A 72,089-nucleotide genomic window follows, 5' to 3' on the forward strand; every position below is an offset into this window, starting at 1 on the left:
ATCAAGACGCTATTGTCATTCAAGCTGGAGTGGCAAACAAACTGATCCACAGAGTGTTTGTGGATACAGGAGCGTCGGTTAGCATTCTTTTTAAAGAATGTTTTGATAAACTGGAAGTGGATCCAGCTCGGCTCAGTCCGGCCCCAATTCCTCTGAAAAGTTTCGCCCAGGAGGACACCCGCCCTGAAGGTATTATCAGCCTTCCGATTACGGTAGGAAGAGCGCCTACTAGCTCCAGTACGGTGATCGAGTTTTTTGTGGTAAAAGCTCGATCCCCGTATAACATTATACTGGGAAGAGACTGGCTCAACACAGTTCGGGCCATTTGCTCTACTTATCACCTCACAATCAAGATCCCCACTAAAGGAGGGATAGCAGTCATCCGAGGTGATCAAAAGAGAGCAAAAGAATGTTTGCAGATTGCGCTTAAAAGTGCCGAACAATCAGATCGGCACCATCAAGCATAGCAATCACAGCAGCCGGAGTCAGAGGCAGGAGAAATGAACGAAGTCACACCGGAGCCGAACTCGATGAAAGTTCAGTTATACGAAGATGATCCATCCAGAACGGTCAAGATCGGTTTCGCGGGAACACCTCTACTCCGGGAAAAGACCATCCAGCTCCTCAAAGAGTACAAAGATGTCTTTGCGTGGTCTCCGTTGGACATGACTGGAGTGTCTTCCGAGGTAATTACACATCGGTTAAATATTGATCCTTCAGTCCGGCCTATAAAACAGAAGCAAAGACTCTTTGCGGCAGAAAGAAATCAAGTCATCCATGACGAAGTCCGCCAATTACTGAAAGCGGATGTATTATTTGAAGTAAAATATCCTTCTTGGGTGGCCAATCCTGTGATGATCAAGAAAAAAGAAGGAGGATGGCGGATGTGCATAGATTTTACAGATCTAAATAAGCACTGTCCTAAAGATTGCTACCCCCTTCCCAACATAGATAAAAAAGTAGAAGCTTTGATAGGCTTCGAAATTTTCTGTTTTCTTGATTTGTATAAAGGATACCACCAAGTTTTAATGGATGAGAATGATGCTTCAAAAACGGCTTTCATTACTGACTTCGGTATTTTTGCTTATAAAAAGATGCCATTTGGTTTAAAGAATGCCGGAGCCACATATCAAAGGATGGTAGATAAGCTATTTCGGCACCTGATCGGAAAAGAGGTTGAAGTATATGTTGACGACATAGTTGTTAAAAGCAGAAGCACTTCGGAGTACGAAAACAATCTCAAATCCACTCTCGACGTGCTCAAAAAAGCCAACCTCAAACTCAATCCCCAAAAATGTACCTTTTTGGTAGATTCGGGAAAATTTCTGGGTTGTTGGGTTTCAAAGGAAGGACTCAAGGCAAATCCCCTAAAGGTTCAAGTTGTTCAGAACATGGTAATGCCGAAGTCAATACATGATGTGCAAAGGCTAACTGGATGTCTAGCCGCACTGAATAGATTCCTTTCCCAAGCAGCCGAGAAGCAAATGCCGTTCTTCAATGTTTTGAAGAAGGCACCAAAGTTTGAGTGGGGAGCCGAACAGAAGAAGGCTTTTGACGAACTCAAAAGTTATTTAACCGAACTTCCTACTCTCTCTGCTCCAACAGATGCCGAAGTGATATTCTTATATTTAGCAGCATCAGATCAAACCATTAGCGCGGTGCTTGTACGAGAAGAAGGCCTAAAACAGCGTCCTATCTACTTTACAAGCCGAGCATTAAGAGGTCCCGAAACAAGGTATCAACCTCTGGAAAAAATTGCTCTGTCATTAGTAAATGCAGCAAGGAGACTGCGGCCATATTTCTATGCTCACAAAGTATGCGTCTTAACCGATCTTCCACTTCGGCAAGTTTTGACTAAGCCAGAAGCATCAGGCAGAATTGCCAAGTGGGCCATAGAGTTGGGAGAACATTCAATAGAATATCTACCTCGGAAAGCCATCAAGGGACAAGCCTTGGCAGATTTTCTTGTAGAGGCAAAGTTCGATCAGGCAATCCCTATTATTGCCGAACAGAAAAATCCTACCAATGATGAACTAACACAGCCCCAGAAACCCGAAGTAGAGCCGCCGGACTGTTGGATTGGATTCGTAGATGGAGCTTCGAATAAGACAGGAAGTGGAGCTGGTATTCTACTTATCGCTCCCGACGGACACGAAGTAACTTATTCACTTCGGTTCTTATTCCCAACCACTAATAACGAAGCCGAATACGAAGCCCTTCTTGCCGGACTTCAGTTAGCGCAACATCTACTTGTCAAATCTCTCAAAATTCATTGTGATTCACAAGTCATAGTGAATCACATGCTGGGTACAAGTGAAGCCCGTGGTGAAAGGATGAAAAAATACTTGGACAAAGCGCAAAGTATTAGCCGAAATTTCTCTTATTTTAAGATAATCCACATTCCCAGAGCGGGAAATAGCCGAGCAGATACTTTAAGTAAGTTGGCCTCATATCCGAGCTCAAAGGTGGAGGAATTACCGCACAGAAGCATTGATGAAGCTGAAGTACACTCAGTAACCAGTTCACCAAACTGGATGACGCCAATATTAAAGTATCTAGATCAAGGACAACTGCCCGAGGATAAGAGAGAAGCAAGGAAAATCACATGCCGAGCACTTCGGTATGAACTTCATGAAGGAGTCCTATATAGAAAGTCCTACCTTCAACCGTTATTGCGATGTGTAGGACCAGAAGAGACGGATTACATCCTTAGAGAAGTTCATGAAGGATCTTGCGGTAGCCACATCGGAGCTAGAGCATTAGGTAAAAAAGTTCTGAGATGGGGATATTATTGGCCAACTTTGGTACAAGAAGCAGTACAGCTAGTTAAGAAATGTACGAAATGCCAAATCCATGTAAATATCCCAAGGACGCCGCAGACTGATCTATGTGCTATGCAAAGCCCTTGGCCTTTTATGCAATGGGGCATAGACATAGTAGGACCACTACCACAAGCTCCCCGGCAAATGAAATTCTTGATCGTTGCCGTGGATTACTTCACAAAGTGGGTGGAGGCTGAACCATTAGCTACGATAACAAGCTCAAAGGCATTAGATTTTGTCTGGAAGAACATAGTTTGCCGATTTGGCATACCCCATATCCTCATTTCGGATAATGGGACTCAGTTTACTGACAAAACATTCAAGAATTGGTGCCAAGAGTTGAATATTCAACAGCGGTTCACTTCGGTCTCTCACCCACAAGCAAACGGACAAACGGAAGTAACAAACCGTACTTTGGTGAAAGGATTAAAAGCTCGGTTAGAACAAGCCAAAGGACAATGGGTAGAAAATCTTCCTCAAGTCCTATGGTCTTACCGAACTACACCAAAAACCTCCAACGGTGAAACTCCGTACAGTCTAGTGTACGGCACTGAAGCCGTAATTCCGGTTGAGATCGGCATACCCAGCCCCCGAACTCTTAATTTCTCAACAGAACTGAATGACGACGGGCTGAGAGCCGAACTAGATCTTGCCGAAGAAAGAAGAGAATTGGCCTTCATAAAAGAAGCCAAGTACAAGGAGCAAGTAACCCGGTATTATAACCAAAGGGTGAAAAAGCTGCAGTTTCAAGTGGGAGATCTCGTATTGAGAAACAATGAAGTAAGCCGAGCAGAAAAGCTGGGCAAACTTGAACCCACATGGGAAGGTCCGTATCGGGTGTCAGAAGTCCTGGGAAAAGGGTCTTATAAATTAACCCACATGTCAGGAGAACAAGTACCCCGAACATGGCACATTTCCAACCTCAAGAAGTTCTATTTGTAAGAGACAAGGTCCGGTCAGTCTCGTGTCTAGTTCGGTCCTAGGGGTATGTGCTTTCATATTTGTATTGTTCTTTATACTTGTCGTTTTTTAAAAGATTAAAATCTTTTTCGTCCTTTTTATTTGTCTCTCTATGTGCGTTTTGTCTCTTATAAATGTTACTGAGGTATATTGTTCTTTAAAGGCTGATCCCCTTTTTAGATCAATTATTAAAGACAATTGTGAGTCCAAGCTTCTAAGGAAGATACAAGATTCCACAATTCAGCTTAAGAAACAAGCAATTCGTCTGAAACGAACTGCAATAAGCCGAAAACCACTCCGGTTAACTAGGGAAAGTCCAATCCAAGCGATAAAACTCGCCAAATCAGGACACTAACTAAGTCCGGTCAAAGAAGAGTTTACTTCATAAGACCGAGGACGAGTACAGGGAAAGTCCAATCCAAGCGATAAAACTCGCCAAATAAGGACACTAACTCAGTCCGGTCAAAGAAGAGTTTACTTCATAAGACCGAGGACGAGTACAATAAATGAAATAAAAAATCGCTGAACTGTAAATACGCAGTGATAGAAGCGAAATGAAAAAATTTCATTTACCAAGTCTTGTTGGGCATACAATTCCGCTGCCCTACGAGAATGCGTTACACCATTACAAAGGACTACTCTACTGTCTACGGTTGCTAAAGTTGAGCCACCTATCCAAAAAGTCCTCATGATGCTGAGTTCGGGCGTTCCGAGCAGTTGAAGAATCAGTAGGTGGACGAGATGCTCTGATCGACCTACCGCCTCTTCTCTGAGTCCGGGAAGTTCTAGCACCTCGGCGGCGAAGAGTCTCTTCACGAAGCATTCGCTGATCTTGCTCACTCATATCCACCACTCCTCTACGAACTTCAGGGCGTTCTTGTCTTGACGTTTCCGGTTGCTCCTGAGTCCGTTGCTGACTTGGAGTAGGTTCTTGTCTTGACGTTTCCGGTTGCTCCTGAGTCCGTTGCTGACTTGGAGTACGTTCTTGTCTTGACGTTTCCGGTTGCTCCTGAGTCCGGTGCTGATTTGGAGTAGAAGTTTGAGTAAGTGGATCCGAGGTTTGAGTTGGAGCGTGAGCGTCTGTTAGCGGGAAACGGCTAAGGAATCTCTCGATCGCGGGACGACGGGAAAGAATGATGTCGTACAGAGAAGCCAAGCGCCGCAATGATTTCACAACTTGTTGGCAAGCCGAGCTCTCCAGCACATTGTTCTTCCGGAGTACATGAAGCTCCTCCCACAGTTCATCAACTTGATTCTGAACTTCAGATATAGTCATTCCCCCGCACCCGCAGATGAAATCTTCATATGCAGTCCTCTCAGCGATGACAGTATTCAGCTCGGCCTCTAGATCTCTCCTTATGGACTCTAAGTCCTTATTGTTGGACTCCAGCTCCACTAAACGAGCCAAGAGTTCATCATACTTCATCTGGTCATCTATAGCTTTTTTCTCAGCTTCATTTAAAGCCGAAGAGTATAGCCGCTTCCAGTGAAGTACCTCCAGCTCCTTAGAGTAAAGAATACGAAGCAGCTATGTCAGTTCGGCATTTCAGTTTACCGAGCAGGCAGTAAACCACAATAGGAGTAAAAGAGATTAAGAAAAGCTATAAAGAAGACACGAGTGTAGAAAGGAGAATTTTTTCATTCAAAGAAAAAATTTACACAAGGAGGGCTTCAAGGCCATTTTACAAATAGAAAGAAACTAAACTAAGAGAAGGGAGACGAAATCATACTCCGCCAGTTTCGTCTCCGGCTTCTCTGTGGGTTTCAGCTTCTTTCTCCTTGTCTACCTCGGTCTCAGCCTCGGCCTCCCTACTCCCTCCCTCCTGCTCGGCGCCCCCATCGCCGGTCTGCTGATCCTCCTGCTCGGTCTCCCGGCCGGCCTCATTTTCCTGCTCACCCTCTTTGAAAATTGAAGCGGGTGAAACAGGCCCCAAGGAGGCAAAGATGGCCTCCATGTTCTCGTCACGGTCAGCACGGCAATTACGGACTCGTTCAGCAGAAAGCAGGACCGATGAAGACGCAAGCTCCTCAAGGAGCGGCAGACTCTGGAGGCGCGCTGCAATCTCTCGGCCATACAGCGGCAAAACGACTTCGGGTTCCTGCTCAGCGTTATCGGTCATCAATTTCAGCAGATCGCCGATAAGGGCCGAAAATTGATTGCTCAAAAAGAGTTTCTCCGTGTAAACACGGAGAGCCTCCCCCTGAGCAACCACGGCAGCAGCCTCCCTCTGTTTCGACTGCTCTCTCTGGATGATGAGCTGGTTTTTGGCACGCTGGGCTTCATCCTGAGCCGAGATCCTAGCGGCCCTTGCCTCCTCAAAGTCTGCCCGAGCCTGTTCGGCCTGGTGACGAGCAGCATTCAAATTCCTCTGCATCTCATCATAATCGCTGGACGCTTTAGAGAGTTCAACTGTGACGAGCTTGCAGAGCATATTGTTCCTCTGAAAATGGAAAAAGGAAAAAGTCAACAGAGGGGCCACAAAAAATATAGGAAAAAAGCAAGGCCAGAAAATCAAGAAGAGAATTCACCTCTACAAAGTCCGTTGGCCATAAAAAGGGCTCAGAGATATGTTCCGAAGTGGCCGCAACCGCTCCGGATCCACAACCCCCCAGGACAATGTCTCTCTGTGGCGCTTTTGGGGGTTTCTGAGTCTTCGCCTTCCCCTTTGCCGAAGTCGATTCCGGCTTTTTTGGATCCGAAGACTGACTCGAAGAGGTCTTCTGCCTCTTCGGATTCTTCTCGGCATCAGACGCCGAGCTGGTGGCTCTCTGTTTCTCCGGCTCCTTGGATTCGGAGGATTTGCGACCTAGCCTGCTTAGCATGTTCACTGCCAAAAAGCGAGAAAACAAAGTTAGTTTTCGCCGCTAAAGCAGTAAAGCATAAAAAAGAAATCCTCACCCTCAGTCTCTTCGTCCGAAGACGAGGAATCGAACACGAAGTCACCCTTGACGAGCTCAGATTCCGAATACTGTTTCCTAATCATGGGAATCTTATTGAGCTCGCCCTCGAGCTCGTCCAACGGTTCTACCCGAGGATGAGGAATTACGGACTTCGGCCCTCTCCAGGAAAAGTCCGGAGCCGCTGTCCTATTGTAAAAAAAGAAACGATTTTGCCACTTCGGCCATTTGGTTTTACAGAATGCTCTGAAGGGCTGTAAAGGGATCAAGTAAAACCAGGATCCCTTTCTCTTAAACTGAAAGAAATTAAGGATTGCCCTCAGAGACAGATCCTTTTCTAGTCTACGCAGCTCGGCAGCAAAGGCCGATAAGTGCCTCCAAGAATTTGGAGTCACCTGACCTAAAGGAAGTTGAAAAAAATCAAGAAGCTCTACAAAGGCAGGGGGAAGAGGGAAACGAAGCCCGCATTCTAAGCAGGCTTCGTAAACGGTGGCATAACCCTCCGGCGGCGAGTTAGCCCTATGAATGTCGTCGGGAATCACCACTAACCCCCCAGGAAGAAAATATTTTCCGTGTAAGGATATCACAGTATCCTTACTCAAAATGCTGTGAAAATATTTTACCGTCTTCTCCCCGGACCTTTTCCGGCCAGAAGACCCCTCACCCCCCTTCCTACCACTACCTGATTCAGAAACAGATTCAGAAGAAGAAGACATGATTCTTACTCTTTGATGGTCGAAAGTCTCTGAAGAAATTCTTGAAGAAGCAGAAGAAAATTTTACGAAAAAGAGAGAGAATACAGAAGAAATAATCGCAAAAGTATTCCAATGATGAAGAGAGGAAATATTTATCAGATTCGCAAAGGCATTTCAAATTCGTCGCACCGTTTCAAATCCCACTTTTTCTGGATTCTCTGGCCGGATTTGCTGTCGCATTTAATGCAGACACGTGCAGAGCACGTCCCCTGACGTCGGCCTCCCCCTTACACTTATCCAAAACGCCGAAGTGATTCACTTCGCTTTTCGGGGGGGGGGGTGGTGATGGGATACGAACTAAACAACTAAACAATAATTGCGAGCCCAATAGCAGTGACGGCCCATCAGCCCAAAACCCAAGAAAGAGTATCAGTTCGGCACAACCAAAGAGTTCGGTCACAGCCTATAGCTCGGTAGTATCAGTTCGGCACAACCAAAGAGTTCGGTCACAGCCTATAGCTCGGTAAAAGCCGACCAATCGAGCTCAACTCTCAGATCGGCAAAAGCTGATCGGCAAAGTTCAGCAGTTCGGTCTCAGTATTCGACCGAACAAGGAGATAGTGGACCCATGCAGGATCTCCACGACCTCCATTACACCCACGATCTATTTAGTGGTATTAAGCAGTTATCAACCCCACTACCAGGGCTGCAAACCACGATCTTAGTTCGAATGTATAAATAGAACTTAGATCAGATAGACAGGGTTAAGCTCTCTAGATCCTGAATCTTATAGCCAATCAGTATTGTAATCTGTAAGCGAGACCAAGCAATACAAATTTGCCCTCTCTTCTTCCCGTGGACGTAGATTTACCTCAGTAAATCGAACCACGTAATTTTCCGTGTTGTGATCGTTTATTACTTGCATTTATTCCCATCAAAAATTCGCCACATCATCAAGATGCATAAGTAATGAATTGCTTACTTGCTTGGTTCGTGCTATTTACCTAAGTGAGAGTTTGCGCTTTATTTCATTCATGTGTGATTTATCATCAATCGCGTCATATGTTTTGTAGAACTTACTCGCAGTCTTTTAAGTCTACATAGTAGTGGCTTTAGAGATATGAAAGGACGTTAGGGCCATCCTTCGTAGCCACATCTTAATCCATACACTAAATGTATTCATAATCCCTTGTTAGCAAACTATGAGCCTAGTAAGCCTTTTGTTTGTCAAGACAATTATATGGATTAGGATTCAAGCTTTACACATGGATATCATTTGAAGAAGGAAGAATAGGAGAATATTATTGAAAAAAAAAAGAAAAGAATATTATAAGCATGAAGAAAGGAAAAAAATGTGCATAAGAAGAAAAAAAGAAGGTAATTGGTGAAGAAGGTGATCAAAGAAAGAAACAAGAAAAAATGTGGGAGAATTTAAGTAGGGTGGAAGATGGGAAGAGTCTAGGCAAAACTTAGAACTGACTATGAATGGTGTTGTAAATGGGCGAAGTAGATGGAAGTGTTATACGGGGTTTATAGTAACTTTAGCAAAAAATTTCTCTATCTAACCAAATAGCCTACATTACAACCTAAAGAAAAAACCTTTCAGATCATAGATCTTTTGCCACACATTAGTGGAGCTATTAGATTTTTGCTTTGGTGAAAGTTGCATTGGGTTGTCTTCAATTGTTTTGTATAAGGTCCATAGGTTCCAAGCATCTATCTAAATTATAACACCTTCATCTTCTTCCTTTTCCACCATTTTTATTGTTTCATTTCTTGTTTGGGTTTGTTGGGTTGTTGAAATATTTACAAAATCAAGTTCGGGGCAAATATATGTGTCTTAAATCCCTAATATTCACATTATGTTAGCTTTTCATTTACACATTTCTTTGATTAACTTAGCTACTCTGAAGTCATGAAGAAGAATACGATGGTAGCAGATTATTTATTTCATAATTTACTTGATAAATATCATAATCCTAATGTTTGAGTTTGAAATGTGACTTTTTTTTCAGTTCCTTGTCTTTGCAATTAGGTCAAATTAGTACATTTGGGATGCTGCCATATTGGTAAACTATTATTAGTACTCCTTTTTATTTCTCTTTTATTTTACTTTATCTCCACTTTAATTATTTATTAGTATTTTTTCAAAATACGTGTGAAAAATTAACGTGTTATTTTAATTGGGACGGAGAGAGTAGTATTATTTTCAATAATTCAATGCACCTTTGTTTTTTAAATAATGCGACAAAATCTTTAGATGTCAATGTGGTATAGAGTTCTATGGCTGTGGAGCGTATTATTTGCTTCCCTATTGCTGGTGGACACTAGTTGTGATGATATAAACATCCCTGGTTCGCCACCTCTTATTAATTTTTATTTTTCGCTAATTTTGTGTTGACAATATGTAAACGATTAGGATAAAGCTAGAACTAGGTACGAAAAAAACACATTAAAAATTCTAACTCTTTAATGAATTTATTCAGTATTGAACCACATCAATATCATTAATTTCCGTAGCTAGGAAAAACAATTGGACAGACATCGCTGATGCACTATTTTTTAGCACTACAATTACTTGCAAGTATACGAGACAGAAATAGTATAGCTAAAGGTCAGTATCGGGATATCGAACACATGGAATATAAATGCAACTGTCTATCACATACTAAGCATCATATACTATCAAAAGAAAAAAGAGTTTTGGGTTTCAAATTAAACAAAAATATATAAAGTAAAAGCATAAAACAAATAAGATAGAATCAGGCAAACAGGGAATTTCAAGGATAATGATTTCACTAACTCTTTAGTTATTCTAATTAGTTCTACGTTCATCCGACTCAAGTTTTACCACGATTTCTCTCTATTATGCATCAATACTCATGTCACAATTATTGTATGAACACATAAGATAAATCAATCAAAGCTATCACAGATAAGAGATTGACAATAATCAAGGTAACGACCAATTAGTCGAACAAAAGCTCAAGAAAAATCAAGTGCAACGAGTTCTAAACATTAAGCTTAAAAAGAACTACATAAATATGAATTACTATCAATCCTCAAAATTCGATTGTTTAGTAATCCATAGACAGATGAACTAAAAACAATAATTAAAGTACGAGACATGAAATAAACAAACAAAACCCAAGGTTGAATCTTGAAGTCTTCATGCTCCTCTTGCCTTGCTTCAATCTCCAATAATGGTGGAAGAATTAGGTTATGGAGTAGAGAGGGAGAAACCTTGGAGGCTCCCCAAAGGGGGGCTATGAATTGTGTGTCAAGAACAGTGGCGGATCTAGGATTTCCGATCTGGGGGTGCGATAAATAGTTATAACGATTTAGAGTTTCAAAATTCGACCGGTGTTTTAATTATTTTATATCATTTTTTGATAATAAATTTCATTATATATAAAAATAAGAGTATTTATAGTTTTATATGAATGATTTATTTGAAGTTTAGCAACAACATATATATTATTTTTATGAAGAAATCAAAATTTCAATTATCTAAGTAAAATTTAGTAATTTTTCAAAATAGAAAAACTAAAAGTTTAAGAACATTAGGAAGAGTAAAATATTTAAAAATGCATTAAAATAAATTATTTTGTTTTGCAGAGGATTTAGAAATAATAAAGATAAATAAATGCTAAGAGAATCAAACAATGTTTATAAGAGAAAATTAAATAAATTAATTAGAAGTTTTTTAATATATAATAACAAAAAAATAAAGAAAATTAAATGCATTCAAAACACTTTAAAACACAAAAGATAGAACATTTAATGCATTAGCAAACATATCATATAATGTTATAACAGAAAGAAAAAAAAACACTAAAAGAGATGGAAAGTGAAAATGTTGTCCAAGGGACTCAAACCTGAGTCTATCACCAGATGGCAAGGTGATATGCCTACCACTGCACCACTACTAGTATTTTGTTTTGAGGGTACACTCGTACCCTTTTGTCCTCACTTAAATTCGTCACTAGTCAAGAATGGTTAATATTATGAATTAGGTTATGGTGTGTACATAGGCGTGAAAAAGATTTAAACTTGGTAAAAGTTTCCTCCAAGTAATAGCAAATATGGAATTTTCGTGGCCCATAGGTTAATGATAAGATTTGGCTTCACAAAGTAATGTCTTCTTTCCTTCCTTGAATTTCCGCCAAAATTCTGCACTTTGATAGCTTTGCGCGAATTTGGTAGAACGACCACAACTTTTTTCACAGAACTCCAATTGAGATGATCAAGGTATCAACGTGAAGCTCGTTCAAAGACGAAGAGAATGGTATGTAGCCCGCCCTTATAGGACTTTCACCATCATCGGGAAAATGGGTTTGAACTAGGACTACTGCACCCGAACAGGCACAGCGGCCGCTGGACAGCTCCCGAGCTCTCTGGACTCGTTTCAGCGCCCGCTGGCATGGGTCCAGCGGGCCGCTGGGTTTCCTCCAGCTCTAGCTTCCAGATTTTGAGGTTTTTATGCACTTTTTCAGCTCTATTTTGCACATTTCTCATAAAACACGTCAAAATACCAAAACGGATAAAATATGCAAATAATGGACATGTAATGCAACTTCGACACTTAAAACAAACCAAATAATGGCTTTAAAACAGTGCAAAATCTGAGTGTATCAATTGCATCCTTTCGCAATTGGTAATTGTGAAAGAGTTTTTCTTCTGCAACGGTCTGGCTGAGTAAGCTACTTTGATGACTTGTTCCAGTTTTCAACCTACAATATAGAAACCTTAGACTCCTTTGTTTTATTTTAGATTTTTCCAAGATATATAGCAATAAAATAACTTCTCTATGATGACATTCGAATTACCGTCGGTAGATGGGGAACCATTATTGATCCTATTTTAAAATTAAAAAACTCATTGCGATGACATTATTTCTTCTTCCCTTTAATGAGAAGTGGATGTAGAATTACCATGATGCAGAAATGTATATAGAATGACTGAACTGGTAAATAAAGAATTCAACGAATTGAGAACTCTAGAGTATGTAAAATTAATATTCAAAGTCTGTCTTTTAAGTTCAACAATGAGGTCTTTATATAGACAAAGGGAAATCCTAAACATATAGAAAATAAACATAAAGGAAAATAACTAAATAGAAGATAAGCAAAAAAAGGAAACCCTAATTTATAGATGGAAAAACAATTAATATTTTTTTCCATCTACTAATTCTACATTTCTACTAACTAGGAAATAAATAAAACCCAAAATATAATTTGCTTAGCCTCCAAATTTTATCTTCTATAACTGCATCATACTACCCTTCTTGAAAAAGACTCGTCTTTGAGTCTACTTTGTCTCCTTTATCACGTTTCACATATGCCAACAATTCTAGTAATTTCACAAAGAGTTCAACTCCATATATAATTGATGGAGATGTATTATCCTAAACTACCTTGTTGTACTGTAGGCGCTCTTTTCTGTACAAAAGAAAAAGACTGTCCTTCTTAGCGGCTAACAGAGCCGTAGCATCAAAATTATTGGGGTCGCTAACTGCTGGAGGCAGGTCCTTATTGGCCGCCCCATCAGAACCTGGGTTCTGTTCCAACGACCAAGACCTTGTTGCTTGGCCTGCTCATCAAGACGCAGCAAGTCTGCTAAGTGTAGACTAGCTTCTCCTTTCTGTTGACCTTGCTCTCTAACATTTGCCCCGCCTCCAGCAACCACAAGCAAAGCCACATTCGTATCCCCAAGGAAAACATAGCCAAAGGATGGTACAGTATAATCTACTCTAAAAGTGACCTCCTTTCCAATACAAAGCTTCCTCAAGAATTCTGTACTCAGCCATGCAAATAGCTCATCGAGCCCACCTCTTCGGGGAGCCAATTCAGGAGCCACTAGAGAAGACACAGTAATTGTCTTTTCCGGGGGAATCTAAGCCTTCGTGTTCCCTATTATCACCAAGTAGTCACTAGATGGAATAGCTTTTACTATTCCCCTCAACCATTCTATGGCTCCACTATTGATGCCTCGTCGTACACCTCATCATCATAGAAGGCAACGCCCTCGTCCTCGACAGCATAGTCAAATTTCACAGAAGGAGGTGGAGAATTGTTCATCAATCCGGGGAGCTTATTGAATACATCCTCGTCGTATACGGGCTTATCATGCACCGACATCGACAAGATATCCTCGTCGTATTCGGCCTTATCATACACCGGTATCGACAATATATCCTCGTCGTATACGGGCTTATCATACATCGGCATCAACAATATATTGTTGTTACTATTCTTTGGTGGTTCGGGGAGCTCATAGAATATATCCTCGTCTTATACAGGTGTATCATACACCGGCATCGAAAATATATTGCTATTACATTCTTCAACGGTCCATCCGCATCAGATGATGTGAAGACATCGCAGATCACCGTTCATGATGTCGCGCTGGAGGTCTTAAACCTTGTCTCAGATCATCGTTCTCGATGTCGCGCGGATCACGCTATCGTGCAGCCTCTTGGTTTGGGAGATCTCCACGTCCCCCACCTCGACCGCCTCCACGAGCATCGCCACGTCTGCCGCCATATCCACGTTTAGCCATTGATAATCATCCTGGATCGTGATACCAAATGATAACCAAACGATGCCTTTATATAGAGAAACGTGTAGAGAATGATTGAACTGGTAATAAAAAACTCAACGAATTGAGAACTCTAGAGTATAACACTCAATGTAAAAATAATATTCAAAGTCTGTCTTTTAAGTTAAATAATGAGGCCTCTATATAGGCAAAGGAAAATCCTAAACTTATGGAAAATAAACTTAAAGGAAAATAAGCAAAAAAAAAAGGAAACCCTAATTTATAGAAGGAAAAATTAATAATATTTTTCTATCTACTATATTTTTCCATCTACTAAATAGGAAATAAATAAAATCTAAAATATAATTTGCTTAGCCTCGAAGTCTTGTCTTCTACAACTACATCATACCATGTACTCATTTGAGACTTACGGTATATGGTATCAATAATGCATCTATGATATGATGTATGCATGTATCATAAAATATACTCTCTCCGTCCACAAAAAATAGTCTCATTTATGGACGGCAAGGGTTTTAATGAGAAATTTAGTAAAGTAAGAGAAAAGGATAAAAAATAGGTAAAGTAAGAGAGATATGAAGAAAAAGTAGGTAAATCATGGGAGAGAGGAGAAAAAGTGAGTAAAAGGTACGAGAGAGTTTCCATTTATAGAAATAGGACTATTTTTGGACATTTCAAAATGGTAAAATGGGACTATTTTTCATGAACGGAGGGAGTAATAATATTATAAATAATTAATTACTCCCTTCGTCCGTGAAAAATGGCTCATTTTGCCATTTCAAGATGTCTGTAATTTAAAGTCGCATTTACTTTTTTCTACAAATAGGTAAGTGTATCCTACTATTCAACTAAATTATGTTAGAGTTTTTTATATTGTAAAACATCTTTCAGAGTGCTATATACGTAAAACTCTTCGTATATATTCAAATCAATGAAAAAGAATATTTTATCACAATGTATTCTATTTGTATATTTATGAAAGGTTAATTACTGCATTTAAAGAGAAATAGTATGTCACAGCCTAGATCGGGTCTTGATACGCTCGGATTCTGCACTGTTTTAAGGCCTTTATTTGGTCTGTTTTTAATGTCTAAATCACATTTCAAGTCCATATTTAGCATATTTTTCTCTATTTTGGTATTTTGACGTGTTTTGTGAGATATGTGCATATTTGAGCCTAAAAGGACAGCAAAAAGTCAAAGTTGGAAATCTAGAGCTTTCGAGACGTCCGGCGGTCGGCTGCAACTCATACAGTGACCGTTGGGACCCAACGACCGTTGTGTTAGTAGCGGTCCGCTCCGGAGAAAGTTGTGCTGAAACGAAGAACACGCCCAGCGACCGCTCGAAGAGTTTCCGAAGCTACGGGATTATTCACAGCGACCGTTGCAACGTAGCGTAGCGACCGCTCTCCAAGAGGCAGAGGCTACGGATCAACATGCAGCGACCGCTGGCCAAGGTGCAACGGCCCGCTGGGAAAACGCGGTGCATAGAATTAACCTACTTTCTTCCCAAGATTTACCAACCACTTTTTGCCTTATTTGCTGGAGCTCGAATTTTCCTCTATATATATCCCCTCAAACCACTTCATTATGATCTTCTTTTTTCCTTATAATTTTAGAGCATAAATTTGAGAGAGTTCTTCATTGTGCAAGAGGTTGAAGAAGGAATCAAGAGAAGATCAAGGCTACAATGATTCAACATTTGGGTTTTATTGCTTTAGTTCTTATGTTCACTTTGTTTTCCCTTCATTCTATGTTTTTAGATTATTCAATTATGTGTAACTAAATTATAGGATTCTAGGGATGTGTTAGTAACGACTTTGGTTATACAATTTCGTTTTCTATTTAATATCCGTTTTATTTTTGCTTCGTTTCTTCCCTAAGTTGTTCCATAATACTTCACGTTTGAGTGACACATCCGGTGATGATTTAATATAACTTGCTATATAATCGTTAGAGGAGGTTGGCGAGTTAGATCCACGTAGTAGACACAACAATTAGCTACCCTTAAAACGACACTGTTAATTGAGAGTGGGGACTTTTCAAGGGCCTTAGGAGCTTTTAGGAGTTACGAATTTAGGATTGACAACCCTAGTGTTAGTAATCTACGCTTGTGCCACATGGACAAAAGCTTATGTTGTTAGTTCTATCGAAGTATAAACTGTGCTAGGGTATTGTAGTTGGAATTTGTATAACCATAACTGTGAACGCAAATCCCTGGAATTATCTTATCTCTCATATTTTACCTCTTCAATTATTTGCAATTAGTTGTTTATTTGCTTTCTAGTTGTTTTTAGTTTTCAAAATCCAAATTTCTCTCGGGTTTCCAAATAGTGAAAGAAGCTTAGTAGGAGGTAGCCAATCTGTGATTGTTTTCCCTGTGTTCGATATCTGGTATTGACCTTTAAATATACTATATATACTTTGTATACTTGCAGGTTTATTTAGTGCTAATAAAAAGTGCATCAAGTCTGAACACTTATTGTGAAAGTTTACAGTGTCGGTCCGCATGTTTCCTTACTTTAGGAAATAAATGACACTATAGCACTCAACAAATGAACAATGAGATAAGTCTTTTCTTGTTATTCACTGAAACATAAGGTTTCAGTGATTATTACTGTAATACCCCGTATCTTTTTTTATAAGAGAAAAAGAAAGATATTATATTTTTTTGGGTATTTTTCAAAAGTATGTTTTTGGAAATTTTTTTAATTGTCAATTGATTATTTGTAAACGTTTTGAACTAATGAGTTTGATTTTTTCCAAATGTTTTACCGGTTGTCCTACTTGACCGAAGATGCGTCCTAGCAAAATATATAAGGTTTAATTGTTCGTATTTGATTTATTGGTTTAAATTAGTAGTTTTAGAAACTTGAAATCAAATTAGAAAACACTAGAGCAATTGTTTGATGCTTTTTTTTATTTTGTGCTTATATGTGTGTTAGCTACTATGTTTAAATAATATGCAAGTGTGTATGTGTGTGTACTGTGTCAATATGATGAAAAAAAAAGAAGTAAATAAATAAAGATATTAACTCCGGATTTTGATCAATACAAAAATCCATCCTAATACCAAACATAGGCTAATTATTGTCCATGAGATTTTCCGTTATTTTATTCTTAGGACAAGATATGAAGGCTGTCATATTTTCATTTCTTTCCCATTTTTAATTAAAAATAATCGAATAAGGCTAGTATGGAACTTATACATTTGTCTTGTTATGGAATTTCCTCTAATCATGCAGTATGATTACTCCATGATCATCTCTTTCTCTCACTTCATATCTGCGTGAAGTTTCAACTACGATTCACGTCCTTCACTTTTATTTCTTCAGCTGATTCCATATTTCTCGAATCAATCTGTCAATTTATTCATCCTCTTCTTCAGCGATTTTTTCACCTTCGTCCATAAAATATGAATATTTTTTAACTCCCGATTTCAGAATGTGTGTTCATCATCTTCAGCGAATGTTTCATAATCGTTTTTAATTTCTCTACCAGATTGCCATTTTACATTTCCTCCTTCGTCACTCTGTTGGTAAGTTTTGTATTCACCTAAAATCTTAATTTTAGGAATTATCATCTAGAGATTGAAATATTCTTATATATCCCGTTTCATAGCTTCTCTCTTTTGTTGATTTTTTTTATCATTTTATATGTGATTGGGAATGCATAACTTGTTTGCATATTTGTTTCTATCGAGCCTCACATTAATGGAAATTGGATCACCCACACTGCCGCACTGTGACAATCATTCTTCATCTGATGAAAGTGTTGATAATACAAATTATGGAGGTTAATTATATTGATTTGTTTTCATTTCACTGTTATTTCTTGATTATGCCATAAGTTTTATATTTTATTTTTATGTTATGACTTTAATATACCGTAGTTATGGTCTTCGTTGTATGCAATCTGTCATCATTGTTTAACTGGCCGCATGTGTTTTTTTGCATACGTTCACTGCATTTTTTCACATAACGGATTTCACATCTCGCTTTCGTTATTATGTTGTGTTCTTATGCTCTATTTTTGTTTATTTCAGATTTACATACCCCTGATTGTCCTATCGAAGTGAAACCCTTTGTTGGTCGTAACTTTCCCACATTGGAGAAGGCAATTCAGTTTTATGAAAATTATGGTCGACGTGTTGGTTTTGATACCATCAAGTGCGGTTCTAAAAAAATTGATCAACTCACCATATGGTTTTATATGGCGTGTAGTAGAGAAGGTGAAAAAAGAGTGCAAGACAAGCAAGCTAAAGGCAGACGTAAATCCAACAAATGCGGCTGTAATGCTAGGGTTGCCTTCAAGTTTGACTCCGATAGAGGCTACGTAATCAATAATTTGAATGAAGAACATAATCATCCTATGGTACTTCCAAACCACCAGAAATTCATGAGGCTCAATCGAGTTCTTGACGATGTCCACCAAAAATTTATTACCGATTGTGTCGGTTTCAATATTGGTCCATCACTAACATTTAAATTGTTGACTGAATTGATGGGTGGATATGAGTCGGTCGGGTGTACTGTATTGGACGTTCGCAATTACACCCAAGGCATTAGAAGATATGCTGAAGGACATGATGCTCAGATGATATTAGATGAGCTAAGGAAGAAGAAGGAAAGTTGTGATGCCTTCACGTACGAATATAAGGTCGATTCTAGTGATAGAATGTCACATTTATTCTGGTGCGATCCGCTATCAAAGAAGAATTTTTGCTATTCGGTGACATTGTTTCATTTGACACTACTTACTCAACCAACATGTACATGTTGTAAGCTTATTTGTTTTCACATTTAGTTCTACATTTCATGGAATGACATTCATTGTTTTCGTACTGACCTATTGTTTGATATTTTATGCTGTCAAACTAACATAACTGTAACACCCGTACCTTAAGTAAGAAATGAATGTTATGTAACGAAATATTTGATAAAATTATTCCGAGATGCTATGCTTCTCGATAAATGTGATATGGAAAAAAATTATGGTTTATGTGTTAAATGTGAAAAGGAACGTGCTTAATTGTTTAATTGTGAACGTTGGGAGACATGTTGAAGGTCTCGTTGAAAGAATGCCGATGAAATTGCTATTCTTAGCAAGACAAATGAATTTATGTGGAAAGGAATATATGTTTTTGGATAACGATGCGCGTAAATCGAGAAATGGTTGAAGGGATATTATATTTGGGATAACACCAAATATAAATTGATGCCGTTAAACGTACTTTAATTTTTGGTTATGAAGAACAAGATAACAAAATAAAATAAGGACCCGTGAATTTTAATTAACGAAGGAAAAATACGAAAAATAAAGTATGAATTTATTTTGGACTTTTTCTAAATAAATTAGAGTCCAATTAATTACAAAATAATTTGGATCCTTATCACTCTTTTAATCCACTAAGTAATAGTATTATTCTAACTTGGGCTTCCAATTTAAATTGAGCCCAAACCAAAATATATTTAATTGAGCCCAACAACATAGGATTTAATTATTTCAAAGCCCAAAAGCTTTTCTTCTTCCTCTTCCTCACAAGGTGACCGACGGTTTCCTCCTTCATGGAGGAGACTCTCCATTCTTCCACCCCTCTATCTTTCCCCATTACTTCCACAACTCAAGAGACAACCATTACATCTTTAAACCATTCCCGAAACACTTCACATTACACAACAAAGAAATCAAAGAGAAGAGAGAAGGAGAAGCGGCGATAGAGAGTGCCGAGAGGGAATGAGGAAGCTTGAACCACCATCTTGTGTATTCTTCCACCATTTTCAACCATTTTGGAGGTATAATCCATTCCTACCAAAGCATGAGTTTATTTTAGCTTTGCATATATGTTTTTATACCTTCTTGTTCCATAACCAAAACAAATAACAAACCACTAAGAATCAACCAAACGATCGCCGTATGTAACCGAAACTATGAAAGAACTTAACTTTTTTAATGAAAATGCGTGTTTCGGGAGGTTTCGGGCGTGTTCGGAGCTGCGGGGTGCCTGTCCAGCGACTGGACCTCTCGGCGATAGCCGGAGGGTGGCTGTCCGGTGGCTAGGTTTGTCTCCGCTCCAGGCGCGATGACCGACGGTGACGGAGCCGCAGCCGGCGACAGCGGCTGTGCTATCCGGCGACGGCAGCGATCGGCGACTCCAGCAGCAGCGGCTCGACTGGAATGGACGACGGCGACCGGCTGAAGGCGTCGACTTCTCGACGACGGTGCAGTGGCGACGACCCCGTCGATGGCGTCGAGCCGGAGAGAGGGCGACGGCGGCGGGGCTTCGTCGAAGGGCAGACGGCAGTGAGGGGAGGAGACGGGGAGAGAGAAAGAAGGGAGGAGAGAGAGAGGGAAGAGAGAGAGGAAGAAGATAGAGAGAGATTTGGGCCATGTACTTTTTTTTTTAGTTGGGCCTTGGTTTAATTTTTTGTGGTTGGGCCCCTTTTAATAATAGATTGGAAGATTAAGTTGAGTTTTGGGCTCTTCTTTTAATTGAGGGGTTTCCTAATTAATTTTTGGAGGAATAAGGTGGGCTAAGCTTAATCTCTTGGGCCGGTAATAGAAATTTAATTGTGGTGAATTATTTAATTAATTCCCGGAAGACTTTTTGAAGAATGAATAATTTACCTAAGTATGAATAATTACGAAAATACGAGGAGCCAACGAAGGAAAGAACGAGCGTAAGCGGCCGACAGGCGTCGCACGCGACGCCTTGGGCGGCCGCCGAATAACCGAAAATGCACGAAAATTGAGAAAGAGAATTAAAATATTTTAATTAGAGTGCATGCATTCTAAATATCGTCGTTACCAAGAATTTATATGAATTTTATGTATTTTCCGAAAAGGTGGTTCGCACGCACGCTAAAAGTCGGAACGAGGATGTTTACGGAAATCCTAAGCTTTTGAGGTGGGCTTTATTCTTTAACGTTTATTTTAAATTGATATGTTATGGTGTAATAAGGATGGTTTCAAAAAGTATGTCATGCCGTGTTTATGTTTTGAAACTGCCTATCTGATTGTCTACTAGAATAAACTCTACTAGACTTTGATGGTTAACGAATTCGGGTCTAACTAGGGTCTACGCCCTACTTAGACTAGTGCACTGATGGGGATCGTGAGCCGTCCCCTAGGTCGGCCGGTCCAGTGATCGAGATTGTGGCCACAGTCTCGTTTCACATGATGGTTCAGATATGGTATATGATGGAGGATGATGTTAGTCCGCGCGGACACTTTTTAAGGAAATGTACTTTAGTGTTTCTCGGCCTTTGAAAGTAAAACCCGGGATTCACTCGATGATGGCTTGACATATCTTAACGATGAATGTTTTCGGGCATGAGTTCACTGGGTGCATCAAGTACTCAGCCCCTGCATATGTTTTCTCTATGTGCAGGTTGAGCGAGGTCGAGAGGCGGAGGATGTTGAGTGATGATTTAAGAACTGGTCCGGTTACTATTATGTCTTCATACATAGTAGTAGCTAAACTCTCAAATTGCTTCCGCTATTCGATGTCTTAAGAAACTCTGTTATTTTCTTTATTGCTAAACTCTGTTGTCTCATTATGCAAACTTCGGTTTGGAAACGTTGGTTAATTTAAATGGAATTTCATCTTTGATTGTTAAGTTGTATTGCCTTGAATTGTATTTTTCCCCCTTCTTCCCTGCTTCTTAATTCCCCCACTAGTCACGATTTCCCGTGCTTCCTATCCTTAGGAAGTGCGGCCGTGACAATAACATGCCTGATTTTAGAAAGAATTTTTTTGTAGGTACTCTATGATATTTGCTCCGTTCACTGGTAAGGACAATCATGGAAGAGTTGTGACATTTGGTGTCGGTCTTCTTTGAAGTGAGAGTGCAGACTCTTTCTCTTGGCTATTCCGGCAGTTTGTGAAGTGCATGGGTGGAGCTCCAAAATTGATCATTACTGACCAAGACCTGGGAATGAAGGTTGCAATCGAGGAGGTCCTTGTGAACACACGTCATAGATGGTGTATGTGGCACATCATGGAAAAAGTTGCTGAGAAGGTCCCAAAATCATTGCTTGGTAATGGAGATTTTAAGGAGTTAAACTCATGTGTCTGGTCCGAGTTAATTGAACCCACCGAGTTTGAAGACACTTGGCATAAGATTATGGAGGAATATGAACTTGAAGATACTGATTGGTTTTCTACAGTGTTTCGATCAAGACAGTATTGGGTTCCAACATACTTTAGTGACTTTCCTGCTAGTTCTTTGATAAAGACAACCTATGTTTCTGAGTCCCAGAATAGTTTTTTTAAGAGGTATAGCAAGTCCAAAGCTAACCTTGTTGTGTTCTTAATGAACTTCAACAATGCTTTGGAGGCTCAAAGACACAAAACGGCAAAGCTTGATTATATAGATGTTAATACCACATCGACATTGAAAACACAGTGGCTTATTGAGAAGTATGCTTCTACAATATTCACTGACAGTGCATTCAAGGAAATTCAAGACCAAATATTGGAGGCATACAATCATTGCAGTATTTTGGCGATATCAAACGAATCCACCCATGACATCTACACGGTATTAGATCATTTCTCAAACACATGGATTGTTACATACTCAAAATTGGATTCTGCCTTTCATTGTGGTTGCAAAATGTTTTTGAGAACTGGTCTTGTATGCTGTCACATCTTCCTTGTGTTGAAACACAAAAACTTTAAGTTGATTCCTGACAATTTGATTGGGTGAAATGTTGTCTTTGTACCAAGCAGTTTCTGCCGACATTGATCAAACCCATGAATTGACTTCTATACTTCGTGATGCAAGGCAGCAAATTTTTTCCGATGGTGTGGTATTGTCAGCTACACAAAAGAAGCAGTGTATTGAGTCTTTTTATGGTGGGGAGAAATCCCTTGCTGTTGAAGTTCATCCTCCTGAAGTTGTGAAGACGAAGGGACATACAAGTAGGCTCCAACCAAGGTTAGAAAAAGCTATGCGGCTAAAGAACAAACCTGTGCGCCAATGCAAGAAATGCCATTAGTGGGGTCACCACAATTCAAGGAATTGCGACAAAATCAAAGAGAAAGAACATCGGAGATCAAGAAGGGAGTCTGAAAATTGATTTTATGCATTTGCATATTTTCATCTTTTTTTTTTCCTTATCAAACTATCTGTTATCACTCTTTATGGAACAATTTGATGTAGGTTTTTAACCGTTCAAACGTTGTTTTGTAATTTGAACCAGACATAAGCTAATATGACTTAATTACGTAATACTTATCATTTTCAGATTGCTCATTTTGTGAGCCATATTTGTTTACCCTGTTATCATTAGATGTTAGTTTTGTTTGGGTAGTTTTTGGATTTTTCCTTCCTCTAATGACTCGTATATGTAATCAGAATGACATGTATTCAGACTTTTTCTCATAATGACTCGTATATGTTATACATGTATTTAGTCTTTTCCTTATAATGACTCGTATATATCATCAAAATGCCCTGAATTCTTATAATGACCCGCGTATGTTTTCAGAATTACATATATTCAGTGTTATTCTTAAATCTTATTATGTCAAAGTGTCAAACATTATGTCCAATATTTACCAATGTGAATAACCCATACTACATTGTAGCAACACATCTACATTGTCAAGACACGACTTAAAAATTCGAAATCAAACCTAGATCTCGTAAATTACATATAACAAGATGTCAAACATAAAATTCAATGACATATCCCAACGCCAAACCAATGTGATACGTGGAAAATTCTAGAATCCGAAATCTCAAAACAAAAAAATGTCGATGTAGCCGTCTATGAATCTAAAATTCTAAGACAAATCCAAAACTGAAGCTTTGTAGTTCGCAATCATCTTCTCAACACCTATCTTCATTGTCTTGCTGTCATTTGCGTAATGTATGGATGTCGTTGTTTTATTAAAAAACGAACTGTGATTATTATCGGCCAACATCAACGCACAACAGTATTTAGCTCTTAAATACTGGATTGCACCCCTATTTCTGTTTGATAGACTACAATTCCAATGGCCTTATCTCTCACCCATATAGACTTCCAGGTGCCTCATCAAATACACACCACGGTCCTCCACATTATCGGTTGTTCTCCAACTCATTTTCATCCTATGTATAGGCACGTTCACAATAGCCTTGCATTGATTGTGGCTTCCAATTTTTGTTAAATATTTACAAAAGAACGCTCTGTGCCAATCACAATTTGAAAATCACGATTCAAACAATTAAACAGCAAATCGTACGCAACTAAGTGTTTGTGATACCTACCAGTGTTTCAGGTATGTCACCATAATTCAATCTTAAGTCACGATCATCTCCTTCTTTCGATCCATCAATGATAACAACTGCCTTTCTTGCGAAACAGAAACACACAGTGTAGTCTCTTTTAAATACGCAGAAAGCAAAGAAGACATGTCTCCCGAAATACACCAGTGAACTTGTGAATATGTCACATTGTTATACAAGAAAAGAAAAAACGTTGTGCCAGATATTTTAAGACCATACCAGATCTATGTCTCCCCATTTGAAGTTTGGTATTTCTCTAGCCTCCTCATTAAGGTTCATCGCAAAAGTATTAAATCTTTTTTCTTCATCAACCTCTGCAGACACCTTCACAACCGTGTAAAGCTGCATCGTGACACCAAAAAGAAAGTAGTTGCACGCGATTCAAGTAGTGACCAAAATTACGCCTTACCAATAATAAATGAGTAGCATTAGAGAGATGTTTTGTTTACTCACTGCAGGGTAAGTTGTGAAAAACAGTCTTATCGGTGACGAATGAGCTTTCATATCCTCCTTGTTGTTCATTACTGAGCACCATGCACTAACTATACCACTTGAGATTTCAGTATGTGGGAAAAATGACATGAACTCTATAATCCGAACTTCCACAACGTCATCATCATACATAGGCTTGTCCCTAACAAACAATTGTGCAACAAGTGACTCAATTTTATTGGAAAATATTAATGAGTTCCTTAACAGATTTTAGAGCAACTTACTCATTTCCATTGTACGTTGTCATAAGCCAATAATAAATCATTCTTTCATCTTGATTAAGCTTGTTTGACACCTTCACTGCTCGTTCATAGTATGGGGAACGCATTGCATTACTTAACCTCATCTCAGCTTCCAATTCTCCACATCATCTTTCGGCTAACCACGTATGTATAAAGCAATGTAGGTTTGTTCAGTCATCTTAGAGAACATATTAAAGCCACAAATGCATCATGACTAGCAGCACAACAACTCATTATATGCACTTACATTGTCAGTATCACAGATGCCTAATTCGTTGCCCATTTTAGGTTTCGATTTCCTTGAAAAAGGCGTCACAAAATCGGCTTCGTTGTCCTCAAAATTCATGGGTGCATCAACTGGATTTTTCACCTCAGGTTCAATTAGTATTGCTTTACCCTAAACAAAATTTATAAACTGATCATTTCACCCCAGGTTCAACTAGTATTACTGTAATATCATTTCAGTATTTCTAATTACCTTAACGATTCTTGCGCTAACTATCTGGTTCCCAGCCCTAGTCACTGAGTTTTAAGCTTCAATAGCTGATTTTACAATTTCGTCGACATTGATAGCATCCTCCTAGTACTCATTTCATGTTAAATTCAGCCCAAAATCACATCCCCAGAAAAATAACAAAACCATCACTTTTGCTAGAAGATTTTACGGTACACAAAATGTACCATTGTTCCAACCCCAGGTCTTGATGAGCAGCCAATACTTAAAAATGATTTTGTATCATCCGGGTTTTGATTCATTCCAATAGCAGTGAACGTTGTGGGGTCGGATATACACTAAAACACAACAAAAAATGGTAATGTATTATGTCAAGCCTTGCAAACACCAACTCAGTCAAAACATACACCACTGTAGGGTTTTGTGTCACGGAGATGGAGATGAATCGTCCGTCAAAAGCTTTTGTTTTGCGTGTTTTAGGTGTAGCGGGAATATGGAGAGTCTTTGGAAACTGTGTCTAATTAAATCCCGTTAATTGAGCATAATGAATGCAATGCAGTTGGTCAAATGACTCGTTTATTGTTAGTACCCAAAATACCCTTATAATGACCAAAAATATTTTAATTATGCCATAACATTGTTACAAATTAGAATCAATCATATCCGTTATTTATTATATCCAATGACAGAAAATTGTCCTACGTTTTTGTACTAAGAGGTGTTTTTCGATGGATTAAGACTCTATCAACTCCTATCCCTAAACACACACGCACGCTAGCAACAGGATCTAGGATGGATTAAGACTCTATTAATTCCTATTCCTAAACGAACACACATGCTAGCAACAGGATCTAGAATACTACCACACATTCTTCACCCAAACACACACTAAATATCACTCTCTCTAGAATTCTCTATGTATCTCTCTCAACTCTCTTTCTAAACACGCACATATACACATGATGTCACGACCGCCCTTTAGGGTTAATAAATACGACGATCGTAATTAAAAGAACTTAATAAACAGGCGTAGAAAACTAGGGTTTCAATAAAGAGTTTGACCAATAATTAATTTTTTTTTAAAAATGACCAAGAATTTAACATTATCCAAAAGATATCAAGTTTTCAAATATCCAAATAATTAGGTTCAAAGCTAAATAAATGATGAGTAAAAACAATGTCTCAGCGGAAGCGTTCAAGAGAAAGAGTGATGTCATGTGTGGAGACACAACGACACTCGTAGTTCAAAGATAACCAAATAATACTTCAATTTTAATTGCTCAACACCACCAATTGCGCATCGCCGTTCAACCTGCACATAAGAAAAACACATGTAGGGCTGAGTACTATAAAATTACTCAGTGGACTTATGCCGAAAATAAGTTATCAAAATAATATTTATCTTCCCATCCATAAGTAACCATCGGGGTTTAGCTTTAGAAGGGCCCGAGGCACTCAAAATCATTCCCATTGTAAAAAGCCGACTGATCAGTCATTTTCCCATAGACCTTAACCATATCTGCACATATATGACATGGAATGTGGCCACAAACCAAGTCACTAGACCGGCCAACCCATACGCTACCACTCGGTCTACCATAGGTGTACACTAATCCAAGTAGGGTGTGCAGCCCTACGAGGACCCGAATTCGATTTAAAAAATAATGGCAAAATTCACATCAAATAGGCACGTTAAAATCAAATCACGGGATTATAAACATAGTTTCATTCCCATCGATAAACTATTTAGGACATTGTCCTTATTTAAAAGAAAGCCCACCTCAAATGCTTACTCCTCAATCACTTTTTGTTCCCACCGCAAACAACGTGCACAAGTTCACCCTTTTCGAAATAACATGATATGCAAAATTAGCCTTTGCAAAATAAATAAATTTAACAATGCATGCATTCTAAGTGTTCGCTCAATTTATCCATCATTCTTTTATAGAGAAACTTCATATATTAAATTCAGTCCAACAACGGATCTGGAATTAGCAAACAAATTAAATACAACGGTCCCAACCAACACTCATTTCTTTCGATTTTCACTAAATTGTAATAGGCCAAAAGATTCAATTACAACCCCATAAATTCAATTTATACATTAACTAGTTCAACCCCCAATTAAACAAATACAGAAGAGAAAAGTCAGTACCTAAAAAAAATGCTCCCAGCCACCATTCGTGTACATACATATCTTCCAAACCCAAAATACACATATATTAAATTCCCACTGCTTTTGCTTTTGAAAAGACAAAAGCAAAACTAAATAAAAGAATTTAAAAAAGACACACTTTCTCAACACTACTTTATTTAAACATATATATACTCCTTCAACACAAGTATACAGCCATTCCATTAAATAAAAGGATTGAAAGAAAAGAATTGTATGCCCCCTTCTTCAAACAGATTCGTCCCTCTCCCCTTTTTCCCATTTGAAGTCCTTTATTAAGATTCTACTCATATGATTTCAATTATTAACGGCAAGCAGAAGGTTTTCAAGCAAAGAGATTTAAGGAAAAAAACAGGAGGGCAGTTTCTAACAATAATAAAGATCGAAGCTTTAACCGAAACTATCAAGACACCGTTTCAAAAAAACTGATTCCGTGAACTACTGTGAGTGCATGACACTATATCATGGAATGAAGAGGAGGGAATTTCAGAGGTTATATTATACCTTTGAAATGAAGAAAAGCTGCTAGCAAACAAGAGGAATTGAGGGCTCTCTCTCGGTTCTCCTCTGTTAAGAAATTGTGGCTGAAGATCAATACATAAAATTATTTTGTTTTAACGGAGTTTAGGAGGAGAATACCTTTTGTGGAAGAGAAGAAAATTGCACTGAAATTTGAAACAGCGGATGCTAACAGATGAAGTTGTGGGGAGGGACGTACATATATTATAGAGATTTGATTTGTTTGTTGGAGAGATTTTTGGGAGTGGAGATATTGATGAAAAAACGTGTAGAATGAGATTAGGAGAAGGATTTCATGTTGACTGTTGACTGCAGGATTGGAAGAAATAATAAATATTCTGGGCTTCTTCAAATTGGTCCCAACAAAAAAAAAATAAGAAGGCTAGAATAAGATACATAAAAAAATGATAGGCCCAAAATTTGATTTAGACTATTAATTAAATTGTGGTATTTTGTTTTTAGTACTTGGTGACAAAGTCAAAATTCCAACTCAAAATTAGGTCACGAAAAGTATCCAACAACAATTTCACTCGACAATTAATCCACGGACTTCGCAACATTAAAAGCATTAAATGCAAGTACTTTAGAGTTCGAAAATTAAGGTTCAAAAAGTGGGACGTTACACATAACTAGTATTAACACTCGTGTTATGCACGGGTCATACGTTTTTCAAAATAATTAAGACAAATGGTAACCTGGAACAAAATATAAAATAAAATCATTATGCAGTGAGTTATGAGTTATGAGGATAAAGTATATAGTAAAATACAAATAAAGTTAAAAGTTCGTCAACACAAAATAAATAGTTCACACATTTTTGGTCACCAAAACTTATAATTTCAAAACATTATTAGCATGTAGATTACAATAGTAGTAGTGAATACAAAGTATATGTCATGAATCATATTATCAAAGTAAATATATTGACGAAATGCATATAGTAGCGTTTGTTTTATACTCTCTTCATCCCACAATAAAAGTCATATTTTTCCATTTCTGTCAATCCTACAATAAAAGTCTTATTTCACTTTTACTATAAATGGCAAGTATGTCTCCCATTCCACCAACCTATTCCACTAATATTTTATTATAAAACTAATATATATAAGTGAGACTCATATTCCACTAACTTATTCAACTCATTTTTCTTTACATTTCTTAAAACCCGTGTCATAACTAAATAGGACTCCTATTGCGGGACGGAGGGAGTAATTTAGATTGAAAATACTTATGATTTGGTTGATATGAGAGTTAATAAATTTTTTTAATAAGTTTAAGATAATTTATCAAACTTTTGAAATACCAATATTGCACAATGAGAGTCGTGACCTATGAAAGTTTAAGATATATTCTTTATCAGTTCACACATTAATAAATTCACTTTTACCAAAATTAATTTCAATATTATATATGATAATATTCATAAGCATAATATTTTGAGAAGTGTAAAAAAAGAAATAGAACTTAAACACATAAAAAACAATACCTTACCTAGTAGATAACATCTAATAGTGATTGTATTCCAACCATTTACACCAACTCAAACCCTAAAAAAAATTCTATATTCACCTACTTTTTTTACTTTTTTAATCTTACCTACATATTTATATAAATTAAATATCATATTATTTAACTTATTTTCATATAATTAAATTTACATATGGAGTATATTATACTATATAATATCACAAATTATACAAAATAAATAATTAATACTAATATTTATACTTCTTCCGTCCTATAAAAATATGTGAACTTTCGGTCCGTCCTATAAATTTAATCCAAATATAAGGCTTATAAATATATAAATTTAATAACTTATTTGTATAAAATATTAATTTAAAAAATATATATGAAGTATTATACTAAGTCCAATAAACTAATACACCTAATTTAGGACTATATTCAGTTAAAAAGAAAATTAATGGAGTATAAAATTTTCCAAAAATCAAACACAATAAAAACCCTACAAAATAAAAGTTGCGCCTCCCTCTTCTCTATCTCTCTCCCAATCACGCCTCCCTCTTCTTTATCTCTCTCCCTCGCTTCCACACTCTTTTCTCAATCGGCGGAGCCACCTCCCTCTCTTTGCCTTGCCTCGCCACCTTCCTCTCTCTGCCAATCGACGTCGCCACGCCCACCGCTGTGCTCGCCGGGTTTCCTTCCATCCTGCTTAACTGTTTGTTTGGCCGGCCATGGTGTCGCCAGATGGTTCTTGCAGTGCATGCACCGCCGCTGCTGCCTTCGTCTCATACGCCGCCGCTACCTCTGTTTCTTCCGCTACTGCTGCCGCCGCCTCGGTTCTCTTCTAGCCGTCACTGTTGCCTACTTCCCTTCCGCCGCCGCTGCCTCCGTCCCTTCTGCCTGCCTCAATAATGTTGCACAATACCTATTTATAAATATTTCAATATTCTTTGAGAAGTTTCTGCTTTAATTGAGCATTTTTTGTAAAATATAATAATGCCAACATTTGTTTAAAACGGAAAAATTAATTACACAGTTAGCTTATCATTTCCCTCCAAAAAGGATAAAGTTGTCTTTTCATCAAACTAGCACTTTAAATTAGTAAGATGTTGAGTCTCAGATTTTTTTTGTTACACCGAGAATCAACCGTTGGTCACCGCCGCATTTCGCCGGCGAGTTTAGCTACTGTTCATGCTTCCCTCTTTGCTCAAAGCTTATTATTCCTCATCTTCTCCGACCTCCATTGAGAGATTACAAGGTTAAAGCTTTGATTACCCAAACTCATTGCTTACAATTTAAGGTAGAAATTGAACTCCTCTTTGATTATCTCACTTCCGAAGTTAATGTTTGTGGTTTTGAGTTCAAGTTTTGTGCTTTTGGTTGTGTGTGTGAAAGTGGGAATTTTTAGCACTCAATCTGAAATTGGGGATTTCATGTTATTATGCTTGTTGTGGCTACTAATTAGTTGTTGGAAGTGAATTGCTATGAAAATATTTGCAAACATGAACATCTGAAATGAGCTGCTACTGTACTGATCTGTTTCGGCCACCTTAAACTGCTGGAATTTATGTTTTAAAATTTTTATGCGTACTTTCAGGTTTTGGGAAGATCTCTTCAAAATTTCAAGTCATTTTATTAAAGTTTACTATTTTTAGATATTCTTACAAAACAGTTGCCAGAATCTGTCACAAACTGGCAGCCTCTATGAAGACAGTAATAACTCCCAAATTCCTTGAAGTTTTGAGGATCACTTTATTTTAAATTAAACTAGACGACTAGGGGAATCTTTTGGTATAAGGCTTGACCCCTAGTTATCTCTGAACTAAATCAGTTTATTACGTGAAGACGATGTAGTTGATTTCTTTTAGAGCTTTAAAACTATGAATAAAGCTTTTAAGGAAAAGGGGGAACTGATCTCTTTTATTTGTCATGAAATGATTTTCACACGATGTGATATATGTTTTTATGTGGATATATGCTTTGTTTGAGGTTTGCTTGTCATTTTGTACTTGTGTGTTGTAACTTGCAAGTTAATGGAATTCAATAGATTCTATAGATGATAGAGATTATTGTTGTAAGTGAGGTTTAAAGAAGGTTTGGTTTTCAGTCTGTTGATGATCAAGCTAATTGTATATGCTTTCAATTTAAGTTTGCTAAAGATGGAATGAGTTCGAATTTCCTAGTTTAAAGTTTATGTTTGGAATTCTATAATCTGAGTTCAAATGCTTAAGTGCTAGGAGCGGTGCATCCAAGGCTCGAGGATGGACAACCGAACCAAGCTCTAGGGAGGTTATTTTGGATTGCAGCTTTCGAGGTGGGGTTTACTTTAAGCGTAGTGGTTACATGGTTATAATCATTATTGTGCCGTGCGTCATTCATATGAGCTTATGGGCCCACGAGGGGTCAGATCCACGAGGGATCATATGGGTTGCTGACTGTCACGACCGCCCTTTTAGGGTCAATAAATATGGGCGATCGTGATTAAGAGAATTGAATAAACCGTTGAAAAGAACTAGGGTTTCAATAACTAGCTTGACCAACAATTAATATTCAAAGAAAACGACCAAGAGTGTGACATAAACTGGTAAAATCCCAAGTATTCAATATCCAAATAATTTAAGTCGCAAGCCCATAAAAAAAAGTGAAAGCAATGTCACAGCGGAAACGACCAAGAGAAAGAGTGGCGTCATGTGTGAAGACACAACGACACCCATAATTCAAAGATAAACAAAATTCATTCACCAATTACTTGCTCAACACCACCGTACTCTCGTCGCCGCTCAACCTGCACATAAGGAAAGCACATGCAGGGCTGAGTACTATAAAAATACTCAATGAGCTCATGCCGAAAACAATTTCAACAAAAAAAATCTTATTTATCATGCCATACTTAAGTAACCATCGGGGTTTAGCTTTAGAAAGGCCCGAAGCACTCAAAAAACATTTCTCATAGTAAAAGTAGACTGATCAGTCATTTTCCCATAGACGTTAGCCATATCTGCCAATACATGACTTGGAATGTGGCCACAAACCAAGCCACTAGACCGGCCAGCCCGTACGCTAGCACACGATCTACCATAGGTGTACACTAGTCCAGGTAGGGTTTGCGGCCCTACGAGGACCCGAATTCGATTTATATAACAATGGCGCATAGCCACATCAGATAGGCACGTTTAAAAAAATAAATCACGGCATGATAAATACGGTTTCATTTCCATCGATAAAAATATTTAGGACGTTGTCCTTATTTAAAAGAAAGTCCACCTCGATTGCTTAAAATCTCAAGTACTCTCTTCCCTTTGGTCTCACGATTCACTTGCGATGATTCACCTTTAACATTTAGATAATACATAAATCAACACGTTTTTTAAATAAATAGGTAAAAATGCATGCATCCTAAGCGAAGTTATTTATCTCGGTTTTCGATTATTCGGTGGCCGCTTACGCCCCTAATTCCTCCGTTAGCTCCTCGTATTTTTCTCAACGATATCGAAATAAAATCCCCAAAATTATAAAAGTGTGTAATTAAATTACCACAAGCATTTTCCCCTCGAACTATATTTATTTCGGACTTAGGATATAATTATTCATTGATTGAAATATTCCGAAATTAATCAAATAATTTGCCACTATCAATTATCGGCCCAAATATTTATTCAAAAGCCTCAAGTTTAATTATTTCCCTACCTTATATCTCCAATTTAATTAAGAAGCCCCAACAAATTAAATGAGAGCCCAAAACATCCAATTTTAATTGTTGAGGCCCAATTTCTTTCCTTAAAAAGACACAAGCCCAAACTTAAATTAAATCCCCCAAAATTATAAGGCCCAAATTTTATTAAAGAACAAAAGCCCAAAGATTGAAAAACTACTCCCCACCCCACGTCTGTCACTCTCTCTCTCTCTCTCTCTCTCTCTCTTCTTCTCTTCTCTTCTCTCCGCCCAAATTGCAGGCAAATTCTCCATCCGTCGTCGCCTCTCCGGTTCACCCCTCTTCGCCGGCCGCCGCTGCTGCGCAGTCACTGCCGCTGCTGTCGTCGTTCGATCCAGCCGGGGGATGCCGCCGCCGGTGGTCGTGCAGCCGTCGCCGGGAGGAGCCGCTGCTGTCGCGTACCCGCCGTCGCTGCTGGGAGGTGCCGCCTCCGGTCAGCCCCCGATTCCGCCCCGATGGTAAGTCCTTTATTTGATTTCGTGAATTAAAATTTGTTTCTTTGGTTTAGTTTGCTTCGATTCATTCGATTAGGAGATATATCGCAGATTGTGGCAACAGTAGGGTGAAATATATATGGATGCAGTAGTATGACATTGGAAATTTGGATGGGAGAGGGGTATACCTTCGATTTGCAGACGGATTTTGAAAGAGTAGATGATGAATCTTTTCCCGATTTTAGTTCTGGTTGTCTGTAGAGAAGAGTGAATGAGTTGATTTCAGAGCATGTAGAATAGAGAGAAAAATTCTGCATAGTTTACCTTGAATTGAAGTTGTGAAGAAGAAGGTTTGGTTTTCTTGCTGCAGAGGACGTGTAGAATAGGCAAAATGAATTGATTTGGTTATTACTTTAGAGGGATGGGTGGTTTGGATGTGGGAGAGATTTAAGGGAGTGGGGAGAGAGGGGAGAACGGTTTTGACGTGTGTTAAGGGGAGGAAGGATTCGAAATTCCCATTTCTTTTTCTTCTTTGAATTAATTTGAATTTATTTGGTATTTATTTGCAGATCACGGAGGAGGAATATCTTCTCACGGAGGGGGAATATCTTTACAAAATCTTTAATTAAATAAAATTACATCTGATTGATGATCAAATCAACTTGGAAATTAATTCATGGTCCTTTATATTTTATTTTAAATTGTGCAGTCCGCAATTTATTTATCACGGATTGGATTTTTATAATATTTATTTAATTTATTGGATCCAACATTGAATTGAGTCCAATAAATATTCCCCACGGAAAAGAATTAATTAAATTCGCGCAGTCATTTATTTCACAAATCTCTAGCTCTAATAATAAATTATCAATTATTCACAAACATTTAATTTCACCCCACATCAATTATTCAAAGCAGTCACGTCACATATTCCACAAAGTTGACCCAGTCAAAATTCCAACTCAAAATTAGGTTACGAAAAGTATCCAACAACAATTCCACTCGACAATTAATCCCCGGACTTCGCGACATTAAAAGCATTAAATGCAAGTACTTTAGGGTTCGAAATTTAGGGTTCCGAAAAATGGGGCGTTACACTGACAGCCCACCAATAGCCCACGAGGGATCAGGTCCACGAGGGACCGAGACTAGTCTCATATAGATGTCAGCAAAGTTGAGATGGTTCAATATGTTATGATTCATTACATAATTGGTTATAACTTCTTGCAGCGTATTCCCCACTGAGAGTGTGCTTGCATGCTCACACCCCGTTATTTAATGTTTTTTAGGTTAAGGAGTCGGTGATGGAGCAGCAGTCAACGTGGTCCAAAGTCTCCCAACCCAATATTTGACTAGTATCCATTTTGGGATTTTTTGGGTAAATATGATCAGTTTAGATATTATTATATTTTGAAAACGTGGCACATATATGTTTTCTAATAAAGTTGTGTATTTTAAGGGATATGTTCCGAATAGGAAAATTATTTTATTTTTGCTAAAGTTTTTCTTTTATGAAATATATACACTTTATTGGAGTCAAATGACAATGTTTTCTTTAAGAACTAAAATGAAATGTAAATGATGTTTTCTTCTTTTCAATTTATAAAATTATTTTTGTTTTCTTATTTCCATTTAATATTTGAATTTTTAAATAAAAGAAATTAGAATTTAAGTATTTTGGTAGCGTCACCCGTTTAAAGAGTTGGGGGTTACAATTACTCTCTTATTTCTAAAAGAATATGCACTTTGAGTCCGGCACAGATTTTAACGTAAAATTGGTAAAGTAAAAGAGAGGTAAGGAGAAAAAAAATAATTAAAGTATTGTTAGAGGAGAATGAGTTCCACCTCATTAGAGAGAAAAGACTTTCCAAAATTGAAAAGTGTATATATTTGTGCAACGGATTAAAAAGGAAATAGTGCATATTCTAGTGAGACGGAGTGATTATTTCTTAACCAATATATTTAGTTTGAACATACGATAATAATTATGCACTACTTTGATTTATCAAATGACGCGGGTTTAATTTATAACTAGTATATTTCACTCTATAAATTTTATGATTTTCAATAAAGTAATTTTGCTAATTAAAATGTTAGTATTTAATTTTATAAAGTAAATGATAATAAATAAATAAATATTGGAACAGTCATATCGAAATACTTTGATTTAATTTTATGCACTATTGGAGATATATATATAGTAGTGATCTAGGGCAAATGCCCCTTAACCAAATAACTAGAGAACAAATCATAGCCACAAGATCAAAAAAATCAAGGGCTAGTATTAATATTTGAATTTAATGAGATATTAGTTCCCTCAATCACAAATTTACTCCTATAATAACAATGCAGGGGTATTATGGTCATTGCATAGCCAATTGAATTAACTCCAAAATCAGGTTAGGTGCAAAAAATTGAATTCATTTGAAAACCACGTCTTCTTCTCTTTTCTCCTCTTCTCTGTTCGCCATCGTCATCGCCGATTAAACCGCATTCAAGCCTTCGCCACCGCCGTCGCCGTAGCCGTCTCCTTTCTTCCTGACTGCCGCTGCTCCCTTTGCTCATGAATCTCCTTCCGCTGCATACAGTCATAGTACTACATTTACAACAATCTGAGCCGTACACAATTTAAGGAAACAGGGGAGATTAATTACTGGTCCGTTGTACGAAGCAGGTCTATGATTAATCTGATCTTCTTCCTCCTGCTCCCCGCCAACCACCTGCGCATTTTAGTCCGGATCAGATCAATAAAATCTCTCAACAGATTGATAGATGAGTAGAAACCTCAGCCCAAGTGGATCTGGATCGTTCATCGCGACTATCATCATCATCACGACCGTGATTAGGATTCAGACGTGAGATTTTGTTGTGTGTTTTGGTGAGGAAATTATTGAAGAAGATGAAAATATATAAATAGAGTGAGTTGGCGGTTATAGCCACAAGATTTTTATATTGATTCATCCAATCATACGAGCTAATTTAATTTTAGTTCTTGCCGACGCTACCTACATAATTTATATTGATTCATCCAATCATCAGCGACAGTCAGGAAGAAAGGAAGAATAAGAGTGATGTGTTTTGTAAACAAGAGTGAAGTAAAATCAAAATAAGAGTGATGTGTTTTGTAAACAAGAGTGAAGTAAAATCAGAATAAGAGTGATGTGTTTTGTAAACAAGAGTGAAGTAAAATCAGAATAAGAGTGATGTGTTTAGTAAACAAGAATGAAGTAAAATCAGAATAAGAGTTATGTGTTTTGTAAACAAGAGTGAAGTAAAATCAGAATAAGAGTGATGTGTTTTGTAAACAAGAGTGAAGTAAAATCACAATAAGAGTGATGTGTTTTGTAATTAAGAGTGAAGTAAAATCACAATAAGAGTGATGTGTTTTGTAAACAAGAGAGAAGTAAAATCACAATAAGAGTGATGTGTGTTGTAAACAAGAGTGAAGTAAAATCATAATAAGAGTGATGTGTTTTGTAAACAAGAGTGAAGTAAAATCAGAATAAGAGTGATGTGTTTTGTAAACAAGAGTGAAGTAAAATTAGAATAAAAGTGATGTGTTTTGTAAACAAGAGTGAAGTAAAATCAGAATAAGAGTGATGTGTTTTGTAAACAAGAGTGAAATAAAATCAGAATAAGAGTGATGTGTTTTGTAAACAAGAGTGAAGTAAAATCAGAATAAGAGTGATGTGTTTTGTAAACAAGAGTGAAGTAAAATCAGAATAAGAATGATGTGTTTTGTGAACAAGAGTGAAGTAAAATCAGAATAAGAGTGATGTGTTTTGTAAACAAGAGTGAAGTAAAATCAGAATAAGAGTGATGTGTGTTGTAAACAAGAGTGAAGTAAAATCAGAATAAGAGTGATGTGTTTTGTAAACAAGAGTGAAGTAAAATCAGAATAAGAGTGATGTGTTTTGTAAACAAGAGTGAAGTAAAATCAAAATAAGAGTGATGTGTTTTGTAAACAAGAGTGAAGTAAAATCAGAATAAGAGTGATGTGTTTTGTAAACAAGAGTGAAGTAAAATCAGAATAAGAGTGATGTGTTTAGTAAACAAGAGTGAAGTAAAATCAGAATAAGAGTTATGTGTTTTGTAAACAAGAGTGAAGTAAAATCAGAATAAGAGTGATGTGTTTTGTAAACAAGAGTGAAGTAAAATCACAATAAGAGTGATGTGTTTTGTAATTAAGAGTGAAGTAAAATCACAATAAGAGTGATGTGTTTTGTAAACAAGAGAGAAGTAAAATCACAATAAGAGTGATGTGTGTTGTAAACAAGAGTGAAGTAAAATCAGAATAAGAGTGATGTGTTTTGTAAACAAGAGTGAAGTAAAATCATAATAAGAGTGATGTGTTTTGTAAACAAGAGTGAAGTAAAATCAGAATAAGAGTGATGTGTTTTGTAAACAAGATTGAAGTAAAATCATAATAAGAGTGATGCGTTTTGTAAACAAGAGTGAAGTAATATCAGAATAAGAGTGATGTGTTTTGTAACAAGAGTGAAGTAAAATCACAATAAGAGTGATGTGTTTTGTAATTAAGAGTGAAGTAAAATCACAATAAGGGTGATGTGTTTTGTAAACAAGAGTGAAGTAAAATCACAATAAGAGTGATGTGTGTTGTAAACAAGAGTGAAGTAAAATCAGAATAAAAGTGATGTGTTTTGTAAACAAGAGTGAAGTAAAATCAGAATAAGAATGATGTGTTTTGTGAACAAGAGTGAAGTAAAATCAGAATAAGAGTGATGTGTTTTGTAAACAAGAGTGAAGTAAAATCAGAATAAGAGTGATTGTTAATTTTTAGCTATTTATATATTGAAAGCATAACATGTTTAGTGAATCTCAAGTCTCCACTGACCAAAACCTACAGTCTTTCCCTTTGTCACTCTCTCTTCTTCACTCACATATCCTCTCTCTCACTCACGTTTTCCGGCGGATAATCCGGCTATACAATGCTCAATTTCTACAAAATATGATTCATATTCATAGAATCACATTCCTCTCAAATTCTGCAACAACTCTCTCCGTCTTTGTAACAACACCAATTTAAAGGCTAGAAGAATGTCTTCCGGATTTCCAGGCGGCTTTACTGGTGGCATGTACAACACCAATCAGCAGCAGCAATTTCCGTTCCGATCACCGTTATCCGAAATCCTTCACGACCCTGCTTCCCAGATCCGGCAACGGAAGAGATCACTAGCAGAATTTTCAGCAACAAAACCAGCAAGGTTTCTCTCCGCCGCCGTCCATGGCCGGAATCACGGTGTGAGGAGGGGGGCAGCGTGATCAATTATGCTATATTTATGTCACCAGATAATAGTATTACTCTCCTATTACAGAGGAAAATAAGTGATGAACGTGAAAAAAACGGTAAACACATAGTGAAATTTCATAATATAATTTCCAAAAATACCCTTGGCCTATTTTAGATTATTAAAATAAATAATATTTGTTCCATTAAGATGTGTGGCTGAGATTTGTTCTCTAGTTATACACTAAAGATTAGTTATATCTTGATCACTAACCTATATATATATATATAGAGAGTAGTGATCTATGGCAAATACCCCTTAACCAAATAACTAGAGAACAAATCATAGCCACAAGATCAAAAAAATCAATGGTTAGTATTAATTTTCGAATTTAAGGAGAAATTAGTTTCCTCAATCACAAATTTTCTCTATAATAACAAAGTGGGGGTATTATGGTCATTGCATAGCCAAAATCAGGTTTGGAGAAGAGTGGAGACGAGCTTGCCGGCGAGGGAGAAGGCGGAGGGGTGGTGGGGGTGAGGGAAGCAGGATTTCATCAGCCATGAGAAGTGCCGGGAGGAGCATGAATCGGAGGTGGATGCTGCTGACATGTATGCGGCGGCGCCGGTGGTGGTGAGATAGTGTGATAAATGAATGGATCTCCTCACACTCAAATTCACAAGGCTGCTAATGCTAATGCTATGATATTTAATAATAATGGTTTATAAAGTTATAGAGAAATGTAATGGTATTTGGGATTTGGAATTTGGAATCCACCCAATCCACACATCTCGATTTCGTATGAATGAGACTGGGGACCTCATGCTAATTTTCCAAGCCCCTATAAAACTACTGCAATTTATATTATTATTTGTGTAAGTACGGAATTTTTATAAAATATTTTAAGAATTCCGATTGGATTCTGAACATGAATTGGAATCCACTCGAAATGTTAATAAAGCATAGGATTCAATCTTTAATTAGCAGGATATAAGTGCAACTGAGGATTCATCATAAATTACATATAATAAGTATGTTTTAGATCATGCTAAGAGTGGTATGTTTTGTAAACAAGAGTGAAATAAAACCATGTTAAGAGTGATGTGTTTTGTAAACAAGAGTGAAGTAAAATCATGCTAGGAGTGACGTGTTTTGTAAACAAGAGTGAAGTAAAACCATGCTAAGAGTGATGTGTTTTGTAAACAAGAGTGAAGTAGAATCATGCTAAGAGTGATGTGTTTTGTAAACAAGAGTGAAGTAGAATCATGCTAAGAGTGATGTGTTTTGTAAACAAGAGTGAAGTAAAATCATGCTAAGAGTGATGTGTTTTGTGAGTGATGTATTTTGTAAACAAGAGTGAAGTAAAATCATGCTAAGAGTGATGTGTTTTGTAAACAAGAGTAAAGTAGAATCATGCTAAGAGTGATGTGTTTTTGTAAACAAGAGTGGAGTAAAATCATGCTAAGAGTGATGTTTTTTGTAAACAATAGTGAAGTAAAATCATGCTAAGAGTGATGTGTTTTGTAAACAAGAGTGAAGTAAAATCATGCTAAGAGTGATGTGTTTTGTAAACAAGAGTGAAGTAAAACCATGCTAAGAGTGATGTGTTTTGTAAACAAGAGTGAAGTAAAATCAGTCGCAGGCTAATAGTGATGTTTTTGTAAACAAGAGTGAAGTAAAATCATGCTAAGGGTAATGTAATTTGTAAACAAGAGTGAAGTAAAATCATGCTAAGAGTGATGTGTTTTGTAAACAAGAGTGAAGTAAAATCATGCTAAGAGTGATGTAATTTGTAAATAAGAGTGAAGTAAAATAATGCTAAGAGTGATGTAATTTGATTAAGTTAAAATTTGAAGAAAATATTAGATTAAACTTTAAGTTATTTCTAATCAATATCCATAACTATAAAGTATTATCCTATAAACTATATCTAAAAAGTAAATTATATCTTAAATTATTTACTCCACAATCTATTGATTTTTAAGCAGTACACTTAATTCATCAGCTGAAAAAATACTCATGGGTTCAAACCCCTTCGAAGACATTTGGATTTAATTTGCAAATCTGTCTAATAGTTTAGTTCATGTGGTCAAACATGGGAAAAAAGTTTAACTTATAATTTGTAATTGACTGTTCCCTCAACCAAACACATGTAGGTTCGGCTTCCAAATCATCGAAATTCCACTCACTCCGATTTCAATTTATGTGTAGCTCCTCTTCGATCCAATTCCCAATCCGATATCGCCGCCGATTATGAGAAATAAACGCGTCCCCGATTGGCACAACAGCTCTCTCTGGTCCGCTCTGTCGCCGCATCACGCCACTGCCGACCCGCAGCCTCCGTCCCCTCCGCCGCCCACCGCCAGCCGAGAGACCGCCGCAGCCTAAGCCGGAGGTGTCCTCTCCCGTCTCTCATTCAGATTTGGAAGGAGAAGGAAACGAAACAACGTAATTTGATTTAAATTTTATAATGTAATTTCCAAAAATACCCTTGAGCTATTTTAGATTATTAAAATAAATAATGCTTGTTCCGTTAAGATGTGTGGCTGAGATTTGTTCTCTAATTATACACTTAAAATTAGTTATTTCTTGATCACTAACCTATATATATATATATATATATATATTTATATATTGGTGTGCATTATAATGATAACCTCAATTTCCGTAATAACCCTATAACTAAATCTGGACCACACATTTTTAAAATCACGGGTCTAGATTCAAACTTAGATTTACTTCATAAAAAAAAGCGCGGGGGTAAATATGTCATTTCGCTCATGATAAAATTTACGTATCCAAATTTCGCTCATTTAATTTCTGAATTTCGCTCATTTTATCATTTTATCAGTCAGTCAAAAGTATCATTTTATCAACTCAGAGTATCACTCTATCCGGCAAAACTATCATTCTATGCAATAAACCTAAAATATATTATTTTATCATTTTATCAACTCAGAGTATCATTCTATCCGGCAAAACTATCATTCTATGCAATAAACCTAACATATATCATTTTATCATTTTATCAACTCAGAGTATCATTCTATCCGGCAAAACTATCATTCTATGCAATAAACCTAACATATATCATTTTATCATTTTATCAGTCAAAGTATCATTTTATCAACTTAGAGTATCATTCTATCCGGCAAAACTATCATTCTATGCAATAAACCTAACATATATCATTTTATCATTTTATCATTTTATCAGTCAGTCAAAAGTATCATTTTATCAACTCAGAGTATCATTCTATTCGGCAAAACTATCAGTATATGCAATAAACCTAACATATATCATTTTATCATTTTAACAGTCAGTCAAAAGTATCATTTTATCAAGAGGTCTTTCTTCTTTTGTTCTAAGCAAGTAATGGAATTCCAATTTAATGAAGGAGAATAGATTTATTCTGAATGAGGGAGTGACGCATAATGGTTGTGCGTCGTTATTAATGAAGCGCACAATCCTTATGCGTCGTTCTTTAATGACGCACAAGGATTATGCATCGGTTAACGATGCATAACCCTTATGCGTCGTTCTTTAACGACGCACAAGGGTTATGCGTCGTTCAGTCGGCTTTTAACCCCCTGCAGACAGACGCAGCGCACAGAACACACTTTCATTTCCTCTCTCGGCGATTTCCGATGTTTTCCGGTGATTTCTCCATAAGATCCGGTAATTTGTTCATCAATTTAGCTACATTCATCATTATTCATGTTTATTGTGATTTCATTTGTTAGTTTTACCCAATTTATACAAATTAGGGCTTGTAGGAAAAATATCCATAATTGTCGTTGTTTTAAATGTTTTTGATGCAGAAATCATGCAAGTATTTGTGAGTTTGTATTGGGGTGGTAGATTAGTTCAACTACCACATATGGGTATTGGTTATGAACCACCTCGTGCGAGGAGCTCCATCATATTAAATTCATGTGTTTCGTATGCTGAATTGGTAGCAATGATCTGTGATGCGATGAGAATAGATATGAACCAACACACAATTGAATTATTATGGAGACAATGTATAGTCTTTGCTTCCGGTATGAGTTATACATGTTCTGTGATTTGCAATGATGAAAGTGTAATGTTATGTTCAACAATGCTCAAAATTCAAGTGGGTGTATTGAATTATTTGTTGAGTATTCACCGGTGAGGAGTGCAGAAATCCCACCAGTTGTTGATTATGGTATTGGATCATCTGCGAGGTTTGAACAAATGAGTTTTGACTGTGGTATTGGATCATCTGCGAGGGTGGACCAAATGAGCTTTGATCGTAGTATGAATGAGCAGAGAGATGTTGTAGATGTTGTAGATGTTGCTGATGTTGGTGTTGGATTGAATGATGAGGTAGATGTTGCAGATGAGCTTGATGAGCCAAGGCCACTATCTGAGACAGAGCCAGACCCCGATCTCAGTGATGGTGATGGTGCTGATGATGTTGGTGGTAGTTCTGATGATGAGATAGTACCATGTAAACCTGTTATGCAAGGTGAACAACCACTTCCGGAATAAAATCCTAGTGGGTTTAGATTCTTTCGTGAATTACCAAGTCATCCTTCTGGAGTATCGGATAGTGTGGGTGGTAATGAACACAACCTTTTGTATTGGAATGAGAATGAGCCGCATCGGATTGTGTTGGGAACAAAATTTGATTCCAAGCTACACGTGAAGACTGCTATAACTATGTGGAGTTTGTGGAATGAAAAACAGTTTAAGGTTGTCGAGAGCAAATTAAGAAGGTGGCATGTTGTATGCAAATTTCCAGCAGGAACGACAGTAACAGGGGCAGGCAACATCAGCACCACCGACGCTGAAAAGGCGAGGGAATGTAAGTGGGAGGTTTCGGTTACACAAAGGTCGCATGACGATATGTGGGAAGTTAGGAAGTGGAAGGATCGACATACTTGTGTAGGCCATCGTGCTAATAGAGATCATGCTAACTTTTCATCCCCAATGATAGCTCTGTTGATTCGACATCATGTGCGACAATGTGCTGATTTCAAGGTCTTCTCAATAATAGTTGATGTTCACGACAGATTTGGTGTGTTAATCAGTTATAAGAAGGCATGGTATGCAAAGAGAAAGGCTATAGAGTTTGTGTACGGTGGATGGGAGGAATCGTTTAGGCAGTTGCCAAGCTACATGTTTGAACTCCAGTCACAGAATACAAGCACAATTGTTAAGTGGAAGCATAACGAGCTGTTGAGTCGGAGGCGTACAATGGTGTTCAACTATGTTTTCTGGGCATTTGGGCCTGCAATACATGCGTTCCAGAAGGCCGCACCGGTGTTAACAGTGGACGGGACTCACCTCCGAGGAAGATTTAAAGGTAAGTTGCTTGTTGCTTGTGGTTTTGATGCTAACAAGACATGCTTGCCTATTGCATATGCTGTGGTGGATGAAGAAACCAACGACAGTTGGTCGTGGTTTTTGGATCATGTCAGAACTCATGTGGTGAAATACGAGAGGGAGTTGTGCATTATATCAGATAGGCATAAAGGACTCTTGAATGCTATGGAGTCTGAAATCATGACAAGGGCCCCGCAGATACATCACAAATTTTGTTTGCTTCATGTGAGGGCAAATGTGCTGAAGAAGCACAAGGGCACTAATGTGAAGGCCATTATATGGATGTTGGGGGTCAGTTCTCAGGAACGTAAATTTACCAGAAGACGTCGAGCACTACATGATGTCAACAGTGGTGCGGTTCGAATGCTGAATAGGATTACAAAATAATATTGGTCACTGTGATACGATGGTGGACTTAGGTGGGGGGTGGCCACAACAAACATGTCGGAGTGCTACAATAACGTCTTACGGGGTGTGAGAGAGTTGCCGATTAGAGCGTTGGTTGATTTGACATTTTGGAGGACGGTAAAATGGTGGGTGGAGAAGAAGACAACAATAGAACACACCGAAGGTGAATTAACCCCATGGGCGAGGGACAGACTTGCTAAGAATAACTCAAAGGGGCGAAAACATTACATCACTGTCATTGACCGAGATACAGGAAAGTACCATGTCCGAACTCGAGGAAGAATAGAAAAAGGAGTAACAAAGGGCAACAATGTTCAAATAGTCAGGTATTTGGAATCGAGTTGCAGTTGTGGTAAGTAGCAGATGTGGAGAATCCCTTGTTCGCATGCTTGTGCGGTTGCTAGAGACAGAGGTCATGTTATGATTGACCTCATAGATGAGAAGTACTACCTAGGTACATGGAGATCACAGTACTATGGTCAAGTTTCATTTGATGCACCAAGACATTAAGAGTAATGGGGTGCACCTTCATGGAACTTGTGCATCACCCCTCAGCAGTTGATTCCTAGAACGCGTGGCCGAGTTAGAAGAAGGAGGATACTTAATCAAATGGATGTCCAGGAAGAAGATGAACCGAGAGCTCCCCGCCGTTGCAGAAATTGTGGGATAGAGGGGCATGACCGAAGAAATTGCTTAGACGGTGCCGTTCAGTAGCTAGGTTTATGTATCAACATTTGTGAGATGTCGTCGACATTATTATGATATGTATTATGACAGTTATGACAGTTATTATGTATTTTATTTGATGAGCTTAGGCAATTTTAGGCTATGTTCGAGATTTTGAATATTTAAAACCTGCCGAAAGACGCATAATGCTTATGCATTACTTCAAACTTAGTGAAATTCACCCGGCCGGGCGTTTGGGAAACATAAAATCGCCCGACCGGGCGATAAATCTGGACTTCGAATGCTGTCCGAAATTCTCCCAGTGACGCATAAGCGTTATGCGTCACCAAGGAACGATGCATAAGAATTATGCGTCACCAAGGAACGACACATAATAGTTATGCGTCACCGGGTGAATTTCGTTACGCATTCGGAGTCCAGATTTATCGCCCGGTCGGGCGATTTTATGTTTCCCAAATGTCCGGTCGGGTAAATTTCACTAAGTTTGAAGTAATGCATAATAATTGAGCCCATAACTGAAGAATGTTTTATTATGTTGACTATCATTAGTGTGTTTTCTTTTGGATTTTATGACTTTTCCTGTCTTATGAGGATTAATTAAATATTGTTCATTCCACCATAGAAAACATTCCGAAGAATTTATGTTTCATCACATCAAAAAATGTTCAAAAATGAACTTAGGACCACAACCTATTTCAATAGACACAAATACCAACATATGACCGAAATCTATCTAGATGGAGGCGTGAACTTTGTCGGAGCTTTCCCTTTGTTCTTCCTTGTTGAAAATCCCCTGAATACATTGTGCATAGCCCTCCTAATCGTACTTGATGAACTCTTTACAGTTGGTCGTGAGGATCCCGCGGTCGGTGGTCGGAATATTACTTCGTCATGTTCCTCCCCGCCCTCTTCTTCCCCGCAATATTCTTCTCTGCCCTCTTCTTCCACGCCCTCTTCTTCCGGACCCTCTTCTTCCTGACCCTCTTCTTCCCCCACAGGATCCATAAATTGATAATTCTGAAAGTACGTATCACATCCTGGTTGTGCTGCATCCCAATCAGACACACCGCCAAAGAATGAATCACATGACGCACGTGCTCCCCATTGCGAGGGCTCGTGGCTTGCACCACTCAACTGAGACCATCCTGGTGGATCGTACTCCGGACTCAAGGGCTCTGGTACCGCATACTCGGGTTGCGGCTGCTGCTGCTGCGACAACCTATGCTGTCGTGTAATCCCGTGCCCACCCATCCGGACACCCGGCAGTCCATGACGAAGAGAAGTTGGTGGGCGTGGCGGCATGACCACATTTCGACGTTGAGAAGATGGATACTCCATCACATCAGCATGGTTCATCGCACGAAGTGCCGAAGCAGCCATTTCTCGAATCTGCCGGAACCGAGGGTCTGTGTCATGTTCAGAGGTCAAATGCCATATCCCCTGAAGGGTCTCAACCTAGAAAACACAAATACAAATGACATCATTCCACGGTGAGCAATACAAACTTTAAACTAAAGACATTTTTATATACAAAAACATAACATACCGCCAATAAATTAGAAGAGGTTGCCTCGTTCATCCCTTCAGTTGACTGTGTCCCAAGTTGAACTAGGTACGACACGGTGATCCTATTGTACCACGCCATATAGCCCGGATTAATGCGACCATCCATTGTCGCCGTTGCACGGTCAAAAGTTGCTTGGAACCTGTCGTGTCTCAAGTCCCATTCATCAATGAAGAACTTATGTACCTTAGCCCAATCAGCGCCCTTCCTCCCACGGCGGTGACTTTTACTCAAATGGCCGGAGCTATGTAGCATCCTATCACAGTACTGAGGAATACGCTGGTAGCGGTTAAATTGTCGGCAAACGCGTCTAGCCTCGTGTGCCTCGACAAATGACCAGCACACCAAATAAGTATCGCACAAGTAGGATGCAGTCGAATCAATGCAGTGCTCAGGCAGGATACAGTGTGCATACAGTGTCCACAGAAACTACAAACAAATAAAATAAAAACCGCTATTAATTTCATACTATAGTAAGTAAATTCATTAACTAAGACAACACAAATAAATTTCACCTGGCCAGGACGAATCAGTGATAACTGATCACGATAATGAGCTACTAAATGTCGGGGAGCATTTCCAATTTCAGTAACTCTGTGCCACCTATACATAATATTAATGTCAAAAGTTATCAACAAAATACATAATTATGTGAGTTAATTTAAACAAAAACATTACTTGGCTCCACACGGGGTATACGGCGTGTGCATAGGCGATATCAAGAAGGCTGGCCTCAATGTAGGCATTCTTTCCCACGCCCACAGCTGCAAGAGAACCATAGGTCCACCCACATCTCTTCTCTGTCTGCCTACAGAAGCCTCGCACAAATAATGATACAGGTATGCTAAAGCAGCACTACCCTAACTGATATTAGCCACATCTTCCGGATCGTCTAAGGAATTTAACCACATAAAGGGGACCTTGCACCCTGTGGTGTCCGGTAAAATAAGCCCCCTTAACAAGATCAGAGCATGTATACGTGCTCTTTGGATGTATGCATATTCAGGCAGCCCATCACCCAACGGCATCGTCGCTTGGTGGATCAGAGACGTCATCAACAAACCACCGTGCTTCGTTTCTGTTTCTGCATCAGGTATCCATCCCAACAAATCTCTACACTTGCTGGGCCAATCTTCAAATCCAACAGGGTAGTCACGGCCAGTTAAAACACGACCGACTGCTCTCAAACCCCGCAGGCTTTGCACATCCTGTAAGGTTACAGTAACCTCAGCGCTCGATCAAGGCAGTTATTAGCTCATTGTCCATCCTCATCGTCCTTCCACATTCAACCACGCCTCTGAACCCCCATACATCAAGCCAATACATCACATTTTCATGTATTGGCAATGCCCAAACCTTACTCTCCGTCCTACGAACTCTCAACTCATTTGTTGTGCCATTCGCCAACAAAGAGGCAGAAATGTGTTCGTTCTGATGAAACAGTAGTGATGGATCCTCATGTCCATAACATAACTGTTGTTCAAAACTTGCAGATGCCATCTACTTCAAAACATTCACCCAAGAGATACTAGCATTATATAACTTCAATGTTACAATTTTGCACAATATATACTAGCATACATGTGAAACACACAAATACGCAACAAAACAACACAAATAAGGGAAAAGCTCCACAAGAGATACTAGCATACATGTGAAACACACAAATACGCAACAAAACAACACAAATAAGCAACACAATAACAAAAATCGACCATAAATTCATCAATTTCATTATAAACCCTAACTTTGCTAAATTAGGGAAAAGCTCCACAAATTAAGCAATAATTGATTAATGTAGCCAAATGGAAGGACAATTACCGAAATATGTTTGGAGTTTGGTTGAAATCTGTCGGAAAACGTCTAAAATCGCTGAAAATCGTCGAGTAAATCGCCTCTTCGCGCTGCTCCGCTGCTTCTATCTGTGAATTGGGAGCTTTCTGCCCTCTTAAGCCCGATTTATAGACGTATAACTCTTATGCGTCAATCTTAAACGACGCATAACCTTTGTGCGTCGTTCTTTAAAGACGCATAACCTTTGTGCTTCGTTCTCTAAAGACGCATAACCTTTGTGTGTCGTTCTTTAAAGACGCATAACTTTTGTGTGTCGTTCTTTAAAGATGCATAACTGTTGTGTGTTTCATTAATAACGACGCACAACAGTTATGCGTCACTCACTGAGCCGGAATATATCTAATGCTCTTAATTAAATTGGAATTCTTTTAACAGTCATTAACAAAAAAAGAAATCTTCCTTTTATCAACTCAGAGTATCATTCTATCCGGCAAAACTATCATTCTATGCAATAAACCTAACATATATCATTTTATCATTTTATCAGTCAGTCAAAAGTATCATTTTATCAACTCAAAATATCATTCTATCCGGCAAAACTATCATTCTATGCAATAAACCTAATATAATCGGCACAATACATAATATACAAACCTACAAAGTAGTAAACGTATCATTTTATCAACTCAGAGTATCATTTTTATAAGGTTACTGTCATTTTATCCGCTTGGATTATCATTTTATCAGGTAAAAGTATCATTTTATTAAACAAAAATGTCATTTTATACACCAAAAATACCTATCATTCTATCGGCTGAAAGTATCATTCTACCCGACAAAACTATCATTCTATCGGCTGAAAGTATCATTCTATCCGGCAAAACTATCATTTTATGAAGTAAACCTAACATTTATAAGCTAAAAGTATCATTTTATCAACTCAGAGTATCATTCTATCCTGAAAAACTATCATTCTATGTAATAAACCTAACATATATCATTTTATCATTTTATCAGTCAGTCAAAAGTATCATTTTATCAACTCACAGTATCATTCTATCCGGCAAAACTATCATTATATGCAATAAACCTATCATTTTATCATTTTATCAGTCAGTCAAAAGTATCATTTTATCAACTCAGGGTATCATTCTATCCGGCAAAACTATCATTCTATGCAATAAACCTATCATTTTATCAGTCAGTCAAAAATATCATTTTATCAACTCAGAGTATCATTCTATCCGACAAAACTATCATTCTATGCAATAAACATATCATTTTATCATTTTACGTGATATTTGGGGAAATTCAGAAATTAAATGAGGGAAATGACAGTTTTACTCCCGTGCTTTTTTTTTATGAAGTAAATCTAAGTTTGAATCTCAAAACTATCATTCTATGCAATAAACCTATCATTTTATCATTTTACGTGATATTTGGTGAAATTCAGAAATTAAATGAGGGAAATGACAGTTTTACTCCCGTGCTTTTTTTTTATGAAGTAAATCTAAGTTTGAATCTCAAAACTATCATTCTATGCAATAAACCTATCATTTTATCATTTTACGTGATATTTGGTGAAATTCAGAAATTAAATGAGGGAAATGACAGTTTTACTCCCGTGCTTTTTTTTTATGAAGTAAATCTAAGTTTGAATCTCAAAACTATCATTCTATGCAATAAACCTATCATTTTATCATTTTACGTGATATTTGGTGAAATTCAGAAATTAAATGAGGGAAATGACAGTTTTACCCCCGCGCTTTTTTTTATGAAGTAAATCTAAGTTTGAATCTCAACCGCATGATTAGAAATATGTGTGATCCAGATTTGGTTATAGGGTTATTACGATATTTAGGGGTTATCATATGATCACGACTCTCTCTCTCTCTCTCTCTCTCTCTCTCTATATATATATATATATATATATATATATATATATATATATATATAGTGGTGTGTTAAGGTCCTTCGCAGCTTTTCAGTCTAAGCTTCTTTTTAATCACAACCCTTGGATCCTTGAATTGGATGGTTGTGATGATCTGCATTAATACCCTATAATGGTGCATTATTAGTCAGTCTGCATTATTCAACTGAAAATCTGTATTATTACACTATAATGGTGCATTATTAGTCGGTGTGCATTATTCAACTAAAAATCTGCATTATTAAATGACACGTGGCATCAATCTAACCATCGGATGACAAAATCGTGGGGCTGAGATTAAAAAGAACAATAGAACAAAAGATACAAAAAGGAAATGAATACATCCCTATATATATATATATATATATATATGGTTGCGTTAGTGTGCTAACTAATTTACAGTAATAACTAATAACTTTTAATTCTTTGTATTAAAATTATCAACACAAAGACATAATTATATCAATACAACATATAAATTTAAATATCAATACAAAGACATAATTTATCAACACAAGAAAGATTGATATTTTTAGTGCACCATTATATTTTTAACATACAAAATTGATATTTTTAACATATATATATATATATATATATATATATATATATGGAGATGATGAAAATAAAAATGCATTTAAATCCATAAATGCAGCTCAAATCTTGGCCCTAGGATTAGATGATCTAATGGTCAATAATTAACCAAAAACACGGAAAGTCATAATTAAGCAATTTTAGGTCATATTATAATATTTGGGTTTAATGTCATGCTAAGATCATTTTAGGTCATGCTTTGTTAGCATGACCTAAAAATTAACTAATTATGACCTAAAGGTGTCATACGTATGATATTGTTCTGCGAACAAAGCATGACCTAAAAATTAACTAATTATGACCTAAAGGTGTCATACGTATGATATTGTTCTGCATTTCTGTATTTAAATCTTGTTTTGCATAGATCAAAATATATATATATATAGGGATGTATTCATTTCCTTTTTCCATATTTCCTCCTTTTCCCTTCTTGATCTCAGTCGTTGATTTTCTCCATCCTATGGCCTAAAATATTGGCATTAACCATTAGATTGTATTCATTTAAAAATCGAATAAGGTCAAAATAGGTAATTACTCAATTGGTGGTTATGGAAACTCCCATGATTCTATCCTTTGAAGACCTTGCCGTTTTTTTTCACACGTCCAATACTTCTCACACGTCAAAGACGGGATTCTCTTCGTAATCCATCTGTGCAATTTTGTTTTTCTGTTTCACATTTTTTCAATTCGCATACGTTGCAAAAATCTGGCATTGTATTGGTGGCGGTATTACAAGCGTAACAAGCGTGTATTGATGGCCAGTTTTGATTATTTGGCCGATCAAATTTCATTCAATTAACTCCGAATATGGAATCAAATTACATCAGATTTATATGTTGATATCATGTTATGTGTAATTTCGTGTGTGCTGCTTTTGTTGTGATATGCATATCTTAATTTATTCTGGATGAATTTCTCAAAGTAATGGCCACTTCAATTGGGGAAAACGAATACTATTTTGAGTAGCTGTACTGCAGAGTTCATTCCTTTTGTGCTGTTTACATCATAATTAGTTGTTTCATTTGCGTCTTTTTTTTATTTACTTTGTTTGATTTCTCAGGTCATGGGTGACCAGACTGATGAGCCGCTTCCTCCAGGAGTACAATCAAAGCAATCAAATAATGTCAAATACTAGACACATAATGCATCCCATAACATATATAATGTAAATTTTTAATCAATTAATGCGCACATTGATACTTCACCGAGTTAAACTCTCATGTATACAAGCACTTAAACGGAAAAACAACACGATAAGTAATGTGTACGCCCAGATTTAATCATGTATCAAAGCAATCAAATAATGCACAAACCAGTTTAATTTAAGTTTTGGCCGTGTTTGCTTGTTCGTGCGCACGTTTCTTGTTTTCCCCAAGGGTTTAACAATCCTTGGGGCTAGGGTGTAGTTTGTGCTAAGTCTTAAAATCGTCGTCAAAGTACACGAGTTTAAGTCATTCATCTAGGGTTTAGAAATCATATCAGTTATGTAGTAGTTTTGTAATGATACACATAATGTACATTTATACTGACGCGTTTAATTTAAGTTGTGTCGTGTTTCGATGTTTGGCGCACGTTTCTTGTTTCCCCTAAGGGTTTAACAAGCCTAGGGACTAGGGTGTATTATGTTCTAAGTCTAAAAAACGTTGTCCAAATACACGAGCTGCAGTAATTCGTTTGGGGTTGCACATAATGTATATTTTTTGTAGTATAATGCGTAGTTTTAGTTTCTGTAATGCATTATTTATGATATGTAATGAACATTTATCCTGCCCCGTTTACTTCGAGTTGTGCCGTGTGTCGTTGTTTGGCGAACGTTTCTTGTTTTCCCTAAGGGTTTGACAAGCCTAGGGGCTAGGGTGTAGTATGTTCTAAGTCTAAAAAACGTTGTCCAAATACACGAGCTGGAGTAATTCATCTGGGGTTGCACATGCATAGCGCGTAGACATTTTTTAATACATATGTACATAATGTACATATTATGTAGTGTAATGCGTAGTTTTAGTTTCCAATGCATTATTTGTGATATGTAATGAACATTTATCCTGCCCCGTTTCATTTAAGGTGTGCCGTGTTTCGATGTTTGACGCACGTTTCTTGTTTTCCCTAAGGGTTTAACAAGCCTAGGGGCTAAGGTCTAGTACGTAAAACAGCAACCACGTGATGCATAAAACAACATAAATAATGCATTCAAATAACCAAATAATGTACAGAATCACTCAAGTAATGAACATACAAATATTGCATTCATTCTTAGACTCATGTACAACATCAATCTAATGATGCATAAAACATGATAAATAATGCATAGAAATAGCTAAATAATGTACAAATATTGCATTCACTATTAGACTAATGTACAAGTTCCGTGACGGCTTACTTCTGCCGTGGAGTTACACTCTTTATACAATTCAGAAACTCGGTAGGTGTTCGTCGACAATACAGATGGTCGACGTTCCTACCCCTTGGTTTCCTATCCTCCGTCTCTTCCAGAGTTGTACTAGTCCCGGCCTCTGATACTCTCTCCCGGAATTTCTGGGCAATTCCTACTGGCAGTATATCATCGACCGCCTCGTCGATGTCCAATCTTAGCTGCTTTGTTGCTGTACAACATACAGAATAATAACATACAATTAGTTACATAATGTACAAACTGAATAAAATAATGTGGACAGTTATACTGCATTCACTTATATACTCTTGTACAGAAGCATCAAAATAATGCCTAAAAACTGATACATAATGCATTTTAATAATCAAATAATGTTCAGAATAAATCAACACCATGAATATTGCAATCACCCATTGCCCCATGTCCAACAACATTCACATAAAGCATAAACCATGATAAATAATGCACTAAAATAACTAAATAATTTACAGTTCCGGTCAAGTAATGAACATACAAATATTCCATTCACTCTTTGACCCATGTACAATAGCAGTCACATGATGCATAAAACAGGATAAATAATGCATTCATATAGCCAAAATAATGAACAGAATCACTCAAGTAATGAACATATAAAAATATTCCATTCACTCATAGACTCATGTACAACATCAGTCTAATGATGCATAAAACAAGATAAATAATGCATAGAAATAGCTACATAATGTACAGATTCAGGCTAGTTATGAACATAAAAATATTCCATTCACTCTTTAACCCATGTACAACAGCAGCAGGCACTTGATGCATGAAACAGATATATAATGCATAGAAATAGTTAAAAAATGCACAACATCAACCTAATAATGCATAACATTAACCCAGTAATGTACATTTAGAAAATAAAAATTCAGCCTTCGCTCATACTACAATAATGTATCACACCAACCAAATAATGCAACAATACAACAGAAATAATGCACATTCTAACCTAAATAATGCACGCACAAATCTTCCGTGAGTTTAGTCTCTAAACATACGATACCCTACAACATTCATACTTGACTGCACATAATGACAAATTAAACATAACATAATGCACTAAACAAGCCAAATAATATATGCATGTACAACAGCAGGCACTTGATGGACATAAAAATATTCCATTAACTCTTTAACCCATGTACAACAGCAGGCACTTGATGCATGAAACAGGTATATAATGCATAGAAATAGTTAAAAAAAATGCACAACATCAACCTAATAACGCATAACATTAACCCAATAATGTACATTTAGAAAATAAAAATTCAGCCTTCGCTCATACTACAATAATGTATCACACCAACCAAATAATGCAACAATACAACAGAAATAATGCACATTCTAACCTAAACAATGCACGCACAAATCTTTCGTGAGTTAGTCTCTAAAACACGATACCCTCCAACATTCATACTTGACTGCACATAATGACAAATTAAACATAACATAAATAAGCCAAATAATATATGCATGTACTCTTGACTGAATTGTGTAAGCAATACACACAATACCACTAAAATGCATGATATACTGCAAACTATGACATATTACATCTACATAATGCACTGCATATACAAAAAAACATATCCAAATGTTTAACGAACTATTTTTCCTAAACACAATTAAATAACATTGTACATTTATTACAGTTTTGACCAATAATGCATCCAAGATCAACAACACTGTGATTTTTAGAATGGATAATGTGCAAAAATCGAACATGCAAATTCCCTTCCACACAATCAACAGATACGCTAGTGAATTGCATAAGTAGCGACGCAACTAAACCTGCAGCCTGTGATGCTTGCGCGCGCGGACGACCTCTCTTAGGTATTTTGGATCTGTCAGAACAAAAAAAAACTTTAAGAAACCGGAATCCAGGAGTTCAAACCCACCACAATGCCTACAGAGAAAACCCTTAACAGACAACTAGTTAATTCTGAAATTCTTAAGCCGCGACATATTCGAAGTTCCAATTTATACTTTTTGTGTCTCCAAATTCATGACAACTAAGTCTGTAAATGTCGTTTCAAACATACCTAGGCGGATGTTTGGATCTAACAGGTAGCGAGTCGCCGCTTTGGGTTGGATGTTATCACCGGTGGAGTGTTATGGCCGATCTCTTAGACGTGTGCTGTCAATTTTTCTTTCTCGGAGAACGGCGGAGGGTAATAGGTTTAGAGAGTGGATTCGGATGAGAGAGTATTGAATGAGAAATGATGCACAGACGGAAGGTCTCAAATCGCGTAAATTTCGGTATTTCCAAATTCTAGCGGATCAATTTTCGCCGATTGTCTATAATACCCCTATAATGCATAAGGACATGTTCAATAATGCAATGCGGAGTCAAAGTCATAGGATCAATCTGATTCGTTGATGCATAAGATCTAACGCCTAATATTAAGAAGAACAAAGGATGTTATGGATGAATAGCATAATAATGCTCCCATATATATATATATATATATAATTGTATATATTCTCATTAGAGAATTGTGAATTGACAAAGAAACGGTAGGAAATGATAATATGACATATACATGAAGTATAAATTGAAATAGGAAGGTGGAGACACTCTCCGTACGCCATTTATTGTCTTATTTTGTCTCGTCACGAATTTTAAAAAATTGTTTAAATTGGTCAAGAAAATGAGGAAATGAGATAGTAGAACGTGAATCTAACTTTTATATATTAATTTTGTAATAGAATATGAATATAATAATTAAGGTGAATAACTGGAATGAAAAAAAATAAATATCGATTTTAAATTGTGGAAATGAGATATTTTTTTGACGGATGGAGAGAGTACGAGCGTGTGAGATTGACTTTGACGTAGAAAACCAGAAATGTTTTCTTTGTTCTAGTATCATCTTTCCAGTTATACCTCTTGCGTTTCTATTATGCCAAATTCGGTTCTCCTCATTCCCAGCTCTTACTGCACGTAAGAAACGGCCATGGCGTCAGACTCTCACACAAATTATGCAATAATTTTCTGCTTTTTACTTGTCTCATTTCACTCTGCAAGTGAGTTCACTTCTCTTTCTTCCTTTTCAGCTGCATTTCAATCATCTCGGCTATCTCTTTATTTCTCAAGATCCAATCAGATTTCTTTTAAATATTTTCCTTTAATTTTTATTTTAGAATCGATTGATTTAATTTATCGATTTTTGTACAAAATAAAATCTGATTCTCAGTCGTTCGTCGGAGTGAATTACGGGCAGGTGGCGGACAACCTGCCGCCGGCGGATGCGACTGCGAAGCTCCTGCAGTCGACGAGCATCGAGAAGGTCCGGCTGTACGGCGCCGACCCGGCGATCATCAAGGCACTCGCCAACACCGGCATCGTGATAGTCATCGGCGCATCCTGTTGCATGCATTACTATAAAACACATGCATGCAACGTAAGCAGGAGACATACATGCAATATTGTGTTAGTTGGTGACGTGGCGTTAGTTAGGAAATGCATTAGCCAATAAGAAGGAGGAAGTGACGTGTTGCTAGCCAATGAGAGGGAAGCACGTGGATGACAACTCATGCGGAAGAGAAGCAAGCTAAGATGAGCTAAGAAACAGAGTATAAATAGCCGTAGTTGCTCTTTCTTTAAAAACGTCGTTGATATTGTTTAGTTGAGTGTTGTGAGCTTAGATCGAGGATCTAGAGTTCCTCTTTGCTTGATCATTCCAATTGTAAACATTCGATCGTTATTCTTGTTAATTCAATCGTTCTTATTGATCATTCACGTGTTGTGATTGCGTATTATCGCCGAAACGCTGCGAATTGCGAAGTTGTGAGCTAAGATAGGGAGGTTGCGAGGAAAAGTCGTAACAATTGGTATCAGAGCAATCGATCTCCGGACGTCGGATCGGTGACTCGAGGAGCAGAAATGGAGAAGAAAATGATGGAGATGATGGAGCAGAGAATGCATGAGATGCGAGAAGAGCATGAAAGCAAAATTCTGGAATTGACGCAATCAATTGCGGCGATTAATTTGCAGAATCAAAAAAATAAGGAAATGGAGACTGGTGAGGGTAGTAGTAGAGGAAATCGGTATAAAAATGGAACCGATTGGGGAAGATCAACGCGGTATGAATTCCCTAAGTTTGATGGTGACGGTTTTGAAGGATGGATGATGCGAGCTGAATACTTTTTCCAAGTAGCCAGAGTACCAGAGGAAGAGAAGGTTAGAGTGGCTGCGATCCATCTGGAAGGGAAGGCATTGCAGTGGCATCGAGGTTTTGAGAGCTTACATGGAAATATGGCATACGCTGACTGGCCGTGCTATAGCTCATCTCTAGCTGCTAGCTTTGGTGCTCACGCATATGAGGATCCATTGGCTGATCTCAGGAACCTCAAACAAAAAGGTACGCTACAAGATTACATGGATACTTTTGATGAATTATATCCTAGAGCTGGAATTAGAGAGGATCAAGCCTTGAGCTTCGTTTTATCTGGGCTAATTGATGAGCTACAAATGCTTGTGCGTATGTTTAGACCTAAGACATTGTCTGAAGCTTACTCTCTAGCTAAATTACAAGAGCTTACTGTTAGAGCTTTAGGTGTCAAGACTAAGGTTAATCAAAGCCATGTGCAATCTAACAGTAGCTACTACTCCAGTAGTAAACCTATGTCTGTGACTGCTACTAATAAGGTTGGAACCTTGAGTAATTGGAGTGGAGGTAACAAGGATGGTAACAAGTTTGGAGGAGTGAGAGCTAGCACAAACTTAACTCCTAAGGAAATGGATGAGAAGAGAGCAAGAAAAGAATGCTTCTGGTGCACTGAGAAGTTTACTCCAAACCATCAGTGCAGCAAAAGGAAATCATATGTGGTGCAGTTACTTGAAGTAGGAGAGGTAAAAAATGGTGAAGAAGAAGAGGAAACTGACGAAGAAGAAGTAGAGGAGAAGTCTGAGTTGCAGCTTTCCTTACATGCGGTTTGGGGAAAGGAGGGGCCTCAAGTAATGAGGATTAAGGGCAGATGTCAGAAAAAGATCTTAAGAATCTTGATAGACACTGGTAGCACTCATAACTTTTTAAGTGCTAAAGTGGCCCAGAAACTTAATTGCAAGCTGCTTCATGTTACTTCAAAAGCTGTGGAAGTGGCAAATGGACAAATCCTACAGTGCAATCAGAAGTGTAGCAGATTGGAGTGGGAGATGCAAGGGTCTAAGTTTCAAGCAGAAGTTTATCTCATAACTTTAGAAACTTATGATCTCATTTTAGGTGGAGAATGGTTGTCTACTTTAGGTGAGATTAAGTGGAATTTCAATAATCTTAGTATGGTTTTCAAAATCAATGGTGAAGAAGTGAAGCTGCAAGGGGAAAGATGGTCACCAAAAGCTGAACAATTAAATTTCCTACATATATTGAATCCAGAAGAGGAAGATGTGAATGGAAGGAAATTGAATCAGTGGATACCAGAGGCTGAGATTGATGTAAGCTGTTGCTATGAGCTTAGTGTGGAAGAGATTTGGCCAAACCTACAAATGATTCTTGAAGAGTATACTGGGATATTTGAGGAGCCTGGAACATTGCCTCCTCAGAAAGAGCATGATCACAAGATAGTATTGAAAGAGGGAGCTGATGCAGTGAACATGATGCCTTATAAATATGCTGCACATCAAAAGGATGTAATTGAAACCATGATTGATGATATGCTGAAGGCTGGAGTTATAAGGCATAGTGAGAGTTCTTTTGCAAGCTCTATTGTGCTAGTCAAAAAGAAAGATTCCACTTGGAGAATGTGTGTGGATTATAGAGCTTTGAATGCTATAACTGTTAAAGACAAATATCCAATACCTGTGATAGAAGAGTTGTTGGATGAGTTGGGAAGAGCAGCTTGGTTTTCTAAAATTGATCTAAGATCCGGCTACTGGCAAGTGAGAATGAAGCCTGAGGATATCCATAAGACTGCTTTCAAGACTCACTCAGGACATTATGAGTTTCTAGTCATGCAATTCGGCTTGACAAATGCTCCAGCTACCTTCCAAAATCTGATGAATACCATCTTTAGAAGTTACTTGAGAAGATTCATATTGGTTTTCTTTGATGATATCCTCATTTACAGTGACAGTCAAGAAGCTCATGAACATCATCTAAGGTTGGTTATGGAACTGATGAGGAAAAACAGCTTGCTAGCTAAAAGAAGTAAATGCACTTTTGGGTGTAGAAAAGTATAATATCTGGGCCATGTTATATCTGATAAAGGAGTCTCCACTGATGAAGGAAAGATAGAGGCAGTTAGACAGTGGCCTCAACCTAAAAATGTCAAGCAGGTGAGAAGCTTCTTGGGTTTAACTGGATATTACAAAAGATTTATGCATAACTATGGGGTGTTATCTAGACCATTGATTGAGGTGATCAAGGGGAACATATTCAGATGGAGAACAGAGGCACAAGAAGCCTTTGAGAAACTTAAATTGGCCATGATTACTGCTACTGTGCTAGCCTTGCCTGATTTTTCTAAGGAGTTTATAGTGGAGACTGATGCATCTGGGATTGGGATTGGAGCTGTGCTGATGCAAGATAAGCATCCTATAGCCTTCATTAGTAAGTCTCTATCCCCTAAATATCAGAATTTATCAGTATATGAAAAAGAATTGTTAGCCATTTTGATGGCCATCAAGAAGTGGTATCACTATTTACAGAGTAAGAAGTTCACTATCTTGACTGATCATCAGAGTCTTAAGTATTTGATAGAGCAAAAATTGACTACTCCTACTCAACAAGCTTGGATGACTAAGCTCATGCAATTTGATTATGAGATTAGATATATGAAGGGCAGTGAAAATTCAGTAGCTGATGCCCTATCCAGAGTACCTGAGGTGATGACCTATGCACTGACTTCTTTTGTAATTCCTCTGGAGTTACTTCCAAAAATTAAGGATTCATGGAAAAAGGATCCTCTGATACAGAAGCTGATAGCAGAGAAACAACAGAATGCAGATCCCCATCCAAAATTCACCTGGATTAGTGAGGAGTTAAGGAGGAAAGGGAAGTTGGTGGTGGGAAATGACTTGATTTTAAAAGCTCAGATTTTGTCCATCTTTCATGGATCTGCTTTGGCTGGCCATTCTGGAGTAATGGGAACTTTTAAGAGGATAGCTGCTCTATTGTACTGGCCAAAATTAAGGAAAGATGTTAAGGAGTTTGTCAGAATGTGTGTCATTTGTCAGAGATATAAGCCGAGCAATGCTTCTCCAGCTGGTTTACTACAGCCACTTCCAATACCTGCTGCAATCTTTACAGATATCTCAATGGATTTTATTGAAGCCTTACCGAGTTCTCAAGGTTATGATACTATATTTGTGGTGGTTGATAGGCTGAGTAAATATGCACATTTTATGGCCTTATCTCACCCCTTCACAGCAAAGAAAGTGGCCGAGGTATTCTTGGATTCAGTTTTTAAGCTCCATGGAATGCCAATGAAGATTGTGAGTGATAGAGGGGCTATTTGTAACGACCCGCTAAGCCGATATTATTATAAACTATATTATTAGCTTGATTATTTATATAAGTGACTTTTATGCGATTAAATCCGAGCTATGTTAGATTGTTGTCGTTATTTGTTTTGACAATAGGCAAGTGAATAAAACACGCAAATATATAATACACCTATATGAATATAATAAATTTAAATTAATAAATAAATTACTATAATCAAAATTCTAATGTCCGATATATCCAACAAAAGTCCAACAAAATTTAATTTATACATCCTACGTTCTAAGAAAATCGGGTGCTTCAACGCGGACAGCCACGAACTTGAACCGATTATACCTACACCAAATTAAATAAACGAATAAATAAATAATCAATTAATAAAAAATATATATATATTAATAAATAAAAAGAAATGCAGATCCCTTGGGCTCAATTATTTTTCAGACACAGCATTAAATGGTGCATTTAATTAGAGAATGAAATCATTCTCCAGATAAAGAAGAATATTTGAGATAGGATTATGTCAGGCCACTTGCTTTTCCTCACACCTAAATACCATCACCGCCTCACCCTTCCACCGCCTCATCCTTTCACCAAAGTTTATTCATCTAAAAAAAAAGAGACAACAGATGATCCATTCCCTTCCCTATCACTGCAACGAGCCGCAACAAAAATTCAGGGAGATCTTTTCTTTTGAAATCCACGACAGACTTCGAAGGGTGCCAAATTCCTAGATCAATCCTAACTGTGGAATTGAAATTTTCCAACTTCAAGAACCTCCCTTTTCAGCCTTGTGAACTCCACAACGTCCTACTCACGGAGGTATATCTTTTACTCGATTCTAAAGCATGAACTTTTAGCAATTGTTTCACAGCATATCATCATCCACCTTTCCCACACATAACACAATTATTTGAACAGAACAATAACACAATTATTTGAGCATAATCGATCGAACACCCACTGCGAAAGAAAATAATTTGTAGAAGGGACTTACCTTGCGGGGTGGTTCGGATTGGTTTCGGGACGAATCGGGGGCTGCGGTGATGTTTCGGGGCTGCACGACCACCGACGGAGCAGGGGCGAACAAACAGCCCGACTCTGTGCAGCGGTAGCAGCAGCGGTTGACTTTAGACAGCAGCGACGGCGTGCGACGGAGGATTGGCGGTGAGGAGTTGGAGGCAGCGGCGGCCGGTATCGACGCCGTGGAAGGGAGGCGACGCCTCCTTCCTATCGGTAACTTCGCAGGGAGGCAGGGAGTGACACCTTCTCTGTCGGAAACCTCGTCGGGAGAAAGGACTAGACGCCTGTGACAATGATCGGTGGAGAGCGAGCCGACTATAACGCGATTTCGTCGGAGAAGAAGAGAGGAAATTGCTGCTCCTTCACTAATTCTTAGGGATTTTTTTTGAAAGATTTAAGAAATTTGGGGAAACATTCTGTAGAAGTACCGATGGGAGTGGAATGGAGTATTTGACTCATTGACTTTAGAATTGGGCCATGTTGGATTAAAAGAAAAAGAGAGCCCAATGGAAGAATAAAGAAATTGGGCTTGTCCCTTTTAAATGAAGGAATTTGGATTTAAGGATTTGGGGCCTAATAATTAATTTACTTTGGGCCGAGAGATTTTGTGGATTTGGGGCTACCTAATTAAACTAGTAGACTTGGAAATTTAATATTGTTGGAGTAAAATTAAATAAGGAATTGAGTTGGAGCTTCTTTTATTAGTTGGGCATTATTACATAAATGGAGAAATAAGGATGGGGATATATTAATTTGGGCTATTTTCTTTTGGCCTCACTAAATAAATTGGTGAAATAAGGTGGACTAAGATAACAATTATCTTGGGTCAAGTTAATTAATCCTTGGGCCGATAATTTAATTGTTGAGAATTATTTAGTTAATTTTTGGAATATTTCGAAGGATGAATAATTTATCCCAAGTCCGAAATAAATATATTGCGAGGGAAAACATCTTCGATAATTAATTCATGTGCTCAATTAAATCTTAGGATTTAATTCGATATCGTTGAGAAAAATACGAGGAGCCAACGGAGGAATTATGGGCGTGAGCGGCCGACCGGCGTCTCACGCGACGCCTCGGGCGGTCGCTAAGGAAATGGGAAGAAAGAGGGAGACGGCGTTCTCAAGTCACAGAAATAATTAAGTTTAATAAAGAAGTGCTATTAATTAAATTTCTCAATTTAATAAATTTAATTAATATGCAAGTTTCTAAAATTTTCTAACGGTGAACAAACGATAAAAGAAATAAAGTAGGGGCATGCATTCCTATAAGTATGTGAATTTCTCGAGTCTTATTAGTACGTTGTGATATTTTCAAAAGGGTATGTTCGCAAGTAAAGTCGGAACGAAAGATTCAAGTTAAGGGAACTAAACGATCAAGGTGAGCTTTCTTATACGAAAAATACAAATCGTATTCTATGAAAACTCGAACACATGTTCGTGATTTTTAAAGATGTTGTCTTGCCATAAATGTTTTTGTGTATGATGCCTATCTGTTGGCTACGGCCAAGTGAATTATGAATGATGATATAAGTCGAATTCGGGTCCCAGTGAGGGTGGTGTCCCCACTCGGACTAGTGTACACAAGCTCCCTCTGCATGTTGGGCAGAGCAGGTGACCGAGGAAGGTGGCCACCTTCCCGGCACAAGAATACCTCTGACATGTTGGGCAGAGAAGGTGACCGTGCGAGAACACCATCTCGACGGCACAATGTGATCAGATATGGCTAAGTACAGGAAAAAAAGGGACTGCAGTCCAATGTGATATTTTTAGTAAGCTCGGGTCTTTTCAACAACACCCCGAGTGTTACTGTGATGATGGCTTGACAATATTTTCAAATGTATATGTGTAATTGTCGGCAATGTGTTCACTGAGTACTTTTTGTACTTAGCCCTGCATATATTTCTAAATGTGCAGGTTGAGCAGCGAAGTGGTGGAGGAAGTGCTATTGAGACAAGACATTTAATTCAGTCAGATTTTGACTCTCGGAGGTTCATGTCTTCATACATGGAACCGCGTTCATTTGTTTCCGTTGTGCATCTTAAAAGACTCAAGTCTATTTTGTTCAAAACTCTGATTTTATTTCGAGCTATGGTCGATTTGTATTTTCCCCTTTCTTCCCCGCTTCTTTAATCCTCCCCTAGTCGCGATCAACCGTGTTTTCTATCCTTAGAAAATGCGGTCGTGACAGAGTGGTATCAGAGCATTCTTTCTCGCTCTGAACCCCATAGTCTTCTTTGAAAATCTTTGGTCTAGTCTTGTTCCACTAGATTGTCTAATCGATGAAAATGCTCTTAGCACTTTCCCCCAATCGCGCTCAATGAAGAAAAATGTAACTTGTTCTTTTTCAAAAGAAAGTCAAGATGTTTGAAAGTTTGAAATGGAGAAATAACTCATGCAGTTAATTTGATTGAACAGATGAAAATACTGAGTTTAAAGAAAGAGTTGATGTTTCTTGATTTGGTAGCGTGCTTAAAGAAAGAGTTAGTATGTCTTTTCTTGGCTAAAGATTGCGAATGTATGAATAAAAGAAATAATTTTCTTGAATGGAAAAAGGTACTGAAATATGAAAGTATAAAGTATATGAGTCTGGTACCAATTGTTGAAATGATGCCTCTTTTTGAGTTTGTGAAATGATACATCTTTTTGAGTAGTCATTGAATCATGTTGATGGTAAGGGGAAATCGAAATTTCCTAGAACTTAGAATACTTAGTTATGCGTTCCTTCTAGAACATAATATGAACTCGAACTTAGAAGTACAGTATGAACATTTCTCGCTTTCCTGAGCGACGAAAAGAAAAGGACGGGATAAGAAAGAAACTTCGTCACGAGAAAAGCAATCCGACATATAACAAAACCATGTTCTAGAAAGATGGTAGGGGTTAGATGTCATTTCCTACGTCCCAATGACATGAGTAATCTAGGTTAGCTTTTGTCTTTTGTGACGATCCAATCACTCCAAAGGATCATAACTTTGATCCAACTAAGCGATGTACACATATATAGCAAGACAATATGATTACAATGTGAACAAAGAACCTAGCTCTACAACATAAGTAAACAGAAATGACGTGTTACGAGGATGAGCGTTATGACGAACCAAGAGTACCAAAGAGTCGTAATCCCCACATATGGTCATCTGACGTGATCGTGAAGTGAAAGCACCTTGTGACCAAAGTTTCCCATATCTCATTTACCATCCTCTATAAAGAGTTAAACAACGGAGTATCACCATTGTAGTTAACCAAGAAGATTCATCACCAACGCTTACTTGGATTCCCATGAATTCCATTTTCTCGAATCCCCTGATCAAAATACTTTTGTTGAATTACGATCTTAAATGACTTCCTTTGCAAGGTAATTATCTTCCCTCTCCTATGTCAAGGTTGTGCATCACTTTCAGTTTTGAGCTTGCTCCCTCATGTTTTCTGATAACCTCCAGTGACTACGGAATTCTTTACTCATTCTGTATAAAAGCAATACATTGACTCTCTGAATTCTTGCCCCCAAACTCCTATAATAGGGGCTGCTTTATTTATAGCCTTCATAATGAACATGTTTCCCTAAACTATTGTCTCTTCAATGATAATATTCTTCAAAGATCATTAGTAGACCTTTAATGTTTTCAAATGTGCTTGCTGACACTCATTAAATTATAAAGGATAGTCACCTCTTTTTAATCCCACTATAATTATTCCATCATGCTTTGAGCTCTTTAGCAACTCCAAGTCTAAAGTAATTTGCTCTCTTCCCAAACTAGTTTGCTCTGGTTGTCTTATTTACTAGTTAATTTCCGTGATTTGGTTATAAACTTTGTGAATTCATTAACGTGATATAGTATCACGATGTTGTTGACCCAAAAGGGTAGTTCCTTGTTATTCTTCTTTCTCAAATCCGCTTGAGACCAATCATTTTCAGTCTTACTATATTGGAACAGCCATCTGTTGAGACCTTAAACCTTTTAATTTGACCTTTTGTGTTTTCAGACATACTTATTGACAAGCTCTTTGTTTTACATGAGTACTCTCATCTTCTGAATTCAAATATGACTGTTGTCTCTTGATTTGAGCTTTTCTGCAAGCTCCATGTTAAAGCTGGCACATTGCTTCTCCCTTGGCTAGTTTCTTCTTGTTACCCTCTTTATTAGTTAAGTTTCCCTGAACTACTTATAAACTCTAAAAAAAAAATTCCGTTGATATGATCTTCTATCACAGTGTTGTTGAGAAAATTGCAATTGTTTGTTTTTCCTATTCTTTTCAAATCCATTTTTAACCAACCATCTCAGGTCTTCCTGTTATCATCTGGGGATACTTGAAACTTTTCTACTTCACTGTTCATTTTGATTATATTATTGGCAACCTATTATTGACATCTACATTCTATTCATCATACCCTCACTTTCGCAATTTATTCCATCTGGCAAGCTCTTCCCACAATAAAATTTCCAAGTCCTATGGGTATAGCTCAAGCCCTTTAAAGTTGTATCTTTTCTTTTCTTGGGGTGAGCATAATGAGCCCAATTGAGCCTAGTCTTCGCATTTCATAAAAACCTTTGTTGCAAGCAACTGCTGAGAGTTTGTGGTGAACCAAACACTCATGTAATGGAAATAATTATAATCGTTTTATTTTCATGGCTACCTTGGAGCCTACACAAAGAAAGAACGATTCGAATATTTCTCTTGGAATCCCAAATTCAGTTCCTATCAAAGTTAAAACGGTTAGATCAACTCTATTTTTTTTTTCCTCGCGTGAGACCCTCATGGGAGGCAAGACACTGACCACTGCAGAAAAAAAAATCCTACGCCGACGAACGTCGAACCGAATGGAAATTTAACATTGGAGAGAAGGTCTTTTTGAAAGTAGCCCCTTCCAAAGGAATAACCAGATTTGGACTCAAGAGTAAACTAAAACCACGATTTATTGGACCCTATGAAATTCTAGAGGAAGTGGGCCTAGTAGCATATCGCTTGGCATTACCACCCAACTTTGGGAACGTACACAACGTATTCCATGTCTCCCAATTTCGAAGGTATGTGTTCAACCCAAAACATGTGATTCACCACGAAGGAATCGTTCTAGAACCTGACCTGAGTTACGAAGAAAAACCAGTAGAAATACTAGATCGAAAGGTGCAACAGCTTCGGAATAAGTCGATTACTACAGTGAAGGTTTTGTTGAAAAACCACGCACAGGAAGAAGCAACATGGGAGCTAGAAGAGAAAATGAAGGAGAAATATCCTTGTCACGACCGCCCTTTAGGGTTATAAAATACGGGCGATCGTGATTAAAAGAACTAATAAACAGACGAAGGAAACTAGGGTTTCAATAAAGAGTCTGACCAATAACTAATATTTAATAAAGGGGTCAAGGGGTTGACATTATCCAAATAATTAGGTTCAAAGCTAAAAGGTTGATGAATAAAAACAATGTCTCAGCGGAAGCGTTCAAGAGAAAGAGTGACGTCATGTGTGGAGACACAACGACACTCGTAGTTCACAACTAACCAAACCATGCTTCAGTTTTAAATTGCTCAACACCACCAACTGCTCGTCGCCGCTCAACCTGCACATAGGGAAAACACATGCAGGGCTGAGTACTTAATATACTCAGTGGGCTTATGCCGAAAACATTTGATGAAAGTTATGTCATCCATACCATAGTGAACTCGAGTTTTACATTTAGAAAATAAATATCATCGAGTATCACAAAACAGTTTCATAGACTGGCCAGTCAAAACAATCTCCCCACTTTCTCATCAATCATTCAATCACATCCTCTTTCCATGGTGCGACGAAAGTGTGGCCACACTATTCGCCCACGAGACCGGCCGACTAGCAAGGACGGCTCACGATCCCACCTGTGTACACTAGCCTGATAGGGTCTGCGGCCCTGCTCAGACCCGAATTCGTTTAACATAGCCCTATAGCCTAATGGAGCGAACTCACAAACTAGGCATCAGGCAACAATCACAACATAGCCCTATAGCCTAATGGAGCGAACTCACAAACTAGGCATCAGGCAACAATCTCATCATCAAAACAAACATGGCATGACATAACTGTTTAAACCACCCTTATTCCACCATAATCATACTTTTGAAAACGTAAAGGAGTTTAGTAAAAGAAAGCCCACCTCAAGTTCTTAATCCGAAATTACTTTCTTTCCCTTGCGATCACGATTCCCTTGCGAGGTCTCACCTTTAGATTTTACATAACACATAAATCAACACACTTTTCAAATAAATAAGTAAAATGCATGCATCCTAAGTAAAGTCTTTTATCTCATTTTCTCGGTTTTTCGCTTATTCGGCGGCCGCTCAAAGATTCTCCGTTGGCTCCTCGTATTCCCACCACGATGCCGAAATAAAATCCCAAAAAAAAAATATCCAAGCGCATAACTAAATTATCACAACTATTTCCCTTCGCAATTATATTATTTCGTACTTCAAATTAATTCGAGAACTAAACAAATATTTCCCCACGATTAAATTATCAGCCCAAGGATTTAATTAATCTGGCCCAAAATTAATTATTTACTTAGCCCAATTTTTTTCTTCATTTAATTTGTGAGGCCCAAACCAAAAAGGTAGCCCAAAAATTATTTCTCACCATCGCCTTTCCCCTCCCTTCTCCTTCATTTAATTCAGCCCCAAAATTAGAGAATTTCTCCCAAATTCTCGTTGCCTTCCCGATTCACTCCACGCCGCCGGCCACTGCTCACCGGGAAGAAATGATGTTGCTATCACGGTGTAGTCACCGGGTCAGCCTTCGCCAGCCTCCGTCGCTGCAGCGAGAGGAATGGTCGTCGTTCAGCCGCTGCTGTCGTCGCCGTGTCTGTTCGCCCTCCGTCGCACGCCGCTGTACCATCGACGGTAGCGCCGGTTCGCCGCAGTGGAGTCACCGCAGCCTAGCAGCAGCGTTGAGTCAGGCGCCTGCTGTCGCTGCTCCGTATTGTCGCTGTCCGGTTGCTGACAATGCTCGAACGGTCCCCGAACAGCTCCGAAACAGGATGAAGTTCGTCTTTTGACTTGCTTCTCGGATCGATTATTTCACTTATTCGGAACAGCCCCTAACCAGTCCCGATTACCCCGAAAGATAAGTCTATTACAAAGTTATATTCCTTTCGTATTTTCCGATTAATCCCCGCGGTATTCGATTATAAAGTTCGCTTGATGTTGGTTTCAGTGCTGGTTTCTTTCAGTTTGGTTCGATTCCTAATTGATGTGTTCTAGCAGTATTTGAGTTCTCATTGTATGGTATGCTCCAGTATGAAGTATACAATAGGAATCGGAATTGGGAGGGAGTATACCTTGAACAGAGCTTGAGAAAACAACCAATAGCTCCGTCTTTTCGAGTTTGGTTCACGATTTCTGCCGGAAGAAAATTGAATGAGTTGGTTTCCAAAAGAAACGTGCAAAATCAAGGGGAATTTCTGCAGAATTACCTTGAATTAAAGTTGAGAGAAAAAGCCTTGTCTTCTTGATTGCAGAGATAGGAGAGAACGGTTTTGGGAATGAAATAATATAGAGGGAGGGGTGGTTTGGATGTGAGAGAGATTTAGGGGAGAGAGGGAACATTTTTTTTTCAACGTGGGTTGAGGGGGAGGATTCAAATTCCTCATATTTTTTTATATATATTTTTTATTAATTTGGATTTGTTTGGTATTTATTTGCAGATTACGGAGGAGAATAATCTCATCACGGAGGAGGATAATCTTTACAGAATCTTTAATTAAAAAAAATTTAATTAGTGTTGATTGAGGACCAAATCAACAGGGAAAATATTTAATTAGATTAGTTTAATTCACAGTCCATTGTATTTTATTTTAAATTGTGCAGTCCACAATTTATTTATCACGGACTAGATTATTTATCCCATTTATTCGATCCAGCTCGCGAATTGAGTCCAATATATTTATTCCTCACGGAAAGGAATTATTTTAACTTCACGTAGTAATTTATTTCACAATTTCTAGTCCAGCGACAAATTCCACTCAACAATTAATTCACGGGCCCTCACAAAATTAATCGCATTAAATGCAAGTACTTTGTGGTTCAAAAAAAATTAGGTTTAGAAAAACGGGGCGTTACATCCTCCCAACCTTAACAGAAATTTCGTCCCGAAATTTGCTACTCTCAAGTGAAGAGTTCTGGGTACAATTCCATCGTCTTGTCCTCATTCTCCAATGTGGCTTCTTCATGCCCATGATTTTCCCATAGTACTTTCACACGAGGAACAGGTTTATTTCTCACATTCTGGATCTTTCGGTCCAAAATAGATTGGGGTCTCTCTTCGTAGCTCAAGTCTGGATTCAATGCGACTTCTTCGAAACGGATCACGTGCTTCGGGTCAAACACGTATTTTCGTAACTACGACTCATGAAAAACGTTATGCACATTACTGAGGTTTGGTGGTAGCGCCAGTCGATATGCAACGGGGCCCACTCATTCATGAATTTCGTAGACCCAATAAATCGCGGCTTCAATTTGCCCTTGACGCCAAATCGTGCTATCCCTTTTGACGGGGATACCTTCAGGAAAACTTTGTCGCCAGCTTGGAATTGTAAGTCAGTGCGTCGGACATCCGCGCATGATTTCTGTCTGTCTTAAGCTTCTATTATCCTTTCACGAATTTTTCGAACGATTCCCACTATTTCTTCAACTGCATCGGGTCCAAGTATTCTTCTCTCGCCAACTTCGTCCCAGTAGAGCAGCGATCTACACTTTATTCCGTATAATGCCCTATACGGCGCCATGTTTATCATTGCCTGAAAACTGTTGTTGTAGGCGAACTCAATCAGTGGTAGTGCTGCCTCCCAACTTCCTCATCGGTCGAGTACCACGGCTCTCAACATATCTTCAAGAGTTTGGATCGTTCTTTCGGACTATCCATCGGTTTGCGAGTGAAACGTTGTGCTGAAGTTCAATTTAGTTCCAAGCTCTTTCTGTAGACCTATCCAAAATCTTGAGGTGAATTTTGGTCACGATCAGACGTGATAGTCGCTAGGACTCCATGCAATCGAACTATCTCATTTATGTAAATTTGAGCCAATTTGTTGGACCCGTAGCTTATGAGAATCAGTATGAAGTGCGCACTCTTGGTAAGCCGATCTATAATTACCCAAATGGCGGTATTTCCTCTCAGAGTCATTGGCAATCCCGTCTTGAAATTCATGGCGATGTGCTCCCATTTCCACTCAGGAATCTCTAGTGGTTGTAACTTCTCATACGATCGTTGATGTAGAGTCTTCACTTGCTGGCAGACTAGACATCTCTCGAAGAATGACGCTATGTCCCTCTTCATACCATTCCACCAACATGACTTCTTCAGATCTTGATACATTTTCATACTTCCTGGGTGGGCGGTGTAAGGAGTCTCATGTACTTCACTCATAACCTCATTTTTGAGTTCCTTGTCATCCGGCATGCATAGTCTTCCTTCGAAAGTAAGGGCATTGTCACCTTCTTCACTAAAATTCCCAGATTCACCGGTTCGCACTTCTACACGAATTTTCTCCAATTTCGCATCTATCCGTTGTGCTACAGTGATTCTCAACCTTAGATCAGGTTCACCAGCTAAAGTGGCGATTCGTGCTTCCACTGTTTCAGGTGCCCTCACCACTTCCAAACGCATCTTGCTGAACTCGCGAATCAGACTTTCTTCTTTGGTGAGAAAAGTAGCCAGTTGGGAATGGTCCTTTCGGCTCAAAGCATCTGCCACTACATTTGCTTTTTTGGGGTGGTAGTTGATGCCACAATCGTAGTCTTTCACCAACTCGAGTCATCTTCATTGTCGCATGTTTAAATCTTTCTGCTCGAAGAAGTACTTCAGGCTTTTGTGGTCCGTAAAGATCTCGCATCGAACTCCGTAGAGGTAATGTCTCTAAATCTTTAAGGCGTGTACTACCG

General features: G+C 38.0%; 1 protein-coding gene and 3 long non-coding RNA genes across 4 annotated transcripts; 2 read left to right on the forward strand and 2 right to left on the reverse strand.

The window, feature by feature from the left end:
* The first annotated feature begins 17,648 nt into the window (after positions 1-17,648).
* Positions 17,649-22,938, forward strand: LOC121803991 (protein FAR1-RELATED SEQUENCE 5-like). Its single transcript, XM_042203551.1, has 4 exons — positions 17,649-17,730; positions 17,981-18,594; positions 21,816-22,434; positions 22,670-22,938. Exons 1-4 carry the CDS (start codon positions 17,649-17,651, stop codon positions 22,936-22,938), a joined length of 1,584 nt encoding a protein of 527 aa, XP_042059485.1.
* A 3,561-nt stretch (positions 22,939-26,499) lies between these two features.
* LOC121803530 lies at positions 26,500-28,356 on the reverse strand. Its single transcript, XR_006051045.1, has 3 exons — positions 28,216-28,356; positions 28,081-28,143; positions 26,500-26,715 (listed from the first exon to the last, which is right to left on the reverse strand). It is a non-coding gene; the product is annotated as an uncharacterized LOC121803530 (long non-coding RNA).
* A 32,979-nt stretch (positions 28,357-61,335) lies between these two features.
* LOC121805131 lies at positions 61,336-63,308 on the reverse strand. Its single transcript, XR_006051263.1, has 2 exons — positions 62,157-63,308; positions 61,336-61,495 (listed from the first exon to the last, which is right to left on the reverse strand). It is a non-coding gene; the product is annotated as an uncharacterized LOC121805131 (long non-coding RNA).
* Positions 61,533-70,071, forward strand: LOC121805132. The gene is made up of 3 exons (XR_006051264.1): positions 61,533-61,981; positions 63,503-63,562; positions 69,857-70,071. It is a non-coding gene; the product is annotated as an uncharacterized LOC121805132 (long non-coding RNA).
* The last annotated feature ends 2,018 nt before the right edge of the window (positions 70,072-72,089 follow it).

Source organism: Salvia splendens, chromosome 5, assembly GCF_004379255.2.
Source record: "Salvia splendens isolate huo1 chromosome 5, SspV2, whole genome shotgun sequence".
Classification (NCBI taxonomy): Eukaryota; Viridiplantae; Streptophyta; class Magnoliopsida; order Lamiales; family Lamiaceae; genus Salvia; species Salvia splendens.

What these genes read in the sequence shown, in the direction of transcription:
- LOC121803991 (XM_042203551.1), top strand. Translation starts at nt 17,649, where the DNA reads ATGGAAATTGGATCACCCACACTGCCGCACTGTGACAATCATTCTTCA. An exon ending in TGATAATACAAATTATGGAG is followed by an intron (nt 17,731 to 17,980) that starts GTTAATTATATT and finishes TGTTTATTTCAG; the next exon opens with ATTTACATACCCCTGATTGT. An exon ending in CCTTCACGTACGAATATAAG is followed by an intron (nt 18,595 to 21,815) that starts GTCGATTCTAGT and finishes CTATTCCGGCAG; the next exon opens with TTTGTGAAGTGCATGGGTGG.